This window comes from Crinia signifera, chromosome 1 (genome assembly GCF_055691185.1).
Source record: "Crinia signifera chromosome 1, ASM5569118v1, whole genome shotgun sequence".
Lineage (NCBI taxonomy): Eukaryota > Metazoa > Chordata > Amphibia > Anura > Myobatrachidae > Crinia > Crinia signifera.
Window position 1 is genome coordinate 248,816,903 of NC_139217.1, and position 72,089 is coordinate 248,888,991.

Below are 72,089 nucleotides of genomic sequence, written 5' to 3' on the forward strand. Positions count from 1 at the left end.
CTGGGATCCCTCCATCTCACTAGCTGTACCCCTAAAATACGGCACCCCAAAGCACCCCTATACCCGACTAAATCCACACTCCCCAAAGTCACACTGCATCTCTTGTACATGTAGACGCCCAGCTCTACGCTAGCGCATTGCCGGGGCCTATCATGACTGTGGCACTACAAGTGCCAGAATGACCTGTCACTGTGCAGCGCTGCAAACACACCCGCTACACACTCACCCATCACAGTCTGCACCCCTGGGATCCCTCCATCTCACTAGCTGTACCCCTAAAATACGGCACCCCAAAGCACCCCTATACCCGACTAAATCCACACTCCCCTAAACCTCCAACTAGTCAACCCGCAGTTAATGTTTATAACCCCAACAAAACACTGTTAGAGGTTTTATGGACACTGTTTTTAATTGTGGTACTACAGGTCCCATAATGGCCTGGCAGTGTGCTGCGCTATGCTAGCGCTGACGCTCCGCCTCCCATCATGTACTGTGTCATATGTGATTTATTTGGCAGTTGGCAGGTGTGTGTAACCTTTTTAACTTTAAAAGGTAATGGTTCTGGCAGCACTTCATAAACAAACTAACAAACATCACAGTTTCTTCGCGCCAATATTCCACCATTCAGATATGCGCTCCAAAGGCATCATTTAAATGAACAAATCAGGATGCCCTCTATGTATTGTGGTGCCACTAAGCTGTCCAATGAAACCATAGCAATGTTATTTTGAAGGAGGAGCTATGTTTTGCCGCTCTTTTACACAATAAAAACTGTCCCCTCCCTTGCTTAGGCGCCATTTGCTAGAGATTGCTGCCTTGCTGCGTAAGTTTGGCTGGCTTCTCGTTATTGGCTTTTGGATTACAATCACCGGCAGGAGAGCTTTGCTGAGCCGAGTAGTGTTCTGACGACGCCTGGAAGGAGTGACCATAAGGCGCAGAGGAGGAGACCCACCGGCAGAGCAGGAGACCCATTGGACCGGAACCTGTGGAATTTCTCTTCTTCACTGTAAGCGCAGAACTCCCTCCTCCTCTCCACCCATAGACACTGTGCTGTATCTAGTCCCCCCCCCCCCCCCCACTCCGCTTCACCTTTTACAATTATCTCCATTACACCAACCTCTGTTCCCCCTGCCCCCCACACCACCAGAGGGTATTCTCCCGGTCCCACCTCCCTACCACCGGCCCCCCCCTCACAACACCACAGGGTATTCTCCCGGTCCCACCTCCCTACCACCGGCCCCCCTCACAACACCACAGGGTATTCTCCCGGACCCGCCTTACACCCGCACCCCCCATACTTAATCAAACTGCTCCCCTACACCACAGGCTTAATCTCCGGGTCTGCCCTCATTACACTCTCACACACTAACCCCAGCATCCTCTACACACTTAGTATGAATTTTTATATACAGACTATATAGTACCGTTAGGTAAATGTCTTGCTTTATGTCTTTCAATTTAGTCCTAACTTTTTATATGTACTGTTTAATGTGTCCTGCTTTAAAACAGGTGTTGTCAGTGAGCATGACTGGAAAATAATGCAGGTGTCACTATGGCTGACTTTGCATCCATGGCGACGCCTGTCTTATTCCTCAGCCATCCCCACTCACCAGTCGCTCATGCTGATTGGTGTGGATTAGGCCTTGCTTTTGATTGATGGATTTTTTGGACACAGGTGTTGTCAGTGAGCATGACTGGAAAATAATGCAGGTGTCACTATGGCTGACTTTGCATCCATGGCGACGCCTGTCTTATTCCTCAGTCATCCCCACTCACCAGTCGCTCATGCTGATTGGTGTGGATTAGGCCTTGCTTTTGATTGATGGATTTTTTTTACACAGGTGTTGTCAGTGAGCATGACTGGAAAATAATGCAGGTGTCACTATGGCTGACTTTGCATCCATGGCGACGCCTGTCTTATTCCTCAGTCATCCCCACTCACCAGTCGCTCATGCTGATTGGTGTGGATTAGGCCTTGCTTTTGATTGATGGATTTTTTTTACACAGGTGTTGTCAGTGAGCATGACTGGAAAATAATGCAGGTGTCACTATGGCTGACTTTGCATCCATGGCGACGCCTGTCTTATTCCTCAGTCATCCCCACTCACCAGTCGCTCATGCTGATTGGTGTGGATTAGGCCTTGCTTTTGATTGATGGATTTTTTTTACACAGGTGTTGTCAGTGAGCATGACTGGAAAATAATGCAGGTGTCACTATGGCTGACTTTGCATCCATGGCGACGCCTGTCTTATTCCTCAGTCATCCCCACTCACCAGTCGCTCATGCTGATTGGTGTGGATTAGGCCTTGCTTTTGATTGATGGATTTTTTTTACACAGGTGTTGTCAGTGAGCATGACTGGAAAATAATGCAGGTGTCACTATGGCTGACTTTGCATCCATGGCGACGCCTGTCTTATTCCTCAGTCATCCCCACTCACCAGTCGCTTATGCTGATTGGTGTGGATTAGGCCTTGCTTTTGATTGATGGATTTTTTGGACACAGGTGTTGTCAGTGAGCATGACTGGAAAATAATGCAGGTGTCACTATGGCTGACTTTGCATCCATGGCGACGCCTGTCTTATTCCTCAGTCATCCCCACTCACCAGTCGCTCATGCTGATTGGTGTGGATTAGGCCTTGCTTTTGATTGATGGATTTTTTTTACACAGGTGTTGTCAGTGAGCATGACTGGAAAATAATGCAGGTGTCACTATGGCTGACTTTGCATCCATGGCGACGCCTGTCTTATTCCTCAGTCATCCCCACTCACCAGTCGCTCATGCTGATTGGTGTGGATTAGGCCTTGCTTTTGATTGATGGATTTTTTTTACACAGGTGTTGTCAGTGAGCATGACTGGAAAATAATGCAGGTGTCACTATGGCTGACTTTGCATCCATGGCGACGCCTGTCTTATTCCTCAGTCATCCCCACTCACCAGTCGCTCATGCTGATTGGTGTGGATTAGGCCTTGCTTTTGATTGATGGATTTTTTTTACACAGGTGTTGTCAGTGAGCATGACTGGAAAATAATGCAGGTGTCACTATGGCTGACTTTGCATCCATGGCGACGCCTGTCTTATTCCTCAGTCATCCCCACTCACCAGTCGCTCATGCTGATTGGTGTGGATTAGGCCTTGCTTTTGATTGATGGATTTTTTTTACACAGGTGTTGTCAGTGAGCATGACTGGAAAATAATGCAGGTGTCACTATGGCTGACTTTGCATCCATGGCGACGCCTGTCTTATTCCTCAGTCATCCCCACTCACCAGTCGCTCATGCTGATTGGTGTGGATTAGGCCTTGCTTTTGATTGATGGATTTTTTTTACACAGGTGTTGTCAGTGAGCATGACTGGAAAATAATGCAGGTGTCACTATGGCTGACTTTGCATCCATGCCGACGCCTGTCTTATTCCTCAGTCATCCCCACTCACCAGTCGCTCATGCTGATTGGTGTGGATTAGGCCTTGCTTTTGATTGATGGATTTTTTTTACACAGGTGTTGTCAGTGAGCATGACTGGAAAATAATGCAGGTGTCACTATGGCTGACTTTGCATCCATGCCGACGCCTGTCTTATTCCTCAGTCATCCCCACTCACCAGTCGCTCATGCTGATTGGTGTGGATTAGGCCTTGCTTTTGATTGATGGATTTTTTGGACACAGGTGTTGTCAGTGAGCATGACTGGAAAATAATGCAGGTGTCACTATGGCTGACTTTGCATCCATGCCGACGCCTGTCTTATTCCTCAGTCATCCCCACTCACCAGTCGCTCATGCTGATTGGTCTGGATTAGGCCTTGCTTTTGATTGATGGTTTTTTTGGACACAGGTGTTGTCAGTGAGCATGACTGGAAAATCCATTCAGATGGGTGACATGGCAAAGACCAGTTATGTTAATTCTATAATAGAGAATTGATTTATTTTTCCGGTACTTGTGTAATAGCACGGCGCCCTGATAATGGGTCTCACGATGTCTTTATCGCATCGCATGCCATACACGCAACGCGATATCGGGCGTTATTTGCCATGCAATGGGATGGCATGTGATTATACATTGTATAAGCACCCTAATGGGTGCTTAAATGCACCTCCATGCCACCCCTCCCCCCCCCCCCCCACACCCAGTATAAACGTGAACCCGAAGGGTTACGAGCGCAGCGACCCCGCGAGGGGACACACGGATACCTGTGAAGGTATCCGCGTTCCCTTGCGGGTGTCGCTGTGCTCGCCACACTTTCTATTCTCAACTCCACGTGGATAGTGGGGGTATGAAAAGGTCGTAGGACGTGTACCGCCGTTTATACTGGGGTGGTGGCATGGGGGTGCATTTAAGCATTTTAAGCACCCGTGAGGGTGCTTATATAAATTATAATCGCATGGCATTGTATGCCATATACAATGGCATACAATTTTAAAATTGTATGCCATCGTATACTATAGCACGAAATAGCGTCGCATCGCATACCATCGCATGTGAAATGGTATGCAATGCTATGGGCGCCGTGTTAGTACACAAGTACCATTTTTCCTAAACAATATGTATGTGTGTATAAATATATACATGGATGTTTATCTATACATAAAATATCTATATATAATCTAAAACATTGCTTTTGTCCCTTAAGTTTATTTTTTTAGAAATGTCCCAGGAAGAAAGAAGCAGGCTTTCTCTCTCCTCAGAGGAAGAGCAGGCATCGCAACAGAGAGAAGAATTGGATTTACCAATGGCTCAACAAGAAAGAGGTAGACTTTCTCTCTCTTCACAGGAAGAAGCAGAGCAGAGACAACCATCACAGAGTGCCAAAGAAGATGACGCTGGAGAAGCAATCGGCAGAGGACCCAATTTCACAGATGAAGAAACTGAGACCCTCATCACTCAGGTAATACATCACTTTGTTAAGCTGTTTGATCCACAGGAAAGGACTTCACAAGCCAGGTTGCCAAGCACGGCATGGGATGAAGTTTCACGTGCAGTCAGCGGAGAGGGGATTTTCCACCGAACACAGGAAAGCTGCAAGAAGAGGTGGCGTGACTGCAGAAGAGCAACCAGTCTGAAGATGCAGAGTGGCCACAAGCTGAAGAAGGATTGGGAGAAGAAGCTAGAAGAGTTCTTGAAGGTTGTCCCAGAAGAAAGGCCTGGAACCAGTGCACAAGGTATAATTTCTTTGGGTGTTTGTTTTTATGCATATGTAAGGGTGTCTATATGTTTGACTCTTAAAGCTTGCAGCTTAAGGAGTCAGAGGGCCTGCAACATAAATTATATAGACATGCACTTGCATTTTGCTGTTAAAAATCATTCAATATGCTTTACATGATTTCTCAAGGGCATGAAAGTAAAACTTAATCTTTATACAGACTTATTTAATTAAATTTAGTGTAGACTACCTTGTAATGCAATTACAAATATATTAACTCTAACATAATTTTTTTAAGGTGCTACAAAGGATGCAGCAAAAAAGAAGACGGCAAAGGAAACCACGCCGCACAAGCAGGCAAAAAAATCACAAACAGGTGAGGAATGCCATTGCTAATTTAGGATGTACCATTTGAAAGAGCTGAAATGTTATTATCTCTTATATATTTGGCTACATGTGTCAATCATCCTTTAGAGTGTGTCTATAACGCTGGGCGGGTCACACATGAAACGCCGCCACCCCCCACCTAGCCTTATACACACATAAACATACACAAGTAGCCAAAGATATAATACACACATTGGCCTCTGCCTGCACCACTCCCCCCGCCCCCCCCCCCCTCCCTGCAGCTGTAAACCTGAGGAACCACAAGTCAGGTCAGTAAAAAAAGCAGCGCATACCCCCTAAGTGGTGCGTCCCCAGTTGCCCCCCAACCCTGCGCATCTCCCGCAGGTGGCACCAGACTGAACACCACACAACAATCTCTCACCCGTGTACATCCGCAGCAATGCCACCAGCACAGCAAACCACCTCATCTATGGACAGTGTCCCCGCACCACACAATCTTCCAACAGTGCCCACAGCCCTCAGTCTCCCAGCACCATCGCCAGCCGCACTGCCCCCAATACGCCCCCCCCCACATCTCAAGCACAGTGTCCCCACCCATCAGACACCTGCATTCCCCCCCAAGTACAATCTCCCACCAGTGTCCACACACCTTGTCCCACTCTAGAATCACCAGCCCACCATGCTCTCCAGACAGCGTCCCCAGCTATCAGTCCCCCACCAGCCTCACCCCACAAACTCTCTCACCAGTGTCCACAGCCATCACACACCCAGCACAATAACAAGACGCCACGCACTCAATCTCCACCCCCTCTAATCTCCAGCCCAGTGTACCAACCCATCACACCCCCAATAGCGTCAACATCCACAATAACATGCCACCGCAATCTCCCGCCCTCATTCCCCTGCCAACATCGCCATCAGCACTGCAACCCCACCACCCCCAGACAGTCTCACCATCCGTCAGTCTCCAATCAGCATCACCAGCTGCCCTCCCTAAAATGTTTCCACAGCCTATCGCCCAACCACAAGACCCGGTGCACCGCACTCCCTAGTTATCCTGCCACTGTCCCCAGTCATCAGTCCCCCGGCAGCATAACCAACCAAAACAAACAGCCCTCCTCATCCCCCCCCCCATCACAGCCAATCTCTGGACAGTGCCCTCAGTCCCTCTACACCTGCACCCTCTCCCACTAATCTCCTGCCACTGTCCCCACAGCTTAATCCCCCAGCAAGCATCAACAGCCCCTACACCACCCACATGCGGCCATGCACCTAACCAAACCACAAAACCGTCAAGGCTCAACCCACAGCCTGCAACTACACAACCCACATTATCCACAAACCTGCCACTTCCATTCCCACACCAACCCCAAAGCAGCTACACCCACCCATAGAACCCCTGCAATAAATAACTACACAGGTTAAGGGGGCGCAGCCCCTTACGACGGTGTGAAGGGCGCGATGAATCACCTAATAAGCAATAATAACAATTGTATAATGGTTATCTTTTTTTTACATAATGATCACCAACAGATTCCACATTTGAGGATCCAAAGGCGGAAAAGATGACGCCGCTGAAGAAGACTAAAACTTCGCACACAAGTGAGGAATGCAATTGTTCATTTATGTAGTACTAACATTTTCATTTAGGAAGTAATATTTGAAAGACCTGAAATATTAGTGCTTATTATAGAATAGTTGTTTAAGTATTGGTTACCTTTTTTTCCAAAAAAGGATCACCAGCTGATTCAACACCTGAAGATCGCCAGACGGAAAAGGAGATGACGCCGCTGAAGAAGACTAAAACTTCGCACACAAGTGAGGAATGCAATTGTTCATTTATGTAGTACTAACATTTTCATTTAGGAAGTAATATTTGAAAGAACTGAAATGTTAGTGCTTATTATAGAATAGTTGTTTAAGTAATGACCTTTTTTTATAAAAAGGATCACCAGCTGATTCAACACCTGAAGATCGCCAGACGGAAAAGGAGATGACGCCGCGGAAGAAGTCGAAAACTTCACACACAAGTGAGGAATGCAATTGTTCATTTATGTAGTACTAACATTTTCATTTAGGAAGTAATATTTGAAAGACCTGAAATATTAGTGCTTATTATAGAATAGTTGTTTAAGTATTGGTTACCTTTTTTTCCAAAAAAGGATCACCAGCTGATTCAACACCTGAAGATCGCCAGACGGAAAAGGAGATGACGCCGCTGAAGAAGACTAAAACTTCGCACACAAGTGAGGAATGCAATTGTTCATTTATGTAGTACTAACATTTTCATTTAGGAAGTAATATTTGAAAGAACTGAAATGTTAGTGCTTATTATAGAATAGTTGTTTAAGTAATGACCTTTTTTTATAAAAAGGATCACCAGCTGATTCAACACCTGAAGATCGCCAGACGGAAAAGGAGATGACGCCGCGGAAGAAGTCGAAAACTTCACACACAAGTGAGGAATGCAATTGTTCATTTATGTAGTACTAAAATTTCATTTAGGAAGTAATATTTGAAAGGACTGAAATGTTAGTGCTTATTATAGAATAGTTGTTTAAGTAATGTTTACCTTTTTTCCAAAAAAGGATCACCAGCTGATTCAACACCTGAAGATCGCCAGACGGAAAAGGAGATCACGCCGCTGAAGAAGACCAAAACTTCGCACACAAGTGAGGAATGCAATTGTTCATTTATGTAGTTCTAACATTTAGGAAGTACCATTTGAAAGCCAAAATATTTGTGGTTATTACTTAAATATTAACAAATAGTCTGAAATGATTTTTTTTTTTTTTTTTATAAGAATCACCAATGCATTCAAAGACAGCAAAGGAAATCACATCGCAGAATACGTCAAAAACAGAAAAAACAGGTGAGGAATGTGATTTTTAATAAATGTTTTACTTTAAAAATGACAAACGTACCATTAGTTTATGTTTGAATATTACAGCTGCTGTTGAAAAGGTCAAGAGAAGGGTTTCTTTTGGAGCATTTCAGAAAGAAACCACAGCACCAACCGGTGAGCTGCCTGGTAAGCCATGGTCAAAAATAAATTAACCTTTTCAGTACAAATATTACAAACATTATCAAATTATTTTGGTATTTTTCAATTATAGCAACACTAATGGAGGAAATGGAAAGTGTCCCTCTGCTTCAAACATCGTTGCAAGACGTTACAATGCAACAAGAAGCTGAAACACAGAGCCAAACTCTTGAGGACCAGCATGTTTCACATAAAATACCGGAATCTGCACAACAAGGTTAGAATTCAAATTTGTGAATATGTTTGATGGAAAAATGAATATTACATAAAAAACTAAACTGATTTTTGTATTATAGATTCACATCAAACTGCCATTCTGGAGGCTTTGAGGCAATTGGAGGAAAGAAGAGCTGAAGATGCTGAAAGGAATGCAAGTCGTTTTGACAAGATGGAACAGAGCATCAATCAGATGAATGCAACCATCAGTCAACAAACAGAGGCAATGATATCGATTGGTCGATACTTTGATGAACTTGTGGCATCAAATGTATCTCTGGCTGGACATGTACAGACAATGCAGCAGAAGATTGATAACATGACCACAACACAGAACCAAGAGAGGGAAGGACAGGTGACTCTGCAACAAATGAGTACACAACTGACTGACTTCCAGGCCAACCATTCAGTGCAATGTCAACACATGGAACAGATTCTACAGTGCATGCTTATGTGGCAGCAGCAGTGCAATGCCAATAGCAGCATGATCTGTACAAGCCTTCAGCTGATGACAGAAGAAAGATCTTCAGCCGCACAAGTTCGTGGACTCCGACAAACTTCACCATCAACATCATTGATTGATCCTGGTTGGTATGCTCGACAAGAGGAAGCTGAAAGGGCATACCAAAGCCATCAAAGACGGGATCAAATGGAGCAGGCTAGACCACAAGGACAGTTGATGCCGTCCCTAACACATGACCGCCGTGTTTGGGATAGAGCACTTGATCTGGTACGGGAAGATGTAGCGGAGGAGGAGCGGCTCAAAAGAGAACAACAGGAGGCTGAGCGTGCCAGAGCCGAAGAGGCTGAGCGTGCCAGAGCCAAGGAGGCGGAGCGGGTCAGAGCCGAGGAGACTGAGCGTACCAGAGCAGAGAAGGAGAACTTTGATCGATTAACACAAGAAATGTGGAACAGAGCAGCGAAGGAAAATGAGGAGAGAGTACAAAGCGAGAGAGAGGCAGACATAACCCAGCAGAAGAACCAGGCGGACATGGGCCAACAGGAAACGCAGGCGAGCTTGTGCCTGATGGAGATGCTGATTACAGCACGGCAAAAAGAACAGCAGCAGCATGTTGCCACAGGAAGTGAGGAGCAGCAGGTGTTCAAAGGACCAAAGGACAAGGTTCTCAGATCCACAAAGGAGGTCATTGCTGCAAGAATGGCAAATGAGAAGGCTGACGGAGCCAAGGAGGAGCATTCTTGGGGAGTGGTTAAAGGAAACCAGAACAAAGGCCAGCAGAAGGAGCAGAAAGACACGGCACAACAGGAGACACCGGCAAGCATGCGCCTGACAGACATGTTGACGACAGCACAACAAAACCGGGCAAGTTTAAAGAAGCAGCATATGGCCACAGGAAGTAAGGAGCACAAGGTTGTCAGAGGAACAAAGGAAAAGGTGGTTAGAGCCATAAAGGAGGGCAAGGCAGGAAGACAAAAAAGGACAAAGGCTGGCACAGCACAGGAGGAGCTTCATTGGAGAGTGGTGTATGACAAGAAAGAGACAGAACAGCTGAAGGAGCAGGCGCTCAAAGCTCCAAAGGTCAAGGTGGTCAGAGAACCAAAGGAGGTGAAGCAGGCCAGAGAACCAAAGGAGGTGAAGCAGGCCAGAGAACCAAAGGAGGTGAAGCAGGCCAGAGAACCAAAGGAGGTGAAGCAGGCCAGAGAACCAAAGGAGGTGAAGCAGGCCAGAGAACCAAAGGAGGTGAAGCAGGCCAGAGAACCAAAGGAGGTGAAGCAGGCCAAAGAACCAAAGGTGGTGAAGCAGGCCAGAGAACCAAAGGTGGTGAAGCAGGCCAGAGAACCAAAGGTGGACCAGGAGGGCAGAGCCCCAAAGGTGGACCAGGAGGGCAGAGCCCCAAAGGTGGACCAGGAGGGCAGAGCCCCAAAGGTGGACCAGGAGGGCAGAGCCCCAAAGGTGGACCAGGAGGGCAGAGCCCCAAAGGTGGACCAGGAGGGCAGAGCCCCAAAGGTGGACCAGGAGGGCAGAGCCCCAAAGGTGGACCAGGAGGGCAGAGCCCCAAAGGTGGACCCTGAAAAAGAAAAAGATGACCAAGCCTAACCTAAAGGTAACTTTAATTATATTTTATTTACTTTTGTATGTTAAATAAATCTGTTGAATAATGCTTATGCATGATGATTTTATTTCCATTTGAAAATAACTTTGTTTTCCATCAAGGCACTACAACAGAAGGCTGCCACACTATCAAGCATCAAGGGGTCCAGTCTGCAAAGAGACGACGGGCTGTCATAAGGCTTTCCAGTGCTGCGGCAGAGGGTAAGTTGCCTCATGCTTTCTTCGCAGGGTTAGAGTGATGTAGGGTAAGGGACAGATAGCAGAGGGTTGAAAACTTTAGTCAATAACTCACACTTTCTTTCAGAAATAACGTCCAAGAAGGCTCTGCACCTCTGCCACACTGAAGATTCGTCAAGCATCAAGGGGTCCAGTCTGCAAAGAGACGACGGGCTGTCATAAGGCTTTCCAGTGCTGCGGCAGAGGGTAAGTTGCCTCATGCTTTCTTCGCAGGGTTAGAGTGATGTAGGGTAAGGGACAGATAGCAGAGGGTTGAAAACTTTAGTCAATAACTCACACTTTCTTTCAGAAATAACGTCCAAGAAGGCTCTGCACCTCTGCCACACTGAAGATTCGTCAAGCATCAAGGGGTCCAGTCTGCAAAGAGACGACGGGCTGTCATAAGGCTTTCCAGTGCTGCGGCAGAGGGTAAGTTGCCTCATGCTTTCTTCGCAGGGTTAGAGTGATGTAGGGTAAGGGACAGATAGCAGAGGGTTGAAAACTTTAGTCAATAACTCACACTTTCTTTCAGAAATAACGTCCAAGAAGGCTCTGCACCTCTGCCACACTGAAGATTCGTCAAGCATCAAGGGGTCCAGTCTGCAAAGAGACGACGGGCTGTCATAAGGCTTTCCAGTGCTGCGGCAGAGGGTAAGTTGCCTCATGCTTTCTTCGCAGGGTTAGAGTGATGTAGGGTAAGGGACAGATAGCAGAGGGTTGAAAACTTTAGTCAATAACTCACACTTTCTTTCAGAAATAACGTCCAAGAAGGCTCTGCACCTCTGCCACACTGAAGATTCGTCAAGCATCAAGGGGTCCAGTCTGCAAAGAGACGACGGGCTGTCATAAGGCTTTCCAGTGCTGCGGCAGAGGGTAAGTTGCCTCATGCTTTCTTCGCAGGGTTAGAGTGATGTAGGGTAAGGGACAGATAGCAGAGGGTTGAAAACTTTAGTCAATAACTCACACTTTCTTTCAGAAATAACGTCCAAGAAGGCTCTGCACCTCTGCCACACTGAAGATTCGTCAAGCATCAAGGGGTCCAGTCTGCAAAGAGACGACGGGCTGTCATAAGGCTTTCCAGTGCTGCGGCAGAGGGTAAGTTGCCTCATGCTTTCTTCGCAGGGTTAGAGTGATGTAGGGTAAGGGACAGATAGCAGAGGGTTGAAAACTTTAGTCAATAACTCACACTTTCTTTCAGAAATAACGTCCAAGAAGGCTCTGCACCTCTGCCACACTGAAGATTCGTCAAGCATCAAGGGGTCCAGTCTGCAAAGAGACGACGGGCTGTCATAAGGCTTTCCAGTGCTGCGGCAGAGGGTAAGTTGCCTCATGCTTTCTTCGCAGGGTTAGAGTGATGTAGGGTAAGGGACAGATAGCAGAGGGTTGAAAACTTTAGTCAATAACTCACACTTTCTTTCAGAAATAACGTCCAAGAAGGCTCTGCACCTCTGCCACACTGAAGATTCGTCAAGCATCAAGGGGTCCAGTCTGCAAAGAGATGACGGGCTGTCATAAGGCTTTCCAGTGCTGCGGCAGAGGGTAAGTTGCCTCATGCTTTCTTCGCAGGGTTAGAGTGATGTAGGGTAAGGGACAGATAGCAGAGGGTTGAAAACTTTAGTCAATAACTCACACTTTCTTTCAGAAATAACGTCCAAGAAGGCTCTGCACCTCTGCCACACTGAAGATTCGTCAAGCATCAAGGGGTCCAGTCTGCAAAGAGACGACGGGCTGTCATAAGGCTTTCCAGTGCTGCGGCAGAGGGTAAGTTGCCTCATGCTTTCTTCGCAGGGTTAGAGTGATGTAGGGTAAGGGACAGATAGCAGAGGGTGAAAACTTTAGTCAATAACTCACACTTTCTTTCAGAAATAACGTCCAAGAAGGCTCTGCACCTCTGCCACACTGAAGATTCGTCAAGCATCAAGGGGTCCAGTCTGCAAAGAGACGACGGGCTGATCATAAGGCTTTCCAGTGCTGCGGCAGAGGGTAAGTTGCCTCATGCTTTCTTCGCAGGGTTAGAGTGATGTAGGGTAAGGGACAGATAGCAGAGGGTTGAAAACTTTAGTCAATAACTCACACTTTCTTTCAGAAATAACGTCCAAGAAGGCTCTGCACCTCTGCCACACTGAAGATTCGTCAAGCATCAAGGGGTCCAGTCTGCAAAGAGACGACGGGCTGTCATAAGGCTTTCCAGTGCTGCGGCAGAGGGTAAGTTGCCTCATGCTTTCTTCGCAGGGTTAGAGTGATGTAGGGTAAGGGACAGATAGCAGAGGGTTGAAAACTTTAGTCAATAACTCACACTTTCTTTCAGAAATAACGTCCAAGAAGGCTCTGCACCTCTGCCACACTGAAGATTCGTCAAGCATCAAGGGGTCCAGTCTGCAAAGAGACGACGGGCTGTCATAAGGCTTTCCAGTGCTGCGGCAGAGGGTAAGTTGCCTCATGCTTTCTTCGCAGGGTTAGAGTGATGTAGGGTAAGGGACAGATAGCAGAGGGTTGAAAACTTTAGTCAATAACTCACACTTTCTTTCAGAAATAACGTCCAAGAAGGCTCTGCACCTCTGCCACACTGAAGATTCGTCAAGCATCAAGGGGTCCAGTCTGCAAAGAGACGACGGGCTGTCATAAGGCTTTCCAGTGCTGCGGCAGAGGGTAAGTTGCCTCATGCTTTCTTCGCAGGGTTAGAGATTCGTCAGAGAACCTGGCAGGAGTAGATATGAACTTACTTTTGTTTTTTTTTCCTTTTGCTTCACGTCCATCACGACAAATCCAGAGGGAACAGGAGAAGACGTCGGCACAGAAGCGTGCAAGGGTCCAGCCTGGGAAGAGAAGACAATGAGGAGGCTGGCGTAGGGCTATCAAGGGAGCTGAATCGGGTAAGTTTGTTGCATCAACACACAAGCAAAGAGGGTACACTTTTTGTAGGAAAGGGGGAGTTAGGGAAAGGTAAAAAGAGATGGTAACAGGGACAAATTTTTAAACAAGATACTATAGTGCCCATAAATAACTTAGATTTTGTTGGGGGGGTTGCATCCTTCAAGCCAAGACCATCCAGAGGGAACAGGAGAAGACGTCGGCACAGAAGCGTGCAAGGGTCCAGCCTGGGAAGAGAAGACAATGAGGAGGCTGGCGTAGGGCTATCAAGGGAGCTGAATCGGGTAAGTTTGCATCAACACAAAAGCAAAAAGGGTACACTTTTTGTAGGAAAGGGGGCTTGGCAAGTATAGAGGGTCAGAGGTAGAAGAGAACCTGGCAGGAGTAGATATGAACTTACTTTTGTTTTTTTTTCCTTTTGCTTCACGTCCATCACGACAAATCCAGAGGGAACAGGAGAAGACGTCGGCACAGAAGCGTGCAAGGGTCCAGCCTGGGTCCAGCCTGGGAAGAGAAGAAAATGAGGAGGCTGGCATAGGGCTATCAAGGGAGCTGAATCGGGTAAGTTTGTTGCATCAACACACAAGCAAAGAGGGTACACTTTTTGTAGGAAAGGTGGAGTTAGGGAAAGGTAAAAAGAGATGGTAACAGGGACAAATTTTTAAACAAGATACTATAGTGCCCATAAATAACTTAGATTTTGTTGGGGGGGTTGCATCCTTCAAGCCAAGACCATCCAGAGGGAACAGGAGAAGACGTCGGCACAGAAGCGTGCAAGGGTCCAGCCTGGGAAGAGAAGACAATGAGGAGGCTGGCGTAGGGCTATCAAGGGAGCTGAATCGGGTAAGTTTGTTGCATCAACACACAAGCAAAGAGGGTACACTTTTTGTAGGAAAGGGGGCTTGGCAAGTATAGAGGGTCAGAGGTAGAAGAGAACCTGGCAGGAGTAGATATGAACTTACTTTTGTTTTTTTTTCCTTTTGCTTCACGTCCATCACGACAAATCCAGAGGGAACAGGAGAAGACGTCGGCACAGAAGCGTGCAAGGGTCCAGCCTGGGTCCAGCCTGGGAAGAGAAGAAAATGAGGAGGCTGGCATAGGGCTATCAAGGGAGCTGAATCGGGTAAGTTTGTTGCATCAACACAAAAGCAAAAAGGGTACACTTTTTGTAGGAAAGGGGGCTTGGCAAGTATAGAGGGTCAGAGGTAGAAGAGAACCTGGCAGGAGTAGATATGAACTTACTTTTGTTTTTTTTTCCTTTTGCTTCACGTCCATCACGACAAATCCAGAGGGAACAGGAGAAGACGTCGGCACAGAAGCGTGCAAGGGTCCAGCCTGGGTCCAGCCTGGGAAGAGAAGAAAATGAGGAGGCTGGCATAGGGCTATCAAGGGAGCTGAATCGGGTAAGTTTGTTGCATCAACACACAAGCAAAGAGGGTACACTTTTTGTAGGAAAGGTGGAGTTAGGGAAAGGTAAAAAGAGATGGTAACAGGGACAAATTTTTAAACAAGATACTATAGTGCCCATAAATAACTTAGATTTTGTTGGGGGGGTTGCATCCTTCAAGCCAAGACCATCCAGAGGGAACAGGAGAAGACGTCGGCACAGAAGCGTGCAAGGGTCCAGCCTGGGAAGAGAAGACAATGAGGAGGCTGGCGTAGGGCTATCAAGGGAGCTGAATCGGGTAAGTTTGTTGCATCAACACACAAGCAAAGAGGGTACACTTTTTGTAGGAAAGGGGGCTTGGCAAGTATAGAGGGTCAGAGGTAGAAGAGAACCTGGCAGGAGTAGATATGAACTTACTTTTGTTTTTTTTTCCTTTTGCTTCACGTCCATCACGACAAATCCAGAGGGAACAGGAGAAGACGTCGGCACAGAAGCGTGCAAGGGTCCAGCCTGGGTCCAGCCTGGGAAGAGAAGAAAATGAGGAGGCTGGCATAGGGCTATCAAGGGAGCTGAATCGGGTAAGTTTGTTGCATCAACACAAAAGCAAAAAGGGTACACTTTTTGTAGGAAAGGGGGCTTGGCAAGTATAGAGGGTCAGAGGTAGAAGAGAACCTGGCAGGAGTAGATATGAACTTACTTTTGTTTTTTTTTCCTTTTGCTTCACGTCCATCACGACAAATCCAGAGGGAACAGGAGAAGACGTCGGCACAGAAGCGTGCAAGGGTCCAGCCTGGGTCCAGCCTGGGAAGAGAAGAAAATGAGGAGGCTGGCATAGGGCTATCAAGGGAGCTGAATCGGGTAAGTTTGTTGCATCAACACACAAGCAAAGAGGGTACACTTTTTGTAGGAAAGGTGGAGTTAGGGAAAGGTAAAAAGAGATGGTAACAGGGACAAATTTTTAAACAAGATACTATAGTGCCCATAAATAACTTAGATTTTGTTGGGGGGGTTGCATCCTTCAAGCCAAGACCATCCAGAGGGAACAGGAGAAGACGTCGGCACAGAAGCGTGCAAGGGTCCAGCCTGGGAAGAGAAGACAATGAGGAGGCTGGCGTAGGGCTATCAAGGGAGCTGAATCGGGTAAGTTTGTTGCATCAACACACAAGCAAAGAGGGTACACTTTTTGTAGGAAAGGGGGAGTTAGGGAAAGGTAAAAAGAGATGGTAACAGAGACAAATTTTTAAACAAGATACTATAGTGCCCATAAATAACTTAGATTTTGTTGGGGGGGTTGCATCCTTCAAGCCAAGACCATCCAGAGGGAACAGGAGAAGACGTCGGCACAGAAGCGTGCAAGGGTCCAGCCTGGGAAGAGAAGACAATGAGGAGGCTGGCATAGGGCTATCAAGGGAGCTGAATCGGGTAAGTTTGCATCAACACAAAAGCAAAAAGGGTACACTTTTTGTAGGAAAGGGGGCTTGGCAAGTATAGAGGGTCAGAGGTAGAAGAGAACCTGGCAGGAGTAGATATGAACTTACTTTTGTTTTTTTTTCCTTTTGCTTCACGTCCATCACGACAAATCCAGAGGGAACAGGAGAAGACGTCGGCACAGAAGCGTGCAAGGGTCCAGCCTGGGAAGAGAAGACAATGAGGAGGCTGGCGTAGGGCTATCAAGGGAGCTGAATCGGGTAAGTTTGTTGCATCAACACACAAGCAAAGAGGGTACACTTTTTGTAGGAAAGGGGGCTTGGCAAGTATAGAGGGTCAGAGGTAGAAGAGAACCTGGCAGGAGTAGATATGAACTTACTTTTGTTTTTTTTTCCTTTTGCTTCACGTCCATCACGACAAATCCAGAGGGAACAGGAGAAGACGTCGGCACAGAAGCGTGCAAGGGTCCAGCCTGGGTCCAGCCTGGGAAGAGAAGAAAATGAGGAGGCTGGCATAGGGCTATCAAGGGAGCTGAATCGGGTAAGTTTGTTGCATCAACACACAAGCAAAGAGGGTACACTTTTTGTAGGAAAGGTGGAGTTAGGGAAAGGTAAAAAGAGATGGTAACAGGGACAAATTTTTAAACAAGATACTATAGTGCCCATAAATAACTTAGATTTTGTTGGGGGGGTTGCATCCTTCAAGCCAAGACCATCCAGAGGGAACAGGAGAAGACGTCGGCACAGAAGCGTGCAAGGGTCCAGCCTGGGAAGAGAAGACAATGAGGAGGCTGGCGTAGGGCTATCAAGGGAGCTGAATCGGGTAAGTTTGTTGCATCAACACACAAGCAAAGAGGGTACACTTTTTGTAGGAAAGGGGGCTTGGCAAGTATAGAGGGTCAGAGGTAGAAGAGAACCTGGCAGGAGTAGATATGAACTTACTTTTGTTTTTTTTTCCTTTTGCTTCACGTCCATCACGACAAATCCAGAGGGAACAGGAGAAGACGTCGGCACAGAAGCGTGCAAGGGTCCAGCCTGGGAAGAGAAGACAATGAGGAGGCTGGCGTAGGGCTATCAAGGGAGCTGAATCGGGTAAGTTTGTTGCATCAACACACAAGCAAAGAGGGTACACTTTTTGTAGGAAAGGGGGCTTGGCAAGTATAGAGGGTCAGAGGTAGAAGAGAACCTGGCAGGAGTAGATATGAACTTACTTTTGTTTTTTTTTCCTTTTGCTTCACGTCCATCACGACAAATCCAGAGGGAACAGGAGAAGACGTCGGCACAGAAGCGTGCAAGGGTCCAGCCTGGGTCCAGCCTGGGAAGAGAAGAAAATGAGGAGGCTGGCATAGGGCTATCAAGGGAGCTGAATCGGGTAAGTTTGTTGCATCAACACACAAGCAAAGAGGGTACACTTTTTGTAGGAAAGGTGGAGTTAGGGAAAGGTAAAAAGAGATGGTAACAGGGACAAATTTTTAAACAAGATACTATAGTGCCCATAAATAACTTAGATTTTGTTGGGGGGGTTGCATCCTTCAAGCCAAGACCATCCAGAGGGAACAGGAGAAGACGTCGGCACAGAAGCGTGCAAGGGTCCAGCCTGGGAAGAGAAGACAATGAGGAGGCTGGCGTAGGGCTATCAAGGGAGCTGAATCGGGTAAGTTTGTTGCATCAACACACAAGCAAAGAGGGTACACTTTTTGTAGGAAAGGGGGCTTGGCAAGTATAGAGGGTCAGAGGTAGAAGAGAACCTGGCAGGAGTAGATATGAACTTACTTTTGTTTTTTTTTCCTTTTGCTTCACGTCCATCACGACAAATCCAGAGGGAACAGGAGAAGACGTCGGCACAGAAGCGTGCAAGGGTCCAGCCTGGGTCCAGCCTGGGAAGAGAAGAAAATGAGGAGGCTGGCATAGGGCTATCAAGGGAGCTGAATCGGGTAAGTTTGTTGCATCAACACAAAAGCAAAAAGGGTACACTTTTTGTAGGAAAGGGGGCTTGGCAAGTATAGAGGGTCAGAGGTAGAAGAGAACCTGGCAGGAGTAGATATGAACTTACTTTTGTTTTTTTTTCCTTTTGCTTCACGTCCATCACGACAAATCCAGAGGGAACAGGAGAAGACGTCGGCACAGAAGCGTGCAAGGGTCCAGCCTGGGAAGAGAAGACAATGAGGAGGCTGGCGTAGGGCTATCAAGGGAGCTGAATCGGGTAAGTTTGTTGCATCAACACACAAGCAAAGAGGGTACACTTTTTGTAGGAAAGGGGGCTTGGCAAGTATAGAGGGTCAGAGGTAGAAGAGAACCTGGCAGGAGTAGATATGAACTTACTTTTGTTTTTTTTTCCTTTTGCTTCACGTCCATCACGACAAATCCAGAGGGAACAGGAGAAGACGTCGGCACAGAAGCGTGCAAGGGTCCAGCCTGGGTCCAGCCTGGGAAGAGAAGAAAATGAGGAGGCTGGCATAGGGCTATCAAGGGAGCTGAATCGGGTAAGTTTGTTGCATCAACACACAAGCAAAGAGGGTACACTTTTTGTAGGAAAGGTGGAGTTAGGGAAAGGTAAAAAGAGATGGTAACAGGGACAAATTTTTAAACAAGATACTATAGTGCCCATAAATAACTTAGATTTTGTTGGGGGGGTTGCATCCTTCAAGCCAAGACCATCCAGAGGGAACAGGAGAAGACGTCGGCACAGAAGCGTGCAAGGGTCCAGCCTGGGAAGAGAAGACAATGAGGAGGCTGGCGTAGGGCTATCAAGGGAGCTGAATCGGGTAAGTTTGTTGCATCAACACACAAGCAAAGAGGGTACACTTTTTGTAGGAAAGGGGGCTTGGCAAGTATAGAGGGTCAGAGGTAGAAGAGAACCTGGCAGGAGTAGATATGAACTTACTTTTGTTTTTTTTTCCTTTTGCTTCACGTCCATCACGACAAATCCAGAGGGAACAGGAGAAGACGTCGGCACAGAAGCGTGCAAGGGTCCAGCCTGGGAAGAGAAGACAATGAGGAGGCTGGCGTAGGGCTATCAAGGGAGCTGAATCGGGTAAGTTTGTTGCATCAACACACAAGCAAAGAGGGTACACTTTTTGTAGGAAAGGGGGCTTGGCAAGTATAGAGGGTCAGAGGTAGAAGAGAACCTGGCAGGAGTAGATATGAACTTACTTTTGTTTTTTTTTCCTTTTGCTTCACGTCCATCACGACAAATCCAGAGGGAACAGGAGAAGACGTCGGCACAGAAGCGTGCAAGGGTCCAGCCTGGGTCCAGCCTGGGAAGAGAAGAAAATGAGGAGGCTGGCATAGGGCTATCAAGGGAGCTGAATCGGGTAAGTTTGTTGCATCAACACACAAGCAAAGAGGGTACACTTTTTGTAGGAAAGGTGGAGTTAGGGAAAGGTAAAAAGAGATGGTAACAGGGACAAATTTTTAAACAAGATACTATAGTGCCCATAAATAACTTAGATTTTGTTGGGGGGGTTGCATCCTTCAAGCCAAGACCATCCAGAGGGAACAGGAGAAGACGTCGGCACAGAAGCGTGCAAGGGTCCAGCCTGGGAAGAGAAGACAATGAGGAGGCTGGCGTAGGGCTATCAAGGGAGCTGAATCGGGTAAGTTTGTTGCATCAACACACAAGCAAAGAGGGTACACTTTTTGTAGGAAAGGGGGCTTGGCAAGTATAGAGGGTCAGAGGTAGAAGAGAACCTGGCAGGAGTAGATATGAACTTACTTTTGTTTTTTTTTCCTTTTGCTTCACGTCCATCACGACAAATCCAGAGGGAACAGGAGAAGACGTCGGCACAGAAGCGTGCAAGGGTCCAGCCTGGGTCCAGCCTGGGAAGAGAAGAAAATGAGGAGGCTGGCATAGGGCTATCAAGGGAGCTGAATCGGGTAAGTTTGTTGCATCAACACAAAAGCAAAAAGGGTACACTTTTTGTAGGAAAGGGGGCTTGGCAAGTATAGAGGGTCAGAGGTAGAAGAGAACCTGGCAGGAGTAGATATGAACTTACTTTTGTTTTTTTTTTCCTTTTGCTTCACGTCCATCACGACAAATCCAGAGGGAACAGGAGAAGACGTCGGCACAGAAGCGTGCAAGGGTCCAGCCTGGGTCCAGCCTGGGAAGAGAAGAAAATGAGGAGGCTGGCATAGGGCTATCAAGGGAGCTGAATCGGGTAAGTTTGTTGCATCAACACACAAGCAAAGAGGGTACACTTTTTGTAGGAAAGGTGGAGTTAGGGAAAGGTAAAAAGAGATGGTAACAGGGACAAATTTTTAAACAAGATACTATAGTGCCCATAAATAACTTAGATTTTGTTGGGGGGGTTGCATCCTTCAAGCCAAGACCATCCAGAGGGAACAGGAGAAGACGTCGGCACAGAAGCGTGCAATGGTCCAGCCTGGGAAGAGAAGACAATGAGGAGGCTGGCATAGGGCTATCAAAGGATGACACATTGGGTAAGTTTGATTTACTTCCTATAATTTTTTTTTCTTTGTTGTATTTAAAAAAAAACACACATATATATTTATTTATTTAGCAATGTCAATGTGAGCACATTTAGGGCCTTATTCAGATCTGATCAAAGTACAATATTTTTCCAAAAATGGGTAAAAGCATGTGCAGTGCCGTGGGGCATATGTAACATGTATAAATTTATATTGGTGTTTTGTTTCTGTGCAGGGTAAATGCTGATTGCATTATTTTTAATCTAAAATTTAGATGGCATTTCCAAAACACTCAAATCAGATCTGAATAAGGGAATTAATGTTAATTTTTAAAACCTGTGATAACATATAGTGGTGTGTCTAGTGCCAGACAGGATAATGGGCCTTCAGATCAATATGGTACTGCGTGCATTCACACGCATTATCAATGATAGTCGTCTGTGGGTATCTGCGCATGTGCAGGCGTATGATGCGTGCACGCACCCTGGGGGGGGGGTAGGAGATGGGCGGGGGCATGGGTGTTCTCATGGTAATGAGGCAGTGATGCGGGTGTGGGGGGCGGGTAGCTGACATCACTGTGTCAGCTGCCCGCCTATATCCACGCCAGTGTGCACACAAATGTAAGTAACTGAAGTCACTTCTATATGCGTGCACGCTAAACATCATTCGATAGTCGGTGACCATCGAAAGATGTAGGTGGTTACCCGAGCCATACGAATTGATGTCTATGCAAAATGTAAATTCACAGCTGATCGGATGAAGACTCAGTTTAAGGGGGGGGGGGGGGGGGGGGGGGGCTTTCGCCGGGCGGGGTTTGGTGGACTCGCAAGGCTGCGAATTCGCAGTCTTGCAAATAAACATGAGTAAACCACCCATCTGTAAAAATAAACATGAGTAAACCACCCATCTGTAAACATGAGTAAACCACCCATCTGTAAGGGACTATCACAAAGAAAACTGCCTGAAAGATTGGTCCTCAGACGTACCATTTATATATGCGTGTAGAAATTTGGGACAAGAACCATCAAGTATTAATGCACAAGTTAAGCAGTAATTTACTTTCTCTTTTGTTTTGCAGCTCATACATTACAGAAGAAATGAAGTATATGAAATACATGATGCCAAAAAATGATTGAATATAGTTTTGAAAGCAAATGCCGAACCATAATTATTATTATAATTATTATTAACACTTTGTTATATAGCGAGTACTTATTCTGCATGTCTCACATTAATGAGAATGAAACAATGTTTATAAATATGTATGTCTTTAGCGGTTTATGGTTAAAGGTTACACAACAAAGATGCCATAATTTATTTCAAATGACTTGAATATAATAAAATTGCACCCATATTTGATATAAATGTAATATAATAAAAAGCAATTCTATCAATTTACATGTGTCTGGGTATATTTTTGATTATTGTAAGTGATTAATATGAGATATATAATGTAAAAAAGTGGGTTATTAAGTTAATATTAACTATATAAAAATTTTTGGGATTATGATTATTGTACACTGTGTGATTTACTTTCTCTATATATTAAGGTGTACTGTCATTACATAGATCAGGGTTAGCCAAGTATATGAATCGAAAGCTAACAATAGTTTTGTTTCCAGACCAGATGGTTGCTGCACAGGTGTAGTCATTACTCAATGATATATAGATGACCGTTTCCTGCATCTATATATCATTATTAGACAACACTTAGGTGGACAATCATTAGGGAGACCACTGAAGGTCGACCGGGTTAAAGGTGGACATGGTTTTAGGCCGCCAGTCATTAGGTCGACATAGGTTTTTTGTGCCTACAGGCGGTATTTCATGCCCTACCATGCACTATGGCGTGGCGGGAGAATCAAAGTGTGCCGAGTGTAACGATGCACCGTGTCCGAAGCATAGAAAGCAATTGCAGGGGCTGTGGTGCAACTCCAACTGTGTACATGTCGACATTTGGCTTTAAAAAACACATGTCGACATACAATAATTTCGACCTTGGCCCATGTCTACCTTTTCCCATGTTGACTGTCTACCGAAGTGTGGTTTAACAGTTGTACGGTAACCCACTGACTGATGATAGAATTTGGAAAATCTAGATTGGTAAAGAACATAAAAACTACAAACAGATTCTAACTAATTTAAATACAGTTGTCCAAATTAAAAAAATATATACATTTAAGGGTAAATAGATACCACCTTAAAAGGTTATTTAAATACATCATACTGACCAATTGCAAATCAAATATTTAAGTTTGGATCAATACCATCATAGTAGAATACTTGGGGATTTTACAATAGTAAAAGTTAATGCAGATTATTTTCTTAGTGTGGGGGGGGGGTTTAAAACATTCATATTTTACTATTGTTAAAGGTGAGAAATGTAATGTATAAGTATATGAATTAGAACGTTTACTTACCATAAATTTGAATTCACTGTAATGGCTTGGCTTCCTTTTTAACTTCAGAACTTTAAAATTAGAACTTGAACTTGAAGATTAACTTGAAAAATAATTATCCAAACATATAAACTTGTAGAAAAAATTTGAAAAACAATGTCTTTAAGGTAATGCTAAGTGATGTCCAATGGCACCAAGATATTCCAGTACAGGGACATGTCCATACTGTGAAACACAACGCTGAATTGCCTCCTCACGTTCTTTCAAGTCTCTCCTTGGGGGTGTTCTTGCAACATTCAGAACTACCTTCTGGATAAAACTCGCTGTGACTTTCTGTTCTTTATGTAAAAACGTGATGAGCTTGTATACACCGAACTTTTTTTCGCTAAGAATTATGTTCCATCTGCGATGCCAACCCTCCAACCTATTTTGGGTTCGGGGTATTCCAGCTAACATTGAGTCATAGATGGACCATATTTTTGGTGGAAAAAGAGGTGGTGACCGGGTAAGGCTTCGTGTGCGATCTCTTGGACGTCCCAATACATATGTCTCCTCAAAATAAGTTAACACGGGGGAAGCAATTGCAGGCATTTCCCCTTTCAAAACTTCAAAAGCAGCTGGAATGTCATCTTCCGGTAGAAAAGCAAGTGCTTGTATGCTCTTTAATTTCAATGCAAGTGCATAATCCTTTGCATAATCACCTGCAAGTCCATGTGCTTGAATCTTTCTCCAAATGTTTTGGGAAAGATGAAAGAGGCAACACTTGTGTGTGCTGCTTGGAAAAACATTCTTTGAAGCTCTGATTGCTGAAAGTTCGAAATCCGTTATTATATACGTTGGGGAAAATGGCATTCCCAAATCAGTTGCAATCTCTTGAAGTTCTTCAAAAAATCGTAAATAGCATTCCTCATTCTTGCTGCTTAACAGTCCATAAACAAGCGGTAAAAAGCGCTGTGATGTTTCATGTGTGCCAACCATTGCATGTATGGAATAGATCTGGCGAAATAATGTCGGGCAAGTCTTGAAAGTTCCGTCCATTACCCAATACTGTGCTTCATGGAGCTTCCTCAAGTTCTCTTCTGTACTAAATAAAAGTACCCTTTCATCACCAACTGTACTGTCCCTTAACAAAAATTTGGTATCCTCGATGTATTCCAAATTATGAGGAACATTAATGTCCTCCAGGATGGTGGGTTCGGCAGGGCAATCTTCCCTCCTTACCCTTTTTACTAATTGACGAAGGGATTCCCGGTTGGGCAAACACATAGCACTTGTAGAAGGCATATCCGCTGTTACATTTTGGATAATTTGTGATGGTTCCTCGGTGGTATCCCTGGCACGTTGCTTTATCGCTGCCTTAGCAACGGCCACAATTGTCTTCTCCGGTCTGGGAGCATGAGTATGCTCACCGTGCCTATTAAGTTGGTGAACTCCGGCCACAATCGTGGTTTTGGCGTAGGCTGAACAAGGGCCTGTTGTTCTTTCTGTGCAGTGCCAATAGACGACGTCTCCCTTCTGCTTATTCTTGGCAAGTAGATAGCCGTTTACGTTGAGTAACATTCCTCTCCGGGACGGAACAAATGTAAATTCGGGCTCGGGTGCTGGTGCTGGTGATATTGTTGTTGCTGCTGCTGCTGCTGCTGGTGCTGGTCTAGATTCATCTGCCATCTTAGAAAAAATAGCTGTAGCTGTACCACAGAATACTTGATCCAAAATTTCAAATATGAATCCGGGACATTGAATGTAGGTATTTTTATAGTGTTTGAAATGGGCGTTAGTCTTTCGAAGTTAGAAAAAAACCTAACCCAATGAAAAGGCTTCATTTCAAAAAGTGGGCGGGTTTAAAAAGTGGGCTGGTTTAAAATTAGCCGTTACGACTTGAACAAGTACTGTAAATTGGTTTGAAAATAAAATACGAAAATGCTGAAAATGTTTGATTTTAGTTTAGAGGGCAACTTTAGGGTGCAACATGGGTGAAGGAGGATGCCAGGTGCTAACCCAATGAAGGGGTGATAATGCGGGTATCAGTGCTAGCATAGAGGTGAGCGGTACCGCTTCATTATGCTACTTGTGGTACTAAATTACAAGGGACAGTCGGGGGAACACTGGACATCTGTAGGTATCGGGCGCATCTAATATATACAGAAAAAGGGATGTCAGGGTAGAAATTTGTGGTGTCTACATGTACACAGCTATGGGTACACTTAGGGGTGCAGCATTCAAAGTGTTGAACTGTGGTGAATGCGGATGCCATGGAACCTATTACCGGATAAATCCAGCCTCCCCAACGTCTCACAGCCTCCCGTCTACATTCAGTCGCATAGCTCCACTCTAGCGCTTTGCCTGGCTCTATCATGACTGTGGCACTACAAGTGCCAGAATGACATGGCACTGCGGAGCACTGCAAACACCAATTACACCGTAAAGCATGAAGGATTGCACCCATGGGATCCTTCCATCTGCCTAGCTGACTCCCCAAGCCTAACACTAATGAATGGGTGTGCGGGTATCACTGCTAGCATAGCGGTGAGCAGTGCTAGGGCATTATGGGGGAAATTTACTAAAGGAAATTTGTAAAAAAATAGGTGTATTTGTATCCAGAAATACTCTCATTTTTGACATTTACTATCCCAAAAAATACGGCAATTCGTATTCGTATTGCTGTGCTACCAATACGAATACAAATTGCCGTATTTTCGGGATAGTAAATGTCAAAAATAAGTGTATTTCTGGATACAAATACACCTATTTTTTACAAATTTCCTTTAGTAAATTTCCCCCTATGTTACTTGTAGTACTATATTAAAAAGTAGAATAGTTTCTGAGGTGTAGATAAGTCTATATATATAAAATGGGGTGTACAGGGCAAGATTTGCGGCGTCTAAATGATTCTCCGAAACAAAGAAATCAAGGTGTATTGTAGGTACAGTAAACATGAATACAATTCGATTATAAAAATTCAATTAGCAGATGAGAAAATTATGTGAGCCCAGTAGATATGCAAAAGACTGAGGCGCCAGGAGTATGACACATGCTTTGTTTAAGCTACCTGTGATTACACTTTGATTACAATAATGATATTACCAAACTCAAAAGATATCTGACCAAGATATAAAATATTTCTTTGAAGATATCAAAAAGACTAAGGCACCAGGGTTATGACACATGCTTTGTTTAAAGTCACCGTGAATACACAGATTAAAATAATTATATTAGCAAAATCAAAAGACATCTGACCCCAGTGTCAAGATATAGAACCGATTTAGGCGCCAGGAGAATGACCCATGCTTTTAGGAGACATGATTTTATAGATAAATTGGTGTAGGCTGGCACAAAACATTTTTATTTATTTTTAAATTTCTTTATTAAAGCGCGCACATATTCCGCAGCGCTTTACAGAAAATATATGAACATACAAATCAGTCCCTGCCCCAGTAGTGCTTACACTCTATATTCCCTTCCCCATGTGCACAAACATGACATCACATCAGTCCCTGTCCCACTGTATTCCCTAACACATGTAGGCAAACACATTTGGATCAAAATAGGGGTAGCGGGCATATAAATGTAGACGGGAGGCTGTGTGACTGTATGGGGAGGCTTGGGAAGTCTGCATTTAGCAGGGAATGGGGGTGCCGTATTTTATGGGTGCAGCGAGGGAGATGGAGGGATCCCAGGGGTGGAGGCCTTCCTGGGTGAGGGTTTAATGGGCGTGTGCGGCGCTGAAGAGTGGCAGGTCATTCTGGCACTTGTGGTGCCACAGTGATGATAGGCGCCGGCAATGCGCTAGAGTGGAGGTAGGCGACTGAATGTAGGCGGGAGGCTGTGTGACTGTATGGGGAGGCTTGGAAAGTCTGCATTTAGCCGACAATGGGGGTGCCGTATTTTAGGGGTGCAGCTAGGGAGATGGAGGGATCCCAGGGGTGGAGCCCTTCCTGGCTGAGGGTTTAATGGGCGTAAAGCATGAAGGATTGCACCCATGGGATCCTTCCATCTGCCTAGCTAACTCCCCAAGCCTAACACTAATGAATGGGTGTGCGGGTATCACTGCTAGCATAGCGGTGAGCAGTGCAAGGGCATTATGTTACTTGTAGTACTATATTAAAAAGTAGAATAGTTTCTGAGGTGTAGATAAGTCTATATATATAAAATGGGGTGTACAGGGCAAGATTTGCGGCGTCTAAATGATTCTCCGAAACAAAGAAATCAAGGTGTATTGTAGGTACAGTAAACATGAATACAATTCGATTATAAAAATTCAATTAGCAGATGAGAAAATTATGTGAGCCCAGTAGATATGCAAAAGACTGAGGCGCCAGGAGTATGACACATGCTTTGTTTAAGCTACCTGTGATTACACTTTGATTACAATAATGATATTACCAAACTCAAAAGATATCTGACCAAGATATAAAATATTTCTTTGAAGATATCAAAAAGACTAAGGCACCAGGGTTATGACACATGCTTTGTTTAAAGTCACCGTGAATACACAGATTAAAATAATTATATTAGCAAAATCAAAAGACATCTGACCCCAGTGTCAAGATATAGAACCGATTTAGGCGCCAGGAGAATGACCCATGCTTTTAGGAGACATGATTTTATAGATAAATTGGTGTAGGCTGGCACAAAACATTTTTATTTATTTTTAAATTTCTTTATTAAAGCGCGCACATATTCCGCAGCGCTTTACAGAAAATATATGAACATACAAATCAGTCCCTGCCCCAGTAGTGCTTACACTCTATATTCCCTTCCCCATGTGCACAAACATGACATCACATCAGTCCCTGTCCCACTGTATTCCCTAACACATGTAGGCAAACACATTTGGATCAAAATAGGGGTAGCGGGCATATAAATGTAGACGGGAGGCTGTGTGACTGTATGGGGAGGCTTGGGAAGTCTGCATTTAGCCGGCAATGCGGGTGCCGTATTTTAGGGGTGCAGCGAGGGAGATGGAGGGATCCCAGGGGTGGAGGCCTTCCTGGGTGAGGGTTTAATGGGCGTGTGCGGCGCTGAAGAGTGGCAGGTCATTCTGACACTTGTGGTGCCACAGTGATGATAGGCGCCGGCAATGCGCTAGAGTGGAGGTAGGCGACTGAATGTAGGCGGGAGGCTGTGTGACTGTATGGGGAGGCTTGGAAAGTCTGCATTTAGGCAGCAATGGGGGTGCCGTATTTTATGGGTGCAGCGAGGGAGATGGAGGGATCCGGGGGGTGGAGCCCTTCATGGATGGGGGTGTGCGGCGCTGAGCAGTGCCAGGTCGTTGTGGCACTTGTGGTGCCAGCAGGGCCGGTGTGAGTCATGTTAGGCACCAAAGTAGGGAAGTATGCCTCTAGGGAAAGTGTGGGTGAGGTCTCACATGTTGCACAGCAGCCATCTGCATTAAGTACAACAGGGATGCTCACGGACATGCTAGTATTTTGGAAAGTCCGACTTTAGCGCCCCACGAGATCGCGGCACCCTAGGCAGCTGCCTACTGGGCGCGGCAGTCATGATAGGCGCCGGCAATGGGCTAGAGTGGAGGTAGGCGACTGATTGTAGGCGGGAGGCAGTGTGACTGAATGGGGAGGCTTGGGAAGTCTGCATTTAGCCGGCAATGGGGGTGCCGTATTTTAGGGGTGCAGCGAGGGAGATGGAGGGATCCCAGGGGTGGAGGCCTTCCTGGGTGAGGGTTTAATGGGCGTGTGCGGCGCTGAAGAGTGGCAGGTCATTCTGACACTTGTGGTGCCACAGTGATGATAGGCGCCGGCAATGCGCTAGAGTGGAGGTAGGCGACTGAATGTAGGCGGGAGGCTGTGTGACTGTATGGGGAGGCTTGGAAAGTCTGCATTTAGGCGGCAATGGGGGTGCCGTATTTTATGGGTGCAGCGAGGGAGATGGAGGGATCCGGGGGGTGGAGCCCTTCATGGATGGGGGTGTGCGGCGCTGAGCAGTGCCAGGTCGTTGTGGCACTTGTGGTGCCAGCAGGGCCGGTGTGAGTCATGTTAGGCACCAAAGTAGGGAAGTATGCCTCTAGGGAAAGTGTGGGTGAGGTCTCACATGTTGCACAGCAGCCATCTGCATTAAGTACAACAGGGATGCTCACGGACATGCTAGTATTTTGGAAAGTCCGACTTTAGCGCCCCACGAGATCGCGGCACCCTAGGCAGCTGCCTACTGGGCGCGGCAGTCATGATAGGCGCCGGCAATGGGCTAGAGTGGAGGTAGGCGACTGATTGTAGGCGGGAGGCAGTGTGACTGAATGGGGAGGCTTGGGAAGTCTGCATTTAGCCGGCAATGGGGGTGCCGTATTTTAGGGGTGCAGCTAGGGAGATGGAGGGATCCCAGGGGTGGAGGCCTTCCTGGGTGAGGGTTTAATGGGCGTGTGCGGCGCTGAAGAGTGGCAGGTCATTCTGGCACTTGTGGTGCCACAGTGATGATAGGCGCCGGCAATGCGCTAGAGTGGAGGTAGGCGACTGAATGTAGGCGGGAGGCTGTGTGACTGTATGGGGAGGCTTGGAAAGTCTGCATTTAGCCGGCAATGGGGGTGCCGTATTTTATGGATGCAGCAAGGGAGAAGGAGGGATCCCAGGGGTGGAGCCCTTACTGGGTGAGGGTGTAATTTGGGTATGCAGCGCTGAGCAGTGAGAAGTCATTGTAGCACTTGTAGTGCCACGTTAGAATAGTGCTTTACAACGGGAGTATAGCGGCGTGTAGATTTAGACAGATATGGGTGGATTTAGGAGTGGTGCAGCGTTGACAGAGTGGTGATGTAGGGTATTGAGCAGGGTCTCATTACCATCATGAATGGGTGCAACTACAGTACAGTAAGATGTTAAGCTATTAACGGTCGACCTTGTGTTCGGCGACCTAAATGAGTTCGACTTATAAACGGCCGACCTTTCACTCGTCGATGAAATAGCGTTCGATGTAATGCGGGTCGATCTTATGTTATTCGACCTAGTTGTTGTCGATCAAATAACTGTCGATACTTTATTTTTCGATGAACTGAGTTTCGACCTAATATTTATCGAAGTTTGTATGTTCGACGTTTTGCGGTTCGAACTTCGTTGTATCGACCAAGTACTTATCGATATAAGGACTTTCTATGTACTGTGTGTTCGATGTTCAGTGTTTCGACCTAGATGTATTCGATGTAAGTTTGTTCGAAGTAATGCATTTCGTGCGTCCGTTAGTCGACCTAGACGAAGTCGATGTAAGCTTGGTCGATGTAAGGTAAGGTCGGCCTTGTTAGTTTGGCGATCATGTTAATATCGATGTTATGTTCAATTCGACCTAATATCTTTCGATGTAAAGTAACCGTCGACCAATGGAGTGTCTGTCCAGTGGAGTCGATCAAAGTAAGTTCGATCTTCCCGTGTTCGACCATATGACCGTATACCATCTGAAGGGCCCGAGAGCCGGGCCGTGGCTGGGGCCTGTCTGTAACCTGTGTTACCCCTGTGGCCATCTACTCTGCTGTGCAGACTGTGCGTGCCACCCCGCCCTGCGTCTGTGTGCTGTGTGTCTGGCTCGGTCCAACTGTGTGTTCAGCCGCCTGCCGCCGCTGCCAAGTCTCACCGGCTGCTGTATCATTGTGTGTGGAGACACTGGAGGAGGAGGAGACTAGTGTCTGTGACCGTCCGCCGCAACAGCAGCTCCCCCCCTCGGCTGTGCGCAGTGTGACGTCTGAGGTCATGCTGCAGAGCAACAGGCGTGTCTGCCCCCGAGCCTCCAGCCAGCCTGCCTGCCGAGCCTCCTACCCACACGCCACCGCACCAAGCCTCCAGCAGCACCACCAATCCCGCCCGCCGGCTCCTCCGCAGTGACAGGAGTTGATGCTGCAGTATGATATTCTCCTTATTTTCAGTAGAGATGACATACAAATGTGTACACCAGCTCCGTAAGATATCTAATGCAGACCATGCAGCCAAAGGCACAAGGAATAGTATGACTTCTAATATAGATCTATGCCTTTGTGAAATGAGCCAGGCAATTCAAGGTTCAGATTGATGCCATTCAGGTGCAAATGGTGGAGGTGGCATCCATACACACCCATTTAACTGGGCAAAGACCAATTGAGGTAGGGCTTGCTGCCTCCACTGTACAGTATGTAGCATATGTAAAACCCCTGGAAGTATCTCTCCAATCATAGCACCATGCTGTAGGAGGCGTGGTGGGTACACAAAACCCGCTCCACGCGCGCGGGGGGGGGGGCTATTTGCTCCACGGGGGTATGGTGCCTTGTGCTGGGTGATGCGGCGCGGCCATCGCCGCCTCATCGCTGCATGGCGGGGATGGAGGGGGGCACCAGGTGAGGGGGTAGGAGAGTTGCTGCTCACCTCCATGGCCCAGCACTCACTAACTCCAGCAGGGGGGTTGGGGTTGATGTGGCTGCAGCTTCATCGCTCGATGGGGGGGGTTGGGTGGGTAATACGCTCGGCGTCGGGATGGTGAGGGGGGGGGGGGAGTTGACACTCACCTCCATCCAGGGGAAGACGACTCCTGCTCCTGACTTCCGCCCTGCAGTGGCCGGCACCCTAGGCAAATGCCTAATGCTGCCTAGTGGTGGCGCCGGCCCTGGCTCCACCTCATTGCGAGTGACAATGTGAGCGGCGTTATATCGGTGCTGTGAAGGGACTTGTGGATTCCGCAGAGATGTCATGAGCCAAGTTTGACACCCATATCCTGAATCACCTGCATTTATGTGGACAACAAGAAGGTAAAACAACAAATTATGTTAACAAAATTCCAATAATGTTGTTTAAAACATGACAAATGCTTTATCTCACAAAAATAAGTTTAGTAGAAGTTACAAGTAAAAAAAACTTGACTGACATGTTCACTTCACAATGTTTAGCTGACACCAAATTTAAGTGGAAGAATGGCTAAATTTACATACATACTTTTTACATTTTGAAACATCCTCATTGGAACATAATCTTACACGCAAGGGCATAACTTCCATAGGTGCAGGGGGTGCAGCTGCTATGGGGCCCAGAGCTGAGAAGGGCCCATCTTCCCTGTGTAAGTTATATGTGTGCGTACATATGCATTTATAACGTTACATGTGTGCAGCATGGAGCCTAATAGGGACCTGGATCTGGTTCTGTTCCTACACCCTCCTCCTGCGCAGCACCTCCAAATGCAAGCCATTAGAGAGACAGAGCTCAAAGCCAGACTGCAACCACTCTATAGCAAACACTCTCACAGGTGCCAATGATGAGGGTGTGGTTTATAGAGGGGTGTTGTTGGTGATTATAGGGTTTACATGTGTATTATGAATTCAAATTTAAAAAAAAATAGGTGTGCTGAAAATCACCAGCTTGGGCATGGTCTATTTGATCTGCGATTTTTGGTCTTTATTCGGATGCAAATTTGGAATTCACACCCTATTACATTTGTGATTTTGCAGTTTTCTATTGGAAAACATCTAGATGCGATTTGCAAATTAAGTTTTTTTTATGACAGGCCAAAATGTGGGAATTTTACCGCAAATCTCACCCTATTACATATGCGCTTTTCAGAAAACATGCAAAATGGCCCTTTATTTGACCAAAGACCGCACAGGTCTAAAATATCAAACACTATTACATATCACCCCAAATGTCTGTTTTACTATAGAGTAGGCCAGAGGATCCTAAATATTTAGAATCACGGTGCCCTAGAGCATAAAAGTTTTACACTATCCACAGGCCTAGGGAAAAAAAAATTAAGTAAATTGTATATCATCCTTAAGTTGGTAAGTTACTGTATGTTACTGTATGTGGTGAGGGACAGGATTTGTCCACATGTGTTATTATTGGCAGCCATGAGCCCTGGTGTTGCCTGTTACATTGATCATAGGTCATTTTATTGGTCCTGGACCGCCAACCTAGGACACACCTGCAAGTGACCCCCGGGTACCTAGGTACACAGTATGGAAACCACTGGAGTAGGTAGAAAGCCATGATCTTTATTTGTTTATTGCTCACCTTCTTTCTTTTACATTAGGCTGTATATATCTTGAACTATATAACACTAAAACCAAATTTGTTTTGTATTTGTTGTAAATAACATTGTAACTGATTTTATAGTTTTTTTGCTCAATAGAACATTCATTGCTCTATATTTATAATTTGTTACCACAACCTTTAATTTGCCCTCCTGCTGAGAGTTGTTATGACAAAATAAGTATAACCAACATTTCTTTGGCAATCGATTTTTATTTACATTTACAACTATGCAGACATTGGTTGCAACATTTGCTGCCAGACTATCTCATTATTAGATTTAATAAAATGAAACTGAACTAAGCTCTTATTACTTAAATCAATAGGTGTCACGTGAAATCTGCTAACGTTATATTTTTTACAGCAATTGCATATATTAGCAGTAGTAATTGTAGATGGCTGTTAGGAACTAGATATCATGTAATACATCACAGTCACACGTGGAAAAAGAACTGAGAAATCAATGGTACAATAATGTAGCAACTTGCAATCCTGAAGAAAAATATCTTTACTCTGAGAAATAATATAATTTTTTATAATGATGAGGTTTAATTTATGGGAGGATATTTGGCCTAGTGTTTGTCTAGCACAGGCTAATTTATGTCCTTGATTAGGTGGTCATGTGACCTCAGCTGTTCCTAGGGTGACCAACTCATCCCTTTAATCCGGGACACATTAATTACACAGGTTCTGTGGCTGGCTTTCACCTGGTTTTAAACTGCCACACCTAAGACTCCATTTCACCTGGTTTTAAACTGCCGCAGAACCTGTGTAATTAATATGTGTCCCAGATTAAAGGGATGAGTTGGTCACCCTAGCTGTACCTTCTAATCAGCCCTGCTCTATCTCTGCTTTTAGTTTTAGGGCAGTTGTCTAGATAGAAATATACGAAGTAGAAATTACAAAGTAGCAATTACTCTTAAAGAACAGTTAAAAAAACAGTTGAAAAACATTGAACAATATCAAGCAAGGTAAAACCAATACTTATTACACATCTTTACTATACGTATCCTTTCTACCTACCACTGCGTCTACCATACACACAACATACTTCCCAGCATGACCCTCTCCAGGAGGAACACATTTCTCTGCTCCTGCACTTTCCTCTTATTGTATGATTACCATCACCTGTGTTGAAGCACCTTTCTTTTCAATTAACCTGTTTAACACAGCTGTTGGCAATCATACAATAAGAGGAATGTCCAGGAGCAGAGCATTGTGTCCCTCCTGGAGAGGGTCATGTTGGGAAGTATGCACACAATCACATCATGCTCACCAAACTGCTACATATTTTATTACATTGAATTCTCACCAAACTTCAACCATCCTATAATCTCACTGACACTCACCACTCTGTGTCTCTTCTATTATTCACTCCACTCTTCTAAACACTCATGAGCTCTTTATTTACTTTCATACTTGCCAACCTGACCCTCTCCATGAGGGAGAAAATGCTTTGTTCCTGGACCTCCCTGGTAATGTATGATTGCCATCACCTGTGGTGAAACACCTTAGTAATCAATTACCTAGCTCCCCACAGGTGATGGCAATCACACATTACCAGGGAAGTCCAGGAACAGAGCATTTTCTCCCTCATAGAGAGGGTCAGGTAGGCAAGTATGCTTACTTCTCTACTTTTACTTTCACATCCACATCTCGCCACCAATATAAAAAACCACAAACATCGACATATATCTATCTCTCCTTTCCAATCTTATTAGCTGGTGACATATCACCAAACGCAGGTCCCAAGTACCTGTCCTACTCAGATTTAACTGGATCCAAGAAACTCAGCTAACCTCATAAATATCACATTTCTCCCACCACACACCATGCATCTTAAATGTGCCCTATTGAATGCACGCTCTTTTTGCAATAAATTAACATCCATCCACGACTGCTTCGTCTCTCACAACTTTAACCTGCTGGTCATTACAGAAACCTGGCTCAAACAATAAGGCACGGCCTCACCTGCAGCACTGTCACATGGTGGTTTCCACTTCACTCACCCCCTCAGGCCTGGTAACCGCAATGGAGGTGGGGTAGTTATATTATTGTCACAATCCTTCAATTACTCAGTTCTACCTCCAGTTTCTTCACTCACATTCACATCATTTGAAGTTCACTCTATTAGGATTTTGTCACCTTTTTCACTGCATGTTGCTGCTATCTATCACCAACCTGGGCTTCCCAAATCTCAATTTCTGTAAGATTTCTGTACCTGGCTCCCCAACTTCTTATCCTCTGACATCTCCACCATCATCCTTGGTGACTTCAATATTGCTATTGACAGTCCACAATCTCTGCAGGCTTCCAAACTCCTCTCTCTAACTTCCTCTCTCGTCATGTCCCAGTGGTCCGACTCCTCTACTCATGAGGAAGACCACTGCCTTGACCTTGTTTTCACCAGGCTGTGCTCAGTCTCTGATTTTACTAACACTTCCTTCCCTCTCTCTGATCACAATCTCATTACCTTCTCGCTCTCCGCCATTACCCCAAGCTCACTGACATAGAAATCATGCATGCCTACTCTAACTAATGCTATTAATTCTCCACAACTTTCCAACTCTTTCCACCTCTCTGCAACAATAGCTCTCTCTAATTCCTACACTTACCTCTCCCAACTCTGCTGTTTCCCACCTTTTCCAGACCCTTGATGAAGTGGCTCCAGCTACCCATTACACGCCCCGCAGACTTAAATGCCAGCCGTGGCACACCAAAATAACAAGACAACTACGAACTCAGTCATGTAAAGTAGAACGCCAATGGCGTAAATCTCATAATCTGACTGATTTCCTCACATATAAGACTAGCTACCACTCCTACTGCAATGCTTTGGATACTGCAAAACAAACATACTTCCATGCCACCAACCCTAAGCGACTTTTCTAACACATTTAAGTCTCTTCTGTACCCTCCCTCTCCTCCCCCACCAGCTACCATCAGTGCACAAAAACTTGCCTTCTACTTTAAGGACAAGATTGATAACATCAGAGATGAAATGGTATGCTCTTCTACAACCTCTAACCCTCTTTCTTCCCAATCTGAAACCTCTGGCACTTTCACTTTATTTTAGCTCACAAAGGAAAAGGAAGTTTTCCCACTCTTCTTATCCTCCTACTCTGCTATCTCTCCCCTTAATCCTATACCTGCACAAGTCATTAAAACTTTGTCTCCTGTGATTGTCCCAACCTTAACTAAAATCTGCAATCTCTCTCTTGCCACTGTTACTTTTCCTTCTTTGCTCGAACATGCAGTGATTACTCCTATTCTGAAAAAACACATTTCTGACCCTAACTCTCTCTCTAACTATCATTCTATCTCTCAGCTTCCATGCCTCTCCAAGCTACTAGACAGACTTGTCTACTCTAGCCTCACACACTTTCTTAACTCTCACACCCTATTAGACTACTTCAGTCAGGCTTTCGTTCCCAACACTCCACTGAGACAGCACTGATTAAAGTGGTGAATGATCTGGTAACTGCCAAGTCTAAAGGCCATTACTCTCTACTTATTCTTCTAGATCTTTCTGCTGCATTTGACACTATTGATCATACTCTTCTTATACAAACACTGCACTCCCTAGGTCTTAATGATACAGCCTTTTCCTGGTTCTCATCTTACCTATCGGATCGCTCTTTCAGTGGTCGCTTCTCTGACTCCTCTAACTCCTCTTCACTACCTCTGTCAGTCGGAGTTCCACAAGGCTCAATCTTAGGTCCTTTGCTTTTCTTAATCTATACCTCATCTCTGGGCAAACTAATCAGCTCTTTTGGATTTCAGTATCATTTATATGCGGATGATACTCAAATCTATCAACCCCAGAGATGTCACCAGTGGTTTTGGGCAGAGTCTCTGAATGTCTCTCTGCCATCTCATCTTGGATGTTTTCTCTCCACCTGAAACTCAATATTTCCAAAACTGAATTATTTATATTCCCACCAGCTAAGAACAGTTACCATCCTTAGATCTCCCTCACTGTTGAAAACTCGACAATCTACCCTACCCTAAGCTCATTGCTTAGGGGTCATCCTCAACTCTGAACTGTCCTTTGTTCCCCACATTCAATCTGTCACCAAATCATGGTACATGCATCTACAAAACATATCCAAAATACGACCCTATCTCACACAAGACATTACTAAATCTCTTATCCATGCACTCATTATATCCTGCATTGAGTATTGCAATAGTCTCCTAACTGATCTTCCCAAGAACAGACTCACGCCACTGCAATCCATTTTAAATGCTGCTGCTAGGCTGATCTCCCTAGCAAGACGCTCATCATCTGCTGATCTGCTCTGCCAGTCCCTCCATTGGTTACCTGTGTTTTACTGTATTCAAAATAAAACCCTCCTGCTAGCATATAAAGCTATTAACCATACTGCACCAACTTATATCTCTTTATTTATCACAAAATATCTCCCATCTCGACCACTCCTCTCTGCACGAGATCTGCGTCTCTCTTCTGCACGGATCACCAGCTCCCATTCATTATTACGGGATTTTCATCGGGCTGCTCCCACCCTATGGAATGCCCTTCCACGCACAATAAGACTCTCCACTAGTCTCCAAACATTCAAGTGTTCCCTGAAAACTCATTTCTTCAGGCAAGCCTATCATATTTAAGTTCCATATACATAACCCTCTGAGGCACTATCTTGGCAGGGGATGGCGGCTGGCGTCGCGCCATATTGATTGCGAGAAGGGGACGCGCGCGCACGAGAGGCGCGCGCATCCCCTTCCGACGGCGCTTCCAGCTTCTCCCCCGGGTCCCCGCCGGCTTGTCGGCGGTAACCCGGGGTCCCCGCCGCCTGCCCGCACCCCCCTAACCCCCCCTAACCCTGTCCGTCTCCCTGAGGCGGAGACGGACAGGGTTACCGTCGCCCCGCCGACGGAGATTGAGACGCGCGTGCGCATGAGACGCACGCGCGTCTCAGTCTGATGGCTGGCGAGGCTGCTGGCGGATTGCCAGCGGCGACGTTTTGGCGATTCGCCAGCCAGGAAGAGGCCTGCTGTATATAGCTTCCCTTCTGGACCTTCAAGCTATGCTACAGTATTAATGGTGCCTGTCCTTGTGTTTCCCTCCTATGTCCCTATAGATTGTAAGCTTGCAGCAGGGACCTCTTACCTCCAAGTCTGTCTGTTGTTACCCAGTTAGTTTTATATCTCGAGAGATGGGGGGTTGTGACCTTTTCTGCACTGTGAGGTTAGCTGCACCTCTAAATACCTCGCTGTTAATAGGGGTATGAAATAGACATAGGGAAAAGAAAAGTATAGAGGTGCGCTGATGTAGGTTTCACCCAAATTGCGTACACAATGGTAGAACAATATATATAAAAAAAAAAAATATTTTGTACAATGATATAAAAACAATTAGTTATCGCACAAATAATCGTGTCACATTTAATCCCATGTTTGATACCACTTTTAGGGTTTCCTGAAAGACCCTATGCATTTCGTCCCGAAGGGACTTCTTCAGGGGTGACAAGGTATTGATCAGAAATGTGTTCAATCTTAATTGATAGATGGACCAAAAAGAGTCAGCCCCCTTGGAGGAGTGTTGACTATCTGAGTATCCTCAGCTTGGGGAGATAGATAGAAAAATCCAACTGATATCAAATAGGTATGGTGTGTCCCATCAGTTAGAGTGCGAGTACGCACTCTGACTGATGGGACACACCATACCTATTTGCGGAGTATATATCTGGTGAAGATATCAGTTGGATTTTTCTATCTATCCCCCCAAGCTGAGGATACTCAAATGGTCAACACCCCTCCAAGGGGGATGACTCTTTTTGGTTTTCTAATTGTTTTTATATCATTGTACAAAATAAAAAATATATTTTTTTTATATATATTGTTCTACCGTTGTGTATGCAATTTGGGTGAAACCTACATCAGCGCACCTCTAAACTTTTCTTTTCCCTTAGTTTTATATCTATTTACAATTGTAAAGAGCAACAGAATCTGCTGCGCTATATAAGAAACTGTAAATATAATAATAATAATAATAATAATAACAACAACGAATACAAAACTTGTCTATCACCACTCAAAAGAAACAAAAAAAATACAATAAAATAAATCATTGAAATGTAATTTTGGTCAATATTACATCTCACAGCTGGTAGCTGCTAATCAGCACTCATTATAGGAACTTTACGAAATAAGGAGCATGTACGTGACAAATGAAAAATAACAGTAACCAGCGGTAAGTTAACGTTTGGCCATGTTAGTATTCAGTGATGATTGCTATGAAATTCTTACAAAATTAAATGTTTTACTTATATGTCTTACTTACTACAATATGTGGCCTTTCGCATGTTGCATCAAAAAATCTTTTTGTACTCACGTCCAAAGTCACTTATTATTATTTACAAACATCACTGTTACTAGATAAAATGTATCCATGCAAAGAAGAGGTCGGTCGATAATCCTGTGCTATTTGACATGAGTCGTGGGCTTTGTGAAATAAACATAGAATAATTAACAGCCTGGTTCAGGGGCATCTTAGAGAGGAGGAGGCTTGTATGCAGCGTTCTCTGGCTGGGCCCTCTCCTCTCTACCAGCAGCAGTGCCAGGAGTGCTGGGAGCAGTAGGGTCTGAGCATTAGATCGCTCAGACCCTACTCCACATGCACAAATCTACAGAGAGATGTTGCAGCGGACATTTTTCCACCATTTTCACTCGAACATTAGAGCGCTCAGACTACACTGTGCATGCACAGATCGCCAGACAAATGCCTGCTGCGCCATGTAGTAGTTTGTTTATTTATAAGGTGCCACAAAGTGTCTGCAGCGCCGTACATGGCAAACATAAAAACAAATTACAAGGTAACGCACCATTGATAAAATACAGCCATTTTTCTGATGATTTTGGTAGTGCTCCTGCAGCCACCGCCGCTAGGCTCTGGAGGGTAAGTATTACAAAAATGGGTGTAGTGTGCATGATGTGGGCCTCCTGGGACTTAGAGGCAGTGTGCACCACGTGCACTGTACCCATTATAGATCCGCCACTGGCCTTGTTCAGTTTTTATACTTTCACCCATTATAGCAAGTCTGGTACAAATGTTATAAACATTTCCTTTTTTACGTCTTTGCATCCTAATACATTTATATTGTGTTAGACTAATATATACAAAGGAAGGATTTGCTGAAACTGGGCCCTATAAAGCAACTGTACCACTCCTACAATATATATATAGATTGCAATGAGGTTTCTTCATAAGAAGACAGTTTACCATTGTTTTCTAAATATTGAACTGATATTAAAACCCTTTCTAGCATCAGAAAGGAGTGGTAATGAGGTTATAAGCCATTCTTGAATGGAGACCAAAGTGTTTCTAGTCCTACAGAATGTTAACCAAGTTCTGACCATAATTTCAATCATGTTTTATGAGCTGCAATTAAATATTAATATATCAAATGCAATGCATTTCTCTGCACACATATGCAGTTAATAAAATCTTAAGTGCTTTTTTATAAATTAGAAATCATTAATAACAAAAGCAAATATATAAAAACAGAACACGGTGATATGTTGGAGTATGAAATCAGAACACACCTTTCTGTAGAGAACAATAACATCTATTTTCACAAGTGTGCAAGCAATATTCTCCTGGATTAGGGCAGAGAAAAAGTAATCTATGCTATATTCCTATTTGGAGAATGAAACTCATTTGAAATCTGAACTTAGATTTGCATAGAGTGGTGCATTTGACAATTACATATTTCAACATCAGTTAATACTGTACACTTTGAGTGACCATTCACCTTTTATCATCTTATGTTGATTAGACATGTCCATACTGCGCAGTTAGCCCCAAATCACAGAGGGGATCAGGGCCGCCGACAGGGGGGTGCCAGGGGTACAGCTTTCCTGGGCCCCAGCCTCTGGAGGGGCCCGGACAGCTGCCCACAGTGGCACGGCACCACCCCCTTGCACCCGCACAATGCATTCCCCCACCCGGTGCTGGCAGCCAGGCACGCACAATACACAGTGCAGCCTGCGAAAGAAAGGTTACAGTGTTCCCTCCACTGGCGCTCGATAGGATGGTACCTCCCTTGTGATCGAGGTACGATCCTCTTCTCCCAATTAAACGATATTCAAGGTATATAAATAAATACCATACATCCCTTTTGGCATGAAAGAGTTCCTCTTCTCCGCCTCTGATATAGATAAGAACCGTGTCACCAGAATGGAGTCCCTCTTTTTCCTAATGGTTCTGTGAGTGATGTAGACTCGCCCCAAAAAAGATTCAGAAAATGGCAAAATAGTGTAATACCATTTAATAAGACAATAAACAACAGCAGAAGTGACACAGTTAAAAAATAGGTGAGTGGTAAAATGGCCTGTTACCCAATGTGGTGGAGAACATGGAAAAAAACAGTCCTCATAGATCGCAAAAGAGAATGAGGGTGATCCCGGGTTTCACCCTCACACAGCCACCGCAGCAGGCACAGAGTCACTCCAGTCCAAACACACTATCCACTTAGGAAGTCCCAGCTCCAAGCGCTTTCAACCTCCACTGAGGTCTTTTTCAAGGATAATGCTGGGAGTCCCTAGGTTCCGGGTATAAGTACAAAGCTCCTCCAATCAAAATGCACATAGGGACCTAATATACACGCCCCTAAGACCTAGACCATCCTATCAATCATCAGACTAGGTGGAGAATAGTTCCGGAGTAGCCGCCCATACACAGCCGTGCGGCATCAGCCGCGACTTCCGGTCCGCGATCCCGCACTTCCGGTGAGGTGAATCAAGCACACGGCCTGGCGTGTGATGTCAGATCCGGTGGGCGGCTGTAAGTGTCCGAAAAGAGTCCGGCAGCCATGTTGGTACTCCTCAGTACTTCAGCATGGACAGCATCGGATTTATGTCATATGGGTCCATATGCATAATATTTTACATCCAGAAACACTATAAAAAGATGAAAAAATATAAGAATAAAACATGGATGGTACATAATTCCAGTAACTAATGAATAAAATTACTAGGTTTCATAAAACGGGGGATGGATATAAAATACAAGACATGATAAAAAATGGAAGACAGGATAAAAGTATTTGATAGGTTCTAAAATGAATAGAAAAGCATGAGATTATAAAAAACCATTTTACTTCGAAATCCTGATTAAGACCATGGGGTTTTAAAGTATTAAAATTATAAATACATTTCATCTCTTCCTGTGCCAGTAAAGTAGGTAAATTCCTGTTTCTGATATTCCTGGAGACTTGTTTAATACATAAAGAAACGAATAATGGCATCAGGAGATGAGTTGTGTTTCATTTTAAAATGGTGAGACAAAGAGTGTGTTTCTAACCCCTTTTTTATGTTGTTTAAGTGTTCACTCAAACAAACCTTAAAGGGTCTACTTGTACGCCCTACATAAAAAAGTTTGCAGGAGCACTCAATGGTATATACAACATTCTTACTATTACAGGTAAGAAAGTGATCTATGTCGTGATGGTAACCATTAATTTCAATTCTTTCATATTTGGTAACCCCATTGCATTTCACAGTTTTAAAACCCTTGCAGCCCCCACACCTGTGGAAGCCCTTAGTCGCAATGGCCCCCCTGGGTTTGTCGGAGATAAGGGCACTTCTAACTATCTTATTTTTAATGTTCGGTGCTTTTCTGTAAATAAAATTGGGGCGGTCTGGCAGATGAGACCCTAGGATGGGATCTTTCTTTAAGATGCCCAAATTCCTTTTGAAGGATTTCTCTATATTTTTAAATTGGGCACTGAAACCAGTGATGAACGCCCATTTGAAGTCTTCATTAGTTGAGGTACTGGCTTCCTTATCCCTCAAAAGGTGAGATCTTTCGATTTGATTGGTCTTCTCCATTTTTGTCATGATGAAGTTAGAGTCATATCCACTATTGACAAATCTCTGGGCCATATCTGTAGCCTGTTCATGGTAGGTGGTATTCTCGGTACAGTTATGTCTGACCCTTTTGAACTGGCCATCCGGTATTGCATTCAACCATTGTAGATGGTGGCAACTGTCATGTTGAATATAGGCCAAACAGTCTGTTGGTTTGGTAAAAGTTTTTGTCTTTAAAATTCCATCCTCTATAAAAACTGTAATGTCTAAAAAGTCTATTGAAACCGGGCTTATGTTAAAAGTGAGCTCAATATTGAGGGTGTTCGAATTAAGATACTGACAAAAAGATTTAAGGTCTTCTTCGCTACCATTCCAGAAAAAATTATATCGTCAATATAGCGATTCCATGACACCAGATTCGCCCCGTATGGGTTGTTGGTCCATACTTTGACATCTTCCCATGCTCCCATAAAAATGTTCGCATAGCTAGGGGCGAATCTGGTGCCCATTTTTGTTCCTGTTTTCTGGATATAAAAGCAATCTTGAAATAAAAAATAATTGTTTGTCAGGATAAAACCCACTCCTTCCTCGATAAAATTCTGAAGGTCCGGCTCCAAATCACTGCTTTGTAAGGATCGTTTTATTGCTGCTGACCCATCCAGATGTTCTATGATGTTATATAGAGATTTGACGTCCGCAGTGACCATTATTATCTCTTCATTATACTGTACAGTATATTAGATAAAATGTTTAAAAGGCTTTTAGTGTCCCTAAGATGTGAACGATTTTTGATGACAAGGGGCTGCAAATGAAAGTCAACATATTCGGATAGATTTGCAGTAATGGAATTTGTCCCCGAGACAATAGGTCGTCCAGGCGGGTGGGTAACACTTTTGTGAACTTTTGGAAGTAAGTAAATTACCGGTATGGAGGGTTCACTATTAAATAGAAATTTATACGTTGTATCATCTATAACTCCTTGTTGTTTAAATTTCTCCAGGAGAACGATGAGTTTTTTTAGCATATTTTCGGTGGGGTCGTCTCGTAACTTGTGATAAGTGGCTTTATCCTCCACCTGTGAGAGGACTTCATTGACATACCAGGTTTTGTCCATCAGGACAATCCCCCCGCCTTTATCGGCGGGTTTGATGATTAAATTTTAGTTTTCACTTAAATTCTTTAGAGCCTCTCTTTCTCTTTTGGATAAATTATATTTGACAACTGCAGGTTTTATATTTTTGATATCCTCCTGTATCAGGGTGCTAAAGGTGTCTATAAAGCTCCCTTTAACATGGGCCGGAAAAATACTGATTTAGGTTTAAATCTATTTGTCGCCTCTAATTGTGGATCAACAGGTGTGAAAACTGGATTTTCCATTTCTTTCTGAATGAAAAACTTTTTGATGCATAACTTACGTATGTACTTATGCACATCCACAAAAGTGGCAAATTTATTAATGTTGGTGGTGGGAGCATATTTCAAACCCTTTTCTAAGACCGAAGTTTCAAATGTGTCCAGTATATGCGAACTTATGTTGAAAATTTTAATAGTGCTCCGTTGTGTGACATCATCGGATGGATCCCCAACTTTTCCAATATGAGCTTTGTCCTTCTTAGATTTGTTTTTCCTCAACCGTTTTCTTTTCAAAGGCGCCCTTCTCTTACCACCCCTTTTCCCTCTGTGTGTGGGGGATTTGGGATAAGCCATTATCTCCATGACAGTCTTGTGTCTCTTTCCCCTAAAAAATGTACTCGATTTTGATCACGTACTAATGGTAGAAATCTATTACGGAAATGTAGGGTGAGAAAGCTTCTGTTTTTTCTTTATATCTATCTGATCTTTCATCTCTTTCATTGATATAATTTCTTTCCCTGTCATTCGTTCCTTGGTATCTTAATGAGTGTTGAGGTGGTGGGGTAGATCTTTTCCCCTTAGGTGAGTGGGGTCGCCAAGAACTTCTTCTAATATTTTCCTTATTTCTAAATCTCTTTTGGACTCGGTATGGGGATCGGGGTTTTTGGTGATAATCCCTCATTTTACTTTCTGGATACCTAGTTTCTCTCTGTATTCCATCAAAGGATCCCGATCTTCTCCTTGGTCGCTCTTTGTTGAAATTCCTTGATGAATCTTTCCTTGATCTAATGGGTGATCTATAATTACGTTTACTCTTGTTCTCCCTTTGATTTTCTAAATTATAATTCTGTGTTTGGGTATTACCGTTCTCACGGTCCTCATCTGTTTCCCAGTTGGGGTCCATGGTTGCGTCTCGCTTATCCCGCATGAATTTTCTAACTTTCCTGTCTACCAAACTCCTTTCTGTCTTTTTGAGATTAGAGTTTATTCTATCCTCTAGTTCTATATACTTTGGCAGGGCAGAAAGTGGATTAAGGAGGTCCTTATATTTATCAATTTCTTCATCTAACGAATTTAATTCTCTCCTCCTCTCTATTAGGATCAGATCCATCAATTTGAAAGAACATTCACTAATGATCTTTTCCCAATCATCTATGAATCTATCCGAGCATGTTTCAAAAGAGGCTCTTTTATTCATTCTAAGACCTCTTGGAATTAATTGATGAGATAGGTACTTCTCTAACGTAACCACCTCCCACCAAATGCGATTTTCTTTGAGTAAAATTCCCTCTAATTTCTTCATTACATTCTCTAGACTTTCATCTAATAAATCAATCTGATCTTCATTCACTTTAAATACATTTTCTAAGAGAGATTTTCTCTGATCCCTATGGGAGAACATAGTAGCAGCACAAATCCACACAACTTTAGCAGGGTAGAGGTACAATACAATGGATACAAGGAATAAAGTCACTGAATAAGTGCGCTAGAGCAGCCTATGGTGGGTCCACACTGGAGAATGGTGACCCTAACACCATAAAACAGGAAGCGAAAGAAAGGTTACAGTGTTCCCTCCACTGGCGCTCGATAGGATGGTACCTCCCTTGTGATCGAGGTACGATCCTCTTCTCCCAATTAAAGGATATTCAAGGTATATAAATAAATACCATACATCCCTTTTGGCATGAAAGAGTTCCTCTTCTCCGCCTCTGATATAGATAAGAACCGTGTCACCAGAATGGAGTCCCTCTTTTTCCTAATGGTTCTGTGAGTGATGTAGAACCCTAAGTGTGTTAGGGTCACCATTCTCAAGTGTGGACCCACCATAGGCTGCTCTAGCGCACTTATTCAGTGACTTTATTCCTTGTACACAGTGCAGCCTGCAGAGCGCCGAGCCTAGGCTACAGAGGGGCTTGGCGCTCTGCAGGCTGCACTGTGCAGTGAGTGATGATCCGAGCCCCGACCACCGGAGTGAGAAGAATGATTGCTGCACTGCCGCCTGCCGCTGGTAAGTAATAGCAATGGGGGGGGGGGGTGTGCCGCTGGGGGCCCGGGCTGAAGGTCAGTCCCAGGCCCCAACAATACTAGTGCCGGCCCTGGAGGGGGTAATGTATCAAGCAGTGTAAAAGTCATGTTTGAAAATATGATAAAATTGTGATTGTTATCAGCCTTTGAGCGCAGTACTGTAACATTCCTCAGTGGTTTTCTGTCTATTAAATGAATTGGAGAGGTATGGTTCAATTTTGTGAAACTAAACCCTGCTACATATATCTGCCCTATTACAATCCATTTTTAAGAATGTGTTTTATAGAAATCAAATAAAGCACACTTTCCAACAGTTCCGAAAAGTGAAAACCTTTTCATGCATTGACCATTTAGATGTCAACCTTTTGCTTGTGTCAACCTTTTGTCTATGTCAACCTTGTGCATGTTTTGGCGTCAACCTAGTGACTGTCTATCTATTCTAGAAACTGTTGACCCTTAATACAGTAACCAGCTCTTCCTGGATCCCGCCACCGCTCCTCCATATCATGGTCCCTGCTATTGAACTTCACGCCACTGCCACTGTGGTCCTGGCACCTGTACAATGATGGCCATCCTCTGTACTGCGCATGCGGCCAGCTTCTATGGGATGCTACGGGCAGCAGCTCATAGAAGAGAAATCACGGTCCCAGAGACTGTAAAATAAAGGCACCTGGACTGGCAAATACGCAGTACCAATGTAGGTACAGCACATGCGCATGTCCCTGTTTCTATGGGCTGCTGTGGCTGCAGCCCATAGAAGCTAGAGAGGCATCCCGCAGGTCGGACTTCCAATAGGGAGCAACTGCCCAAGTTACAGTGAAGTGTGGTCTAATAGACTGCATCTGGCTTTACTTAGACAGAGCACTTGGGCGGATTTGATAGTACCTGGAGGGGGGGGGGGACGGGGGGCTGCAGCCCATAGGTTGGGTCAGCACAATTTATATGACAAAATGTAATAGCCGACAATTATAATGAGATATGTCTGACCATCTTCATGTTTTATAGATAAGCAAAAATTTCATAAATATTCTGCGGAATATTAGCTTTGGCATTATTATGTGGTTATGTGGTTAGCTTTGCAATTTTACATGTTTTACAGCTATAATTTGTCCTTATACTATACTGCAACTACAGTGCAGATCATATGACCATCAATGTCATATTTAGATTATAAATTCTGCATTCCTCCATGTCTCTCTGGTACCATCCCTGATAACCTCCACATACACATTTATACATATACGAGTCTGTGTGTGTATGTATGTATGTAAGTATATATATATATATATATATATATATATATATATATATATATATTTATTACTGCAGTACATGCTGTTCATTACTTGTATTATTCCTTTATGAATCAGATTTGCATTAATAGTATGAGCTTTTTAATAATTCATTTGTTATCTCTGAAGTACTGAGTCAATGTGTTCTTCAGGATACAAAAATGTTATCTGCTGTATTAATAATTTATATTGGAATAACAGACGGCTGTTTTTCATTAAAAAATAAAAATACCTGCTTTTAAATGTCTTTTGAGTTTAAAACTGTATACTATGTCATGAGGATATAGCATATTGCATTTTCATTACTTGTAGTACAGTAGCAGCAGTGATTTCAATCTTGGTGAATATGCATGCTCTATTTTTCCATACAACTAGAGAAGCTTTCCTGATGACCCACATACAGTACTGCTTGTGTCAGAGTAAAATGGAGGGTAGGAAGGGTTGCATGCAATAGAATAGAATTTAACCCCTTCCTGACACAGCCAGTTTTTGCCTTCCTGACAGAGCCCTTTTTTTCAAATCTGACATGTATCACTTAAGTGGGGATAACTTTTTTTTGCTTTTACTTATCCCAGTGATTTTGAGATTGTTTTCTCGTGACACATTTTACTTCAAATTAGTGGTAAATTTGGGTCGATACAGTCTGTGTTTTTTTGGGAAAAATACCAAAATGTCGTAAAAAAATTGGAAAATTTAGCAATTTGCAAAATGTTAAATTTTCTGCTTATGAGACAAATAATCATACCACTCAAAATAGTTAATAACTAACATAGACCATATGTCTACTTTATGTTTCCATCATTATTTCAACTTCCTTTTAGATTTTTTGGACACTAGGAGGCTTACAATATGAATAGCAAATTCTCAAATTTTCAAGAAAATTTCAAACACTGATTTTTTTAGGGACCAGTTTAGTTCTGATGTGACTTTGAGGGACTTGTATGTGAGACACCCCCATAAATGATGCCATTTCAAAAACTGCACCCCTCACAGTATTCAAAACAGCATTTTGGAAGTTTGGTAACCCTTTAGGTGTTTCACAGGAATTAAAACAAAGTGTAGGTGAAATTTCAAAATTTCATTTTTTTTGCAGATTTGCAATTTTAATACATTTTTCTAAGGAACACAGTAGATTTTACTAGAGAAATGTGACTAAAAATTGATTCCCCCAATTCTTTTGTTTTCATAAATATCCTATATGTGGCCCTAGTGTGCACGTTGACCAAACCACAGGCTTCATAATAGAAGGAGCACCTACTTGATTTTGGAGCCTCCTTTTTATGAGATTATTTTTTAGGCACCATGTAGGTTTCTAGGCACCATAAGATGCTAAAATTTAAGAATCCCCCACAAGTGACCCCATTTTGCAAACTACACCCCTCAGGGAATTCATCTAGTGGTATAGTGTACATTTCAAACCCCCAGGGGTTTCACCAATTGTGGTACAACTGGGCAGTGAAAATGAAAAATTAAATTTTTTACACAAAAATGCAGTTCTGGCTCAAAATTTTTCATTTTCACAAGGAATGAAGGAGACAAAGCACCCCAAAATCTGTGCCCCAATTTCTCCAGAGTACGGCAATGCCTCACATGTGACCAAAAAATACCATTTGGGTGCATGGCAGGACTCAGAAGGGAAGGAGTGATTTTTGGATTTTGCAGCTCAGATTCTGGTGGAATGTTGGTGGGTGCTATGTCGCATTAGCAAGACCCCCCAAGCACCAATACAGTGGAACCCCCCCACAAGTGACCCCATTTTGCAAACTACACCCCTCAGGGAATTCATCTAGGGGTATAGTGTACATTTCAAACCCCCAGGGGTTTCACCAATTTTGATACAACTGGGCTGTGCAAATGAAAAATTACATTTTTACACAAAAATGCAGTTCTGGCTCAAAATTTTTCATTTTCACAAGGAATGAAGGAGACAAAGCACCCCAAAATCTGTGCCCCAATTTCTCCCGAGTACGGCAATGCCTCACATGTGACCAAAAAATACCATTTGGGTGCATGGCAGGACTCAGAAGGGAAGGAGTGATTTTTGGATTTTGCAGCTCAGATTCTGGTGGAATGTTGGTGGGTGCTATGTCGCATTAGCAAGACCCCCCAAGCACCAATACAGTGGAATCCCCCCACAAGTGACCCCATTTTGCAAACTACACCCCTCAGGGAATTCATCTAGGGCTATAGTGTACATTTCAAACCCCCAGGGGTTTCACCAATTGTGGTACAACTGGGCAGTGAAAATGAAAAATTAAATTTTTTACACAAAAAATGCAGTTCTGGCTCAAAATTTTTCATTTTCCCAAGGAAGGAAGGAGACAAAGCACCCCAAAATCTGTGCCCCAATTTCTCCCGAGTACGGCAATGCCTCATGTGTGACCAAAAAGTGGCAGGACTCAGAAGGGAAGGAGTGATATTTGGATTTTGCAGCACAGATTCTGGTGGAATGTTGGTGGGTGCTATGTCGCATTAGCAAGACCCCCAAAGCACCAATACAGTGGAACCCCCCCACAAGTGACCCCATTTTGCAAACTACACCCCTCAGGGAATTCATCTAGGGGTATAGTGTACATTTCAAACCCCCAGGGGTTTCACCAATTTTGATACAACTGGGCAGTGAAAATGAAAAATTAAAATTTTTACACAAAAATGCAGTTCTGGCTCAAAATTTTTCATTTTCCCAAGGAAGGAAGGAGACAAAGCACCCCAAAATCTGTGCCCCAATTTCTCCCGAGTACGGCAATGCCTCATGTGTGACCAAAAAGTGGCAGGACTCAGAAGGGAAGAAGTGATATTTGGATTTTGCAGCACAGATTCTGGTGGAATGTTGGTGGGTGCTATGTCGCATTAGCAAGACCCCCAAAGCACCAATACAGTGGAACCCCCCCACAAGTGACCCCATTTTGCAAACTACACCCCTCAGGGAATTCATCTAGGGGTATAGTGTACATTTCAAACCCCCAGGGGTTTCACCAATTTTGATACAACTGGGCAGTGAAAATGAAAAATTATTTTTTTTTACACAAAAATGCAGTTCTGGCTCAAAATTTTTCATTTTCACAAGGAATGAAGGAGACAAAGCACCCCAAAATCTGTGCCCCAATTTCTCCAGAGTACGGCAATGCCTCACATGTGACCAAAAAATACCATTTGGGTGCATGGCAGGACTCAGAAAGGAAGGAGTGATTTTTGGATTTTGCATTTTAGATTCTGGTGGAATGTTGGTGGGTGCTATGTCGCATTAGCAAGACCCCCGAAGCACCAATACAGTGGAACCCCCCCACAAGTGACCCCATTTTGCAAACTACACCCCTCAGGGAATTCATCTAGGGCTATAGTGTACATTTCAAACCCCCAGGGGTTTCACCAATTGTAGTACAACTGGGCAGTGAAAATGAAAAATTAAATTTTTTACACAAAAAATGCAGTTCTGGCTCAAAATTTTTCATTTTCCCAAGGAAGGAAGGAGACAAAGCACCCCAAAATCTGTGCCCCAATTTCTCCCGAGTACGGCAATGCCTCATGTGTGACCAAAAAGTGGCAGGACTCAGAAGGGAAGGAGTGATATTTGGATTTTGCAGCACAGATTCTGGTGGAATGTTGGTGGGTGCTATGTCGCATTAGCAAGACCCCCAAAGCACCAATACAGTGGAACCCCCCCACAAGTGACCCCATTTTGCAAACTACACCCCTCAGGGAATTCATCTAGGGGTATAGTGTACATTTCAAACCCCCAGGGGTTTCACCAATTTTGATACAACTGGGCAGTGAAAATGAAAAATTATTTTTTTTTACACAAAAATGCAGTTTTTGCTCAAAATTTTTCATTTTCAGAAGGTATGAAGGAGAAAAAGCACCCCAAAATCTGTGCCCCAATTTCTCCCGAGTATGGCAATGCCTCATATGTGACCAAAAAATACCAGTTGGGTGCATGGCAGGACTCAGAAGGGAAGGAGTGATTTTTGGATTTTGCAGCTCAGATTCTGGTGGAATGAATGGTGGGTGCTATGTGGCATTAGCAAGACCCCCGAAGCACGGTGAAATGATGAACCTAATAATCCATAGATGTGTGGTATATTTTAAAACACTCCTTTATACATAGGCCGGGTTTGTCGGGGCAAGTTTCACAGTGGAAAATAGTTTCCTTTCTTATTCCCTTTTTATAGCAAACTTTGCACCTTTTTTGTGTCCTGCCCTTTCTTGCAGTGGAGGGGATTTCGTTAGGAAAATGCTGCCCTGGTACAATATGGGGGCCAGTACTAGAAGTACTGGGGCCCTCTGCCTGCTGGTTCCCAAATATTAGGCCCTTTATGACTTCCTCTTGAAAGTGCATAAATGTCCCCCTCTGGCTGGTAGAACGGAATAGCACGTAAGCGTTATACAGTGCCATCTGGATGATATACACGGCCAGCTTCTTGTACCAGATTTTTGTTTTCCGCAGGGCACTGTACGGCTTCAGTACCTGATCTGAAAGATCCACTCCACCCATGTACCTATTGTAATCTAGGATACAATTAGGTTTTGAGGTGTGGGTACTGGTACCTCGTACAGGGATGGAGGTGGTACTGTCTCCATGAATTGTTGTCAGTATAAGGACATCCCTCTTGTCCTTATATTTGACCAACAACATATTTTCGGTGCATATTCCCCTGCTTTCACCCCTTCTCATTACTTGGGCAATGTGCGTTTTTGGGAGGCCTCTTTGGTTCTTACGCACAGTACCGCAAGCTGCTGTACCTCTTGAACCAAGGGCCTTAAACAGGGGGATGCTAGTGTAAAAGTTATCCACTAAATCCCAGACAATTTTTCCACTAACACCTACGAGGGAGGGGGGGCATTCTGGCGGTTCAATTCTTGAATCCTTCCCTTCATATACCCTAAACCTGTGGGTGTACCCTGAGGTGCTTTCACGCAGCTTATACATTTTTATGCCATACCTTGCCCTCTTACTGGGAAGGTACTGGCGGAATTTAACCCTTCCTTTAAAATGTATAAGGGACTCGTCAATACAAATAAATTTTTCAGGGATGTACATCTCTGCAAATTTGGCACTGAAATGATCAATGACCGGCCTGACTTTGAATAGCCGGTCAAAGGTGGGATGACCTCTGGGTGGGCACAGTGTATTATCGGTGTAATGTAAAAATTTAAGGATTATCTCAAAACGAGTCCGGGCCATGGCCATACGGTAAAGTGGGGTGCTGTACAGAACATCTGTACTCCAATATTGCCTAATTTCTGGCTTTTTTACTATGCCCATATGTAACACCAGACCCCAAAACGTCATCATCTCTACTGCATCTACAGGGGTCCACCTAGCAAATGATGACGTGGGGTTTTGAGCAATAAACTGCTGGGCATATAAATTAGTTTGGTCCACCATTAAATTTATAAAATCATCAGAGAAAAATAATTTGAAAAAGTCAATTTCTCTGAGACCTGTGGAATCAAATTGCATTCCTGGGATGGCCAAAAACTCAGGAACCTGGGGCTCAAAATTGTCTGGTGGTGGGGTCCATACGGGATCAATCATTTGGGGGGGGGTCTCAGCTGCTCTACGGGGGCGTCTTTGAGGGGGTCCCTCATCAGCAGAGGAGGAAGAGGAGCTTAAGGCGAATCCTTCAAATTCCCCGCTTGCATCACTGGCTGTGTCAGAGTCAGAGGCAAGCATGGCATATGCCTCCTCCGCTGAATACATTCTTCTGGATGACTGTGATGACATTTGGGATGACATTTGGGATGCCATTTTTATTTTTGTGTTTCTGTAAGTGTAATGTTTCAACACGTGTATAGTGTAGGGGGGGTACAAACTTTATTTCAACACGGGGGGTATGTAGTGTGTAGTGTGTATGTAGTGCAGAAAAAAAAAATACTTTATACAGGAATTTGATCCCAATAAAAAAAAAAAAATTGAAGGGGTTAAAAAAAAAAAAAAAGGTCCTGCTCTAAAAATTGAGCACAGATGTTGGTCAGTAACGTCCGTCACTGAACAGCGCTCAAAGGCAACAGGACACCCACAAAAACAACGTGGGTGTAAAAACAAAAAAAAAACAATTTAAAAAAAACTGCAGAAAAAAAATGATATCAACCTGTGCCAAAAATGCTGTTCAGTGATTGTACGTCACTGATCAGCAGCCACAGGACACCCACAAAAGCAACGTGGGTGTAAAAACAATTTAAAAAAAATTTCCACAACACTCTCCAAAAAAAAAACAATTTAAAAAAACTGCAGAAAAAAAAATGATATCAACCCTGTGCCAAAAATGCTGTTCAGTGATTGTACGTCACTGATCAGCGCTCAGCGGCCACAGGACACCCACACAAGCAACGTGGGTGTAAAAACAAAACCCCACTGCACCCCAAACTGCAGATCAGTGATGCAGTGATGCAACACTGATTAGCAGTGAGGGGCAGCAGACACACAACCTGACAGGGTATATATATAAAAAAAAACCTGGACCCCCAAAAAGTTGCTGATTAATTAATTTAAACTGACCAGCACAAAAGGGGGGGCAGCAGGGGGGGCAGCAGTCAGTTGCACACGCAGCACAACCTTTGGTGCAACTGACAGGTATATATATATATATAAAAAAAAAAAACCTGGACCCCCAAAAAGTTGCTGATCAGTTAATTAATCAGCACAATCAGCACAAAAGGAGGGGCAGCAGGGGGGGGCAGCAGTCAGTTGCACAGGCAGCACAACCTTTGCTGCAACTGACAGGTATATATATAAAAAAAAAAACTCTGCACCCCCAAAAAGTTGCTGATCACCTCAGATATAGTGATCAGCACAAAAGGGGGTGCAGCAGACACAAAATATAGCACTCTCTATCACTCTCTATCACTCTCTGTCACTCTCTGTCACTATCTGTCCCTATCTCTCACGATCTGTGACTCTGACACTGCAGCAGCAGCACACACAGAAGTCACAAGATCCAGGAAGTATCCAGCTGCTGGCAGCACGCTACCAGCGGTGATCAGCGGTGATCAGGTAAGTTTCAGGCAAGGATCAGGTATGTATCACGACAGATTGGCACGGTGACCGCTCTGCACGCAATTCCAGACCGGAATGGCGTCTGCAGTGCAGTCACCGTTAGTTTAAATCACGCGCCTTGGCTGTGATTGGTCCGTGGGTCCCACGGACCAATCACAGCCTTGGGGGCAGGTGGGGTGAGGTGTCGTCGTCACCGATGACCCCCTCATGCCCCCTGACGCCCGGCGGTGATTGACACCTGTGTTACCGAGCGTCTGATTCGCCGGTAACACAGGAAAACGCTGTGAATGGCTGTTCACACTGAACAGCCAATCACAGCGATCGCCGACGGGGGGCGGCATCGCAGCCCCCCCTGGGCATGCAGGGACATGTCTGCTGTCAGGGACAGCAGACATCGTCCCTCTGTCCCCGCGTCTATAGACGCGGGGACAGTTTAAAGTCATGACGTATATATACGTCATGTGTCGGGAAGTACATCCCGGCAATGACGTATATATACGTCAAATGTCGGGAAGGGGTTAAAGACTCCTTTTGAAATAGATAGTGATTAGTTGAAAAGGGCAACATCACCTTTTTTAATTTTTTTAAGTTTTAGTAACTTTACCCCTGAGAGGTAAATTCAAAAAGCGATGAGTTGTGCAGCATTTCAAAACTGATGACCATCGGAGGCAATTTGGGGGCCTAAACAGCATCGTTGCTAATCATCTAACATGGGGCCTTATTTTGGTTCACTCTTTCTGACAAAATCCTTCTTAGATGGACAAAACCATGTGCACTGCAGGGGAGCATATGCAAAATGTGCAGAGAGAGTTAGATTTGGATGGGGTTTTATTTCAAAGTGAGATCTATATTGAAGTGTAAAAATAAAGCAGCCAGTATTTTCCCTGCACAGAAACAAAATTACTCACCCAAATCTAATTCTCTCTGCACATGTTACATCTTCCCCCCTGCAGTGCACATGGTTTTGTCCATCTAAGAAGTATTTTGTCAGAAAGAGTGAACCAAAATAAGGCCCATGGTGCCTAATTCAGACTTGACCCCCTAATGTGAGAATTTGCAGTGGACTTTGAGGAAAAAGACGCCACGCAGACATAAATAGAAGACACCCCTTGCTAAATTGTGAAACAATTGTGAATGGATCGCTAATTGCCTTCCACTCGCAAAGTCCATCTACATTTCCCGAACCATTGACGCGTTCTTGTTGTCTGTGCAAATGTGAGTGAACCTGAGGCTTCCACTACTCTGCGACTAAGACAGGCTGGTATTTGTCATTGCTGAAGTCACAGACCTGCCTCAGAAACTCCTGGGCACACCTATGTTTTTTCTGACACACCCAGAAAATGGCAGGCTACCACCTCTTAATGCCAGCTTCCTGTCAGTCAAACTGCAAGAGGATTACGTTCACGATAAGTATGCCTTTTGTGTCGCTAAGTCACCTCACGCATGCGTATTTGTTCAAGAATCGCTCAATTTGCAAATGTTCTAATTACCGGTCAAGTCTGAATTAGGGCCTTGAAATCAGTTTCTAATCCCTGAACCTGCTACAATACCACCAACAAAAACACAACTTAAGCAATGTGGTAAAAGTCCCTAAAAATTAAACAATCTTATTATTTGTAACACATTTTATTTTGAAACTGCCAATAACAAGCCCTAGACCTTCAAGCCTACAATCAGGTGTTGAAGAGCACTTGTTTCCCTGATTTTCCTTTAATCAGCTCCAGCCTATACCAGATGGATATTAATTTTCTAAAGGGGGATTTTGAACATTTTTGCCATCATTTTGAACTTTTTCCGTGTACACCTGTCCCTGAGTGCACTCATTAACTCATTTGGCCTCCAATACCACTATGCTGATGACACTCAAATCTCTCCTCTATTGATCTGTCCCCCACTGTTCTCTCCTCCCAGTGGCGTAACTACTGTAAGGCAGCCCCTGCTGCCGCTTGGAGGAGCGAGCAGCAGCGGGGTCTGTGTGGGTGCCAGGCCCAGCAGCGCGCGTCATGAGACTCATGCCAGAAGGTAGTGTTCCTTTTGGTTAAAGCTTTACACAGCAGCCAATAGGCACGGTGTATAGCCTTAATCAATGGGAGTGCTACCTTGCAGTGGGCGGGAACAACTGGAGCCACCCATGTACTGCCTCCCTCCATTGCAATAAGCATGAAACCCCTTGCAATGAGCATGCGACCACATGTAACCCCTGGCAACAGGCATGTAACGCTTGGCAACGAGCAAGAAACCTGGCAATTAGCATGTAGGAAACAAAATATATAATCAATTTTGGGGGCGGGGGGCGCTAGAGACTTTGGCTTGGGGGAGAAAAAGTTCAAGTTACGCCACTGTCTCCTCCCCCACTGTTCTCTCTCAGGTTTCTAACTGCCTCTCTGCCATCTCTTCCTGGATGTCTGAGCTCTCTGAAACTCAATATGGACATAACTGAACTCATTATATTGGATCCACCTAGAGCTACACCCCCTACTAATATCTGTATTACTGTTAACAACATCATCATCTCCCCCATTCCCCAACTCCGCTGTCTGGGTGTCACTCTTGACTCCTATCTCTCCTTTGCACTCCACATTCAAGCTCTGGCACATTCCTGTCAGTTCCAGTTATGCAACATTGCTCGTATCAGGCCTTTTCTCTCCCAGAGTGCAACTAAACTTATCATCCACTCACTAGTCATCTCACTTCTTGATTACTGCAATGTTCTTCTTACTGGTCTTGCTCACTTCCATCTCACTCCCTTCCAATCTGTCCTTAACTCTGCAGCCAGGCTTATATTCCTCTCCCACCCCTCCACTTCTGCCATATCTCCAACCTTATCTCCATTCATATTCCCTCTTACCCCCTACGATCGGCCAATGACTGTCATCTCTCCTCCACCCTGACTAGAGTTCAGGACCCACACTACAGTACAAGACTTTGCATGTGCTGCACCCCTTCAGTGAAATGCACTCCCTCGCCCTAAACCTGTGGGTGTACCCTGAGGTGCTTTCACGCAGCTTATACATTTTTATGCCATACCTTGCCCTCTTACTGGGAAGGTACTGGCGGAATTTAACCCTTCCTTTAAAATGTATAAGGGACTCGTCAATACAAATACATTTTTCAGGGATGTACATCTCTGCAAATTTGGCACTGAAATGATCAATGACCGGCCTGACTTTGAATAGCCGGTCAAAGGTGGGATGACCTCTGGGTGGGCACAGTGTATTATCGGTGTAATGTAAAAATTTAAGGATTATCTCAAAACGAGTCCGGGCCATGGCCATACGGTAAAGTGGGGTGCTGTACAGAACATCTGTACTCCAATATTGCCTAATTTCTGGCTTTTTTACTATGCCCATATGTAACACCAGACCCCAAAACGTCATCATCTCTACTGCATCTACAGGGGTCCACCTAGCAAATGATGACGTGGGGTTTTGAGCAATAAACTGCTGGGCATATAAATTAGTTTGGTCCACCATTAAATTTATAAAATCATCAGAGAAAAATAATTTGAAAAAGTCAATTTCTCTGAGACCTGTGGAATCAAATTGCATTCCTGGGATGGCCAAAAACTCAGGAACCTGGGGCTCAAAATTGTCTGGTGGTGGGGTCCATACGGGATCAATCATTTGGGGGGGGGTCTCAGCTGCTCTACGGGGGCGTCTTTGAGGGGGTCCCTCATCAGCAGAGGAGGAAGAGGAGCTTAAGGCGAATCCTTCAAATTCCCCGCTTGCATCACTGGCTGTGTCAGAGTCAGAGTCAGAGGCAAGCATGGCATATGCCTCCTCCGCTGAATACATTCTTCTGGATGACTGTGATGACATTTGGGATGACATTTGGGATGCCATTTTTATTTTTGTGTTTCTGTAAGTGTAATGTTTCAACACGTGTATAGTGTAGGGGGGGTACAAACTTTATTTCAACACGGGGGGTATGTAGTGTGTAGTGTGTATGTAGTGCAGAAAAAAAAATACTTTATACAGGAATTTGATCCCAATAAAAAAAAAAAAATTGAAGGGGTTAAAAAAAAAAAAAAGGTCCTGCTCTAAAAATTGAGCACAGATGTTGGTCAGTAACGTCCGTCACTGAACAGCGCTCAAAGGCAACAGGACACCCACAAAAACAACGTGGGTGTAAAAACAAAAAAAAAAACAATTTAAAAAAAAACTGCAGAAAAAAAATGATATCAACCTGTGCCAAAAATGCTGTTCAGTGATTGTACGTCACTGATCAGCAGCCACAGGACACCCACAAAAGCAACGTGGGTGTAAAAACAATTTAAAAAAAATTTCCACAGCACTCTCCAAAAAAAAAACAATTTAAAAAAACTGCAGAAAAAAAAATGATATCAACCCTGTGCCAAAAATGCTGTTCAGTGATTGTACGTCACTGATCAGCGCTCAGCGGCCACAGGACACCCACACAAGCAACGTGGGTGTAAAAACAAAACCCCACTGCACCCCAAACTGCAGATCAGTGATGCAGTGATGCAACACTGATTAGCAGTGAGGGGCAGCAGACACACAACCTGACAGGGTATATATATAAAAAAAAACCTGGACCCCCAAAAAGTTGCTGATTAATTAATTTAAACTGACCAGCACAAAAGGGGGGGCAGCAGGGGGGGCAGCAGTCAGTTGCACACGCAGCACAACCTTTGGTGCAACTGACAGGTATATATATATATATATTAAAAAAAAAAACCTGGACCCCCAAAAAGTTGCTGATCAGTTAATTAATCAGCACAATCAGCACAAAAGGAGGGGCAGCAGGGGGGGGCAGCAGTCAGTTGCACAGGCAGCACAACCTTTGCTGCAACTGACAGGTATATATATAAAAAAAAAAACTCTGCACCCCCAAAAAGTTGCTGATCACCTCAGATATAGTGATCAGCACAAAAGGGGGTGCAGCAGACACAAAATATAGCACTCTCTATCACTCTCTATCACTCTCTGTCACTCTCTGTCACTATCTGTCCCTATCTCTCACGATCTGTGACTCTATGACACTGCAGCAGCAGCACACACAGAAGTCACAAGATCCAGGAAGTATCCAGCTGCTGGCAGCACGCTACCAGCGGTAATCAGCGGTGATCAGGTAAGTTTCAGGCAAGGATCAGGTATGTATCACGACAGATTGGCACGGTGACCGCTCTGCACGCAATTCCAGACCGGAATGGCGTCTGCAGTGCAGTCACCGTTAGTTTAAATCACGCGCCTTGGCTGTGATTGGTCCGTGGGTCCCACGGACCAATCACAGCCTTGGGGGCAGGTGGGGTGAGGTGTCGTCGTCACGATGACCCCCTCATGCCCCCTGACGCCCGGCGGTGATTGACACCTGTGTTACCGAGCGTCTGATTCGCCGGTAACACAGGAAAACGCTGTGAATGGCTGTTCACACTGAACAGCCAATCACAGCGATCGCCGACGGGGGGGCGGCATCGCAGCCCCCCCTGGGCATGCAGGGACATGTCTGCTGTCAGGGACAGCAGACATCGTCCCTCTGTCCCCGCGTCTATAGACGCGGGGACAGTTTAAAGTCATGACGTATATATACGTCATGTGTCGGGAAGTACATCCCGGCAATGACGTATATATACGTCAAATGTCGGGAAGGGGTTAAAGACTCCTTTTGAAATAGATAGTGATTAGTTGAAAAGGGCAACATCACCTTTTTTAATTTTTTTAAGTTTTAGTAACTTTACCCCTGAGAGGTAAATTCAAAAAGCGATGAGTTGTGCAGCATTTCAAAACTGATGACCATCGGAGGCAATTTGGGGGCCTAAACAGCATCGTTGCTAATCATCTAACATGGGGCCTTATTTTGGTTCACTCTTTCTGACAAAATCCTTCTTAGATGGACAAAACCATGTGCACTGCAGGGGAGCATATGCAAAATGTGCAGAGAGAGTTAGATTTGGATGGGGTTTTATTTCAAAGTGAGATCTATATTGAAGTGTAAAAATAAAGCAGCCAGTATTTTCCCTGCACAGAAACAAAATTACTCACCCAAATCTAATTCTCTCTGCACATGTTACATCTTCCCCCCTGCAGTGCACATGGTTTTGTCCATCTAAGAAGTATTTTGTCAGAAAGAGTGAACCAAAATAAGGCCCATGGTGCCTAATTCAGACTTGACCCCCTAATGTGAGAATTTGCAGTGGACTTTGAGGAAAAAGACGCCACGCAGACATAAATAGAAGACACCCCTTGCTAAATTGTGAAACAATTGTGAATGGATCGCTAATTGCCTTCCACTCGCAAAGTCCATCTACATTTCCCGAACCATTGACGCGTTCTTGTTGTCTGTGCAAATGTGAGTGAACCTGAGGCTTCCACTACTCTGCGACTAAGACAGGCTGGTATTTGTCATTGCTGAAGTCACAGACCTGCCTCAGAAACTCCTGGGCACACCTATGTTTTTTCTGACACACCCAGAAAATGGCAGGCTACCACCTCTTAATGCCAGCTTCCTGTCAGTCAAACTGCAAGAGGATTACGTTCACGATAAGTATGCCTTTTGTGTCGCTAAGTCACCTCACGCATGCGTATTTGTTCAAGAATCGCTCAATTTGCAAATGTTCTAATTACCGGTCAAGTCTGAATTAGGGCCTTGAAATCAGTTTCTAATCCCTGAACCTGCTACAATACCACCAACAAAAACACAACTTAAGCAATGTGGTAAAAGTCCCTAAAAATTAAACAATCTTATTTTTTGTAACACATTTTATTTTGAAACTGCCAATAACAAGCCCTAGACCTTCAAGCCTACAATCAGGTGTTGAAGAGCACTCGTTTCCCTGATTTTCCTTTAATCAGCTCCAGCCTATACCAGATGGATATTAATTTTCTAAAGGGGGATTTTGAACATTTTTGCCATCATTTTGAACTTTTTCCGTGTACACCTGTCCCTGAGTGCACTCATTAACTCATTTGGCCTCCAATACCACTATGCTGATGACACTCAAATCTCTCCTCTATTGATCTGTCCCCCACTGTTCTCTCCTCCCAGTGGCGTAACTACTGTAAGGCAGCCCCTGCTGCCGCTTGGAGGAGCGAGCAGCAGCGGGGTCTGTGTGGGCGCCAGGCCCAGCAGCGCGCGTCATGAGACTCATGCCAGAAGGTAGTGTTCCTTTTGGTTAAAGCTTTACACAGCAGCCAATAGGCACGGTGTATAGCCTTAATCAATGGGAGTGCTACCTTGCAGTGGGCGGGAACAACTGGAGCCACCCATGTACTGCCTCCCTCCATTGCAATAAGCATGAAACCCCTTGCAATGAGCATGCGACCACATGTAACCCCTGGCAACAGGCATGTAACGCTTGGCAACGAGCAAGAAACCTGGCAATTAGCATGTAGGAAACAAAATATATAATCAATTTTGGGGGCGGGGGGCGCTAGAGACTTTGGCTTGGGGGAGAAAAAGTTCAAGTTACGCCACTGTCTCCTCCCCCACTGTTCTCTCTCAGGTTTCTAACTGCCTCTCTGCCATCTCTTCCTGGATGTCTGAGCTCTCTGAAACTCAATATGGACATAACTGAACTCATTATATTTGATCCACCTAGAGCTACACCCCCTACTAATATCTGTATTACTGTTAACAACATCATCATCTCCCCCATTCCCCAACTCCGCTGTCTGGGTGTCACTCTTGACTCCTATCTCTCCTTTGCACTCCACATTCAAGCTCTGGCACATTCCTGTCAGTTCCAGTTATGCAACATTGCTCGTATCAGGCCTTTTCTCTCCCAGAGTGCAACTAAACTTATCATCCACTCACTAGTCATCTCACTTCTTGATTACTGCAATGTTCTTCTTACTGGTCTTGCTCACTTCCATCTCACTCCCTTCCAATCTGTCCTTAACTCTGCAGCCAGGCTTATATTCCTCTCCCACCCCTCCACTTCTGCCATATCTCCAACCTTATCTCCATTCATATTCCCTCTTACCCCCTACGATCGGCCAATGACTGTCATCTCTCCTCCACCCTGACTAGAGTTCAGGACCCACACTACAGTACAAGACTTTGCATGTGCTGCACCCCTTCAGTGAAATGCACTCCCTCGCTCCATTAGACTCTCCCCAACCTTGTAAAGCTCCAAACAGCACTGTAAACTCACCTATTCATCAAAGCGTACCCTTCTTCTACATAACCTGGTCTTGAGGCTGATCCTCCGAACTCTTGCTTCATGCCTTAGCCATCTCTGCCCACTTACATCCTGCAATCAAGCCAACCACCCACTTGCTTGCACCTCATGTAATATGTCCGTCTCCCCTTCCTACTAGAATGTAAGCCAGTGTGCGTGCTGCGAAACACTTGTTATTATAACAATAACTTAATTGCTGTAAAATCAACAGAAAACTGCTGTTTTTCAACACAAATCACTGCAATCTGCCATCCTAAATTATTTTTACTTAATACTTTATACTTTACAAATCACCTGATGTAATAACCAAGTCACCCCCAACATGTCAAAAAAATATGGTCAAATAATAAAGGTGCCTCTGAAAAACCACAAAGCTGCAATCAGAGCTACCTTGGCTGCACCATTCATAATGTATAGTGATCCTTATTATTTAATTATTTATTTCAGATTAGTATGTACAAATAATGGTTTACACACTAATCCAATGGTGTTTGATCTACATGTGTCCTGCAAACATACTTGCAGTGCCCATACTGCTGCATCCTGTCAATTTTTGAGGACAGGGAGGGAGTGGTGCTGGCCATGTCCCCTTAAATGGGAGTGCCAAGGCCGAGGTCTGAATCCACCTATTGATGTATATTTCCTGGACTTGTTTACAAAAATGTGGTGGGCGGTCAACTTAACCTGGTTATTATGGCAGATAGTCCAGCAAAGTGATCCATCCTCGGACACAGCATCGGTACTTGCTTTTTGCATTAGCATTTGGGTATAGGTCCAAATCATAACCAAGCCTAGTGTGCTTGGTTATGAAGGCACATCTGAACGTGTGTACACACCAATAGTGTTGCATAAGGTCAGTATAACTTAAGTATTCTAATTGTTGAATAATCATATTATAAACATAGTTTGGTACTTGTGTATTATCACGGTGCCCACTACTCCATTTGCGTATAGGGCTATTCAGGGTAGTGAAATCGCATCGCATCGCATTGCATGCCATATTACTGTATATGGCATGCGATGCAATGTGATTTTTCTATGCGATGCGATTTTCCTCGCTGTGCTCGCTGCGCTTTGGGATCACATCGATACTGGGGGGGGGCATTAATAAATAAATTACATTATATGTAATGTAATGCTATAGTACATTAAATGCCATTATAAGCGTCAAAATCGCATCGCATGCCATACCATAACGTTTGCGTACGTAGTAAATTTGGACGCCGTGATAATACACAAGTACCCATAGTTTTTTTTAAGAACATTCTGAAAGTTGTTTTCTGTCTCACTTTATAGAAATAGCAATCAAATAATAAATATATTAATATAGCCATGTGCTTAATAATTGTCAGTGCCATTACATTTCATACCCTAAATGTTCAGCACATGTGAACACAAAAGAAAAGTGGATGGACCATATTCAATTCCATTGCTGACCCAGCTAGTTATTTTTAGTAGAAAAGGGCAAGACCTGTGTATTTCCCATCTTCTAAAACTGGAAATTACTGTGTACACATTGTGCAAATGTGCCATTCTATCAAAAAAGTACTGTACATTGACTGTTGAGGAAAATGTCATATTAGGCAGAAAAGATTAAATTAGATGCACATGAGAGAAAGAGAGAGAGAGAGAGAGAGAAAGAGAAAGAGAGAGAGAAGAGAGTGAGTGTGAGGGAATAGAAATCACTGTATTCAGGACTAGTTTTTTTTTTTTAAACCTTGATCACTCTATGATTCATTTTAATATTATGCTCATCTTAAACATAATTTAATTTTCTGGCTGTGTTAACCTTCATCACCTACTGTTGCTGGGATGCCATAAAAAAAACAACACATCAGTTCTGCGAAACAATAACCAGCGGGTAAGCAGGCCCGTTCAGTGCTATAACAGAGTGAAATGACATCTTAAATCTATTGTTTTATTTAAAAACTCTGCATGGGAGCTGATAATTTTCATAACCAGTATTCTTTTTGTAAATTGGATAGATATATAGATGGTTAGATGTCATTATACAGGTTTTCCTTATTTTTACATAAGAATAACTGAAGTACTCCCTTTTGGTACATGTGTTTGACTATATATACGTTCCCGGTGGGGGTCACAGTGACGTCATGGGACAGCTAATATACATTACAGAACACGGCTTACAGATATCGGAGATGTACAGCAAAATAAAGTTTGCTAATGGAGAGAACACCAGGCAAATACACAGGGTGCTAATAGATGCGTAAATAAAAATAAGGTTACAAATAACAGTGCAGACTTTGCAATTCATTCATCCCATTAGGATATAAAGTTTGTAACCTATCGATCCACTGTGCCTCACGCTGCAAAAGGACTTGTTCTGATCCCCCCCATGAATGGACAGGGCCACCCAATCAATCATCTTACATTGTTATGAGGACAGCGGATGGTTCATTGCTTTACAGTGCCTGGACATGGCTGATCATTCACCTTCCCCTCTAGTGCTTTCCTGATATTGGAGCAGTGCAAGGCCATACGCTCCCTAAAAGTCCTAATGGTCTTGCCCACATACAATTTCCCGCACAGGCATTTGATATAATACACCACATGCGTACTAGTACACAATATTTTTTACCTGAGGGATGGGATAATGAATCACCTGTCTCCAGGGCATTACAGGTAGTACACCCGAGACATTTAAAATTGCCTGGTTTCCTAGTAAGAAAATGAGCCAATATATCAGTCTTAAAGGAGGTGATATCATTGTGAACAACCCACTGTTTCACATTTTTCCCTCTAATACAGTACAGTATCCTGGCATGATAGTTTTTCCTTTCAACATGCTAAGTGTGGGATCAGTACTTACAACTGGCCATAAAGATTTAGCTTTGTTCACTATGTCATTCGAAGTGGTAGAATAATCGATGGGGAACAGAACCCTGTTGCCCAGATTATCTCTCCTGTGATGGCATAGGTTTTCAAATCTAGATACTCAAAACTTTAAATTTGTCCTCCTGTAGGGATGGCCATGAATAGCCTCTCAATAGAAGCTTATTCATAAATAGATCCATTTCAACAATAACATCATTAGAATTCGAGCAGATTCGCCAGATCCTAAGAAGTTGTGAATAAGGCAAACCCCTTGCAAGCGCTGGAGGATGAAAACTTTGCGCCTGCAAGAGGGTGTTCCTCTCCACCTCCTTGTGATACAGTGAAGTCACAATCACATTCTGAACAATTGAAATTGACACATCCAAGTAATGTATATTTTCACTACTGAGTTCATACGACAGAAATGTACGCAAGGCATCCTCAGACCCAAACCAGAACAAACAAATGTTATTGATGTAACGGAAGTAAAAAGATCTCATGTTCTACGCAAAACATATATGCATTTGATCCCATCGCACACCCACACTTTTGATTATAAATAGCACCATTAAATAAAAAATAGTTCCGGCTAAGCGTTAATTGCAATAGGGTAATGAAAAGATCTATGTCCGGTCCTTTATATTCAGGGCTAGAGGATATTAATGCATGAGTTGCAGTCAGCCCTCTAGAATGAGGAATCGTTGTGTATAAACTCACAACATCGATGACTGTTGTGAGTCTAATAGGGTGTGAGAGTTAAGAAAGTGTATGAGGTGAGAGGAGATGAGTCTCTCGAGTAGCTTGGAGAGGCATGGGAGCTGTGAGATAGGATGGTAGTTAGAGAGAGAGTTAGGGTCAGAATTGTGTTTTTCCATAATGGGAGTAATCACTGAATGTTTGATTAAAAAAGGAAAAGTACCAGTAGCAAGAGATGGATAATTGTATTTGTGAAGAAAGAACAAAATCATTTCAGTCTTGATTTACATGATTTAATTATATGCTACTGCATCAAACACCTAGAAAGTCTCTGTGCAGCTCATTAACGTAATGTAACATGCATACATTTTGTCAAAAGCAGAGGTTTTAACTGCTGCTAGTTTAAGGAGTTACGGAATAATCTTGACTCTGAGTATGATTTTATTTATCACTGTGATGTGTGGTGGTTAAGTTGTGGGTACATGTTCATGAGATTTTAGAAACTGTGGGATGGAGTCAATAAGTACATGGAGATGAAGGGAAAACCTTTCAGGGAACTCAAATATAACAAGTAGCTGTGTGATCTAGCAATCATGGTGGACCTCTCAGAGCTGAACGTCAAGCTGCAGGGCCCCAACCAGCTTCTCTGCTCCCTTCCATGGACCGTGAATATACTGGTGAATGTGCAAAACTAATTGAGTCTAATGAAAGATTCAAGAATATAAAAAGTAAACAAATGGAACTAATCATCTTTGCTACACCATTCATTGTGGGACCAGCTGAAAAAACTACAACACAATAACATTCAGCTGTAATGTCATGATGAACTGAAAGCTAGCAACAACAACCTCAAATTGCTTTAGGTCGATAAATGTACTATACTGTAAGCAATTATGAATTTCCCACTTTTAGGTGTGTTTGGAACAACTTCTTTTCAAACCTTACAATCACACAGATTCCAGCGCCACTCTAGATCAACAAACGCAAACCTTAAAAAGCAGCTGCGAGTAGCTACATTATCCATACCAACTAACATCACATACTTCCTATACAAGGTTTTTGCCAGAAAATGAACCTAGAAAATGATAGACAGAATATGAATGGGTGCTATGGGCATCACCTTTTTTCAATTATATAAGCGTTAGTAAATGTATTTCTTTGTATTAAAAAAAGCTGTTGCTGTTGTATAGCATCGGCTTCTTATCACTAACATTTATTAACACTATAGTTTTTCACTGGTGTGCCGCTCTGGGCTTCCTAGCTTATGCTAGTTTTTTGGAGTGCCGTACCCTGCACCTAGATATAGCGCTAGGGACCCCCAATATACAGAGAAGCCTTGACGTGGCTTTGGGGCATAGCATACACCTGCGCAGGTATATGTAACCAATATCTCTGAATTCTATTATCATGTAGTGTTCAAGATTGGTTACTAATTCCATACAGTGAGCTGGGGGAAACAAAGTATTTTTTTACTTACCTAGTTACAGGTACTGTAAGATCCTTATGCATTTATAATTATACTAGGTGATTCATCGCACACTACAAGCGCACTTCACACCATCGGAAGGGACTGCGCCCCCTTAACTTGTGAATGCATTGCGTGAAATATCATTTGAATTTTATAGAGAATTCACTACATTACTACTTTAGTTAGAGGTTAAATGTTTCATATTAAAGGGCGTATGATTGTGAAGGGGGTGTATGTTAAGTTGCAGGTGTGGGTGTAGTTTGGTTGGTGATTGAGGGGCTGGTGCCGGGGTGCTGCAGTTGGGTGAAGGATGGTTGTGGGTGGGGGTGCATGCGGCGTTGCATGGGAGTGGGCGGGGGTGGTGTGGGTGAGAGATGGGGTGTGTGCGTGCTGTGGATGGGGTTCAGTCCAGTGTGGCATATGTGGAGTAGGTACAGGTGTGGGTGGAATGCGGGTGGGGGAGGGGTGGTTTTGGTGTGTTTGCAAGTGGATGTGGGTGTGCAGTGGTTTTGTATATGTGTGTCGGTGGCATGGTGGGTGAGGGTCAGGTCCAAGGGTGCCGTGTATGGAGTAGTGTGCTTGGGGGTGATGTGGGTGGGGCAGTGGCAGGTGTGGGGATGCTGGGGGTGTTGGTAAGGGCGAGTGGCGAAAAGGTGGCATGCCAGCGAAAGTGGCCATGGATTGTTGAGATATGGAATTATGAATTTGAAAAACCTCGTCTGTTTCCGACAAAACAAGTCTGATTGGTTTAAAAATCGGATCTGTTTTGTTGAGATCCGCCTTCAATGCTGTCAGAAACGGCAGCATTGAATAGGTGGCAGGTGCTATTTCAACTGTCGAAAATAGTGTTGGGATTCAATATCCTCTTGTAACTCTAGAACTCTTCTCTCCAAGAATTCTGCAACCACCACAACCACACTCCACCACAACCACCATATTGCAAATTTTCCTGCCAGTTTGTGGGTATATTTATATTTATGGTGATGTCACTGTAGCACATCTGTTTTCTGATCTACCGGTCTGGATTTTTTTTTTTGTTTGTTAGTGTATATGTGCACTTTTTGTTACGGCAATTAGGGTCAATAAGGGGTGATTAAGGGTGGTTTGTAATTTAAACCAAAATCAATTCTTATTACATTTCCCCCTCGGGACACAGTTCAGATTGAATCTACTTGGTGGGTACAGACTGGGTTTTAGTTTAGTTCAGATCCACAAAATGTGGGTAATTTAGAGCACTGGAGAACCGAAGCACAAATCTTTACTGTCACTTTTAAAGCATTTATGTTTAGATTATTTCATTTGAACAGGACTGGATTAAGGGATTAATGGGCCTGGAGCTGAAAATGTTCAAGGGCATACAGGGAGATACATAAAGAGTAGAGTAGAGGCCATTGCCATGTAGGCATGAAGAACCCATACACTATTTGCCCTAGTGTCTCCTTAAATATATAAAAGTACAAAAATTGTATAAATGTGTCAAATATTGGCAATGTAATACTTATGATTCATTGCCAACCACGTGGCCAGCTGGTGTCTGTCTGTCATGATTATTGTCTCATTTTTATGTGGAAGCCTGGAGCTGCAGCTCCTTATGCCCCATTGTTAATCTGGCCCTGCATCTGAGTGTTCACTAGCACATCTCATTGTTGTGGATGGTAACAAATATTTCAATGTGTGTTATTTACTTTTACAAAATTGCTTAAAATACATGATTCTGCAAAACGATTCCGCGCTTGTAACATCTGTATTGGCAACCGGTTGTTATGATTGTGCCCTGCATTACATTAAATAGTATTATACAGTATATCAGCAGACAACTTCTAACCCCTTCTAGTGGCAAATAACGGAAAGACAAATAATTTTAAAAGGTGGGTTTCTGGATAAACTTAACACCCTCAAAGTGTACCTGACATAACATAGCATTTTTCTGCATGCTTCATTTACATCTATTTAATTACTGTTATTCTTTAATACATATCTACTGTCATAATATAATTATTTAATCACCAACTAAATGTTTAACTTGTAGGTTTAATGAAGAAAATACATAAGAATGATTGAATCCGTTTCTGACCATTTGTATAATGAGACAAGACAGATTTTCATTTTGGCCAAAGTGTGATATAGGATGTAAACGTTAATGGTTCAGTCTACTGAACACTCAGCTGGATCTCAAGATCAAATATTCTAATTAGGAGTGTAAGTGGCAGTAACATTTGCAGAATTTTGCAGATGAGTCTAAAAAAACTTTTACGTCTTCTTCATTACTTTTTTTGTAATGTGTCCCTAGTGCTTCTACTACTAATTAGGTTATGGAATTACATTATGCAACACACATTTAATGAAAATTGCATTTCTTATTGAAAATAAATACATTTCTTGAGACAGTAATACTAAATACATTCAGATAGGTTCATATAATTCCTGCATTTACTGAATAACTATAAACGAACATATTTTCAAAATCAAGATACAGTATTCAGGGAAATGTAATAGGTTCCAAGTTTGCAGCGCTCCAACATTTCGTCCAAGATTACCCATATTTTTTATTTGGTAATCATTTACAAGACAAATCCAAACTCAGACCATATAACATTTACCCAATTAACTCATTTGCTGCTGTATAATTGAATGCTTGTTTGGATCCCACAAGCTGGAAGCACTTGGGTCTAAGGGCCTTATTCTAGTTCACTCTTAGAGGCAAATTCCTTCTCAAATGGACAAAACCATGTGCACTGCAGGGGGGCAGATGTAACAGGTGCAGAGACAATAAGATATGGGTTGGGTTTTGCTTCAAAGTGAGATCTATATTGCAGTGTAAAAATAAAGCAGTCAGTATTTTCCCTGCACAGAAACAAAGTAACTCACCCAAATCTAATTCTATCTGCACCTGTTACATCTGCTCCCCTGCAGTGCACATGGTTTTGTCTATCTGAGAAGGAATTTGCCTCTAAGAGTGAACTAGAATACACCTCTAAAGCAGCCCATACACGTCCCGATGCGGGCGTGCGTTGTGGGCTGCAATAGCAGGGATCACATTGCATTGCATTGCATGTGCATGCATTGTGCATGCAATGCGATGCAATTTGATGAAACCTAAGTACAAAAAGTATGTGCAAGCACATACTTTTTGTACTGTGCGATGAGTTGCGCGGGAGCGCGCACCTCAAAGCACACATCGGCTCAGCACACTTAGCAGCGTGTATAGGCAGCTTAACACCCGCTGCTTCTGATTGTTGTTGTGTTGTAAATATTGTGCACAATATTTAAAAAGACAAGGCTTTTACTAGCGGTGTCTTGTTAGTAAAAGCACTGCCCTTTTAAATATAAGGCATAAGCATTAACATAATCAGAATTGCCGGGTATTAAAATCCGATGCTTTGTAAATAAACCCCTTTTTCTCACATCTGTACCTACTTCAAGATTCTGAAGGATGATATGAAAGCAAATTTAATAAAATTTGCATTTATTAAATTTAAGTGCAAAAGTGACATATTTGTATATATACGGACTGGAGCATAAACTGGATAGTCGCCTTAACTGCTGATATGCCGCTCTTCTAAAAGATGTACAGAATTTAAACATCAACTACATCTAGATCCTAATGCACCTATATCTGTTGTTAGATTTATTACTCACTAAACAATAATATGTCATACCAATAAAATATGTATCATTTTAATTTACACTAGGGACTTAATGTATGGTCTCCTCATCCATATCTATCTCTATTACCTTTTAAACCACTCTATCCATGTTTATTTTGTATAAACTCCATTGCTAAAGTTTTCACATCAACATATATTAAATGGATGTGGTTAGCATCATGGTGGTCGGAATGCTGGCAGTCAAAATACAGACTGGCATACTGACTAGAGTTCAGAAGTACTCCAACATCAAGGAGGATGCTGATACTGGAATCCT

At 43.8% G+C, this 72,089-nt stretch overlaps 1 protein-coding gene and 1 long non-coding RNA gene across 3 annotated transcripts; both read left to right on the forward strand.

Annotated features, from left to right (window-relative positions):
- The first annotated feature begins 911 nt into the window (after window positions 1–911).
- On the forward strand, window positions 912–12,797 carry LOC146072754 (uncharacterized). Of its 2 annotated transcripts, none has more exons than XM_083179951.1 (19): window positions 912–1,006; window positions 4,630–5,158; window positions 5,438–5,515; window positions 7,021–7,089; window positions 7,434–7,517; window positions 7,650–7,733; window positions 8,291–8,359; window positions 8,438–8,518; window positions 8,604–8,747; window positions 8,827–10,812; window positions 10,923–11,021; window positions 11,125–11,243; window positions 11,347–11,465; window positions 11,569–11,687; window positions 11,791–11,909; window positions 12,013–12,131; window positions 12,235–12,353; window positions 12,457–12,575; window positions 12,679–12,797. In XM_083179951.1, the coding sequence occupies exons 2-10, from the start codon at window positions 4,645–4,647 to the stop codon at window positions 10,803–10,805; spliced, it is 3,102 nt and encodes a 1,033-aa protein (XP_083036077.1). In that variant the 5' UTR covers window positions 912–1,006; window positions 4,630–4,644; the 3' UTR covers window positions 10,806–10,812; window positions 10,923–11,021; window positions 11,125–11,243; window positions 11,347–11,465; window positions 11,569–11,687; window positions 11,791–11,909; window positions 12,013–12,131; window positions 12,235–12,353; window positions 12,457–12,575; window positions 12,679–12,797. The 2 variants fall into 2 exon arrangements, with proteins under 2 accessions (XP_083036077.1, XP_083036083.1); XM_083179957.1 differs by having other exon boundaries at window positions 8,438–8,506.
- Window positions 12,798–13,127: 330 nt separating this feature from the next.
- LOC146027709 (uncharacterized) lies at window positions 13,128–13,679 on the forward strand. Its single transcript, XR_014455102.1, has 3 exons — window positions 13,128–13,241; window positions 13,345–13,463; window positions 13,567–13,679. It is a non-coding gene; the product is annotated as an uncharacterized LOC146027709 (long non-coding RNA).
- The last annotated feature ends 58,410 nt before the right edge of the window (window positions 13,680–72,089 follow it).

Bases quoted from the DNA above. Each gene is read 5' to 3' on its own strand.
- LOC146072754 (XM_083179951.1), top strand. From the start codon at position 4,645: ATGTCCCAGGAAGAAAGAAGCAGGCTTTCTCTCTCCTCAGAGGAAGAG. The intron at 5,159-5,437 runs GTATAATTTCTT...AATTTTTTTAAG, and splicing joins GCCTGGAACCAGTGCACAAG to GTGCTACAAAGGATGCAGCA. The intron at 8,360-8,437 runs GTGAGGAATGTG...TGAATATTACAG, and splicing joins GTCAAAAACAGAAAAAACAG to CTGCTGTTGAAAAGGTCAAG.